We start from the raw sequence: 72,089 nt of genomic DNA, 5'->3' as shown, positions 1-72,089 counted from the left end.
CTTCGGTGCTAAAGGGAGGTGTTTATATCTGATACAAGCTTAATAAAGATGTACTCTACCAGCTTATTTATGTCTTTTGTTATCGGTATCATCCTTTTAAAATCTTCAGTGGAATTGTCTGTCATCAAGGCCAAAGTTCTGTGTTTTTCCATAGTACATATGTTGATAGTCCCAGTTAGATCTTAGGTTAAATTAGGGATTTCTGTGTATGGGAGGACCTTCTGATCTACCTTAATGCACTGAAAGAATTTTATTTAGGGTAGCCATTTAGATTTCAGAAAAGAGTTTTAGAGCCTGAATCACAAAGGTAAACTTACACTTTTCTGTAAGTTTACCTTTTTTGGGGAATTCACAAACTATGAGAATTTCACACATAAAAAAGATAGGACAGATCTTTCTTTTTATGTGCATAGTTCTCAGCCCTGGAATGTTTGGAAGGACGAATATTTAGGAACATGTGTTTTAGATGGACACAGACTGACAACAAAGGTTACTGACTTCGAGACGCCGCCACACCAGATCCCATCATCGGAGGACACCATTGACCCACATTCAAGCGATGCTTAACATCCCCCTGCCCAACCCGGAGCTCGGAACTGCACATCAGTGAAGACAACAGTAACCTCTCCTGAAGCAACGTTTTTATTTTCCTTCTCCCATCCGGAGCGAGATACCGCCCATACTTGAAATAAACGCATTCAGTTCGAACTCCGCTTTTGGTTACACTTTTCGGACCTCCTTAAATGACGCCCTGAAGTGATTGCATTCAGTTAAGAGCTATCCTCTGCACTCCCCACTGTGCCATTATCTGGTATATCCAAAGTCTATTGCGGCTGCAATACTATATTGGTACACTTGGAACACATACCATGGCTTCCTGATAAAGGCTCATAGCCGAAACGCGCGTAGCAATGTCAAATTACCTTTAGCCATGTTTTTCTGATCAACAACAATTATCCTTGTGTATATATATGATTATTTTTTGTACTACTTGAACTTATTTATGAAATGTATATTTATACTAAAATGTACCGTGATGCACAATAAGCATAAAATGCACACTATGAGAATCAATGTTGGATCGGCAATGAATGTCAAAAAAACAGATCCCCAATAATTATATTGTTGAATAAAGTACCCTTTTTATGATATGCTCCAGTGTATTGTCTATCCATAGTCAGTAATTTTTGCTGTCAGTAACCTTTGTTGTCAGTCTGTGTCCATCTAAAACACATGTTCCTAAATATTCGTCCTTCCAAACATTCCAGTGATCCCGATTTAGGAACTCTAGTTGGGGATACCTCCTTTTCTTACCCCCAGAGTTTTCAGCCCTGACAGAGGAGTCTCTGCAGTCATACACGTACTATTAACAGATAGTTTGTGAATACCAAAAAGAATGTAAACTTACACAAAAGTGTAAGCATACCTTAATGAATCAGACCCCTATTGTCTACGCTAACAATGGAGCTAAGAAGGTAACTATTGCAGCATGCAGGCCTTTACTGTTTTAAGTATGATCAGTGGTTTCACCCACCTGCCCAGTATAGTGACGCTATTCAAAATATAGTAAAATAAGAAAGGTTGAATTTAAGAATTAAGGGCTACCGAGTTATGCAGACCTCTGTTGGGATATCCTCAGGTCCTAAGCCGTTACCTTTTCATAGGTTCTGATGGCTTGACTTATTTCAGTTGGTATGATCGGTCCACCCAACATTGTCTATGTCCATGTATCAGATTATTGCTGTAAGGATTCCATCATGCTTGAACATTTCACTTTTTCTGCATCTTGATTTTTCGACTCTTTTAAGGCCATATTCATGCATTGTCTAGCTCCCAATCTTCCCCTCCAGATGAATTTATTTAACCTCATTCCTTAACTACATACCATTTTGTTAAAATTCACGGATGAAAAAGAGTGAGCCCTACCCCATGTCATGAATAATGATGCATACATCACAGCTTCATTTTTAAACAACATGTCCACGTGTAGCATGCAATATGTAGAAGGATACAAGAGCCAAGTAAATCACACAAAAGTGGACTTTGGAAATAAACCTATATTACAAGAAACACTGGTTCACCTGGACTGTGAAGCATCCTAGGACCAGCCTATCTTTTTATGTATGGAGTTCTCCACCCAAACGGCGGAATTCACACAGTCATAAACTTACTATTAAATCGGAGTTTGTGAATACCAAAACAATAGTAAAATTACATAAAAGTGTAAGTTAACCTTTGTGAATCAGGCCCTTGGTATCTTGCAAAAGTACCACTTTGGCCAGTGGTGTCATTGTGATGTTACAAAAACAATGTGAGTTCGACTAATAAAAAAAAGATACATATTTACTCCCATAGGCATCACTTAATTTTGGAAAAAATTTCCAACTATTTTAATTCACAAAGGTTTCCAAGAGGACACCTGGGAGGCTGTGACTGATGTAACTTTCCAAAGAGTACTTCCGGGACTCAATTCACAAATCCCTTTCTGTGTGTAAGTTCACCTTAAAAGAGAGAACAGCCCACCTCCAAAAATACACTCTATAAATAGGGTCAAAAATCAAATTATACAACACACCAATATATTATATTGGAATTATCTCTGTTTCTTTTATGTATATAAAGTTCATGAAACAATGATTTAAACATTGATACATAGAAAAGGAACCATCATACCCTCACAATCAGGTTCTTTTTCTTTATGTATTAATGCTTACATTTTTTTTTTTTAATTATGCTTATTAACCTTAAGTAAATAAAGGAAAGAGAGATAATTCCAATATAATATATTGTTGTTTTGTCAGGTTTGATTTTTGACACTATTTATAGAGCATATTTTTAGAGGTGGGTTGGTCTCTCTTTTCAGTATTTCATTTTCTCTATCCCGCTCCAATATCCGATTGTTCTGCGGGAATGCTTTTGTTTATATTGTAAGTTCACCTGATACATACAGACAAAGTGATTGATATATGACAACAGGCTTAATAAATGGGAGAAAAATCATGTTTGCATTTGCAAAACATGCCTTGACACTTGTAGATCTATTTTCTTGCATTTAAAATGTCACCTTTATGATGTAATATAACATGGGAGTAAATTTGCCATCACAGGTGGGCAATGAGCATTCTGACAGAGGGGTGGAGGTGTCCTGAAAATGTCATAGATTTGCTCCTTTCAAGAACAGAAGTAAACCCTTTGTCAGGATGGCAAATAATATTTGAACACTCACAGAATTGGTGAGGTGATAGAGGAACGGATTTCTATACTGGAAAAATTGTCATCATAGAGAATATAGAAAAATAGTAGTTTGCAGGGGTCTTTGTGTTAGCTGGGAACAACATATACATATTTGACAATGCAGATATTACATTCACAAAAGAAACCAGAGAGTGGGATACTTCTTAATCGTTGATTGCAAACCTGGTGCTGCAGTAATATCATGGAAGTCTTGATTCAGATCTGAAGTTTCTGCTAGATACCTGATCCAAAAGAGTGTTATTTAACTAGTTCTAGGATGATTCAAATGGATGCTTTAGATTCTCTTAGCTAAGTTTGTAGTGTAGTTCCTATATTCCCAATAGGCTCTGCGCATTGGAATAATATAAACAGTAGTGTAGACGTAGGACTGAGGTCCACTAGGTCTCTACTGACTATATTAGACTTAATTAGTTTCGCCAGCTAGCTGAGAGGTCACTAGAAACTTTCTCGAATGTTCAGGAAAGAGTTAACTCTCCGGATTTAGACAAGAAGGTATTATCTTCTGACAACCATACACCCATGACAACTTTGCTCCCTCAGAATAGAGTGTATCTCTAGAGTCGTGTGAAAACAATAGGCAGCTATTTCACTCAGTCAATCGTGCATACTTAGTTTCACCAGAGTGCAGAGAAATGAGAGACGGGCGTTTTTCAATAAAAGGTGTTATTTTATTGAGCAGTCTTCTTTCTCATGCAAGAGAAATAAATTGCCACAATTGCAATACTTATTATGAAGTAAAGTGCATACAGTAAAAGTAGTATTATGAAATAATACTGTAAAAGCAAAGATATAGGGCCAGATGTAGGTGGGAGATTTTGGCCATTTACCGACCGGTAAATGGCCATGGAGATGTAGGGGGATAAAAAACATGCATTTTCTGTCATTTTACCGAAACGGTCATTTTACCGATTCGGTAAAATTACAGAATCGGTAAAATTACAGATCCTGTATATTTTACCGAATCGGTAAATATACCGGTCGGTAAAATTACCGAAAATGCATGTTTGGTTTGTAGGTGCCAATTTTAACATTGACAGACACAGGGCTTTGAAAATCGGTATTTTACCATGCAATACAATTGCATGGTAAAATACCGATTCAGGTGCACATGCACATCTGTGCATGTACACCTGTGCCATGTGGCACACATACATGTCCTTAGGGCATGTATGTGTGCCACATGGCACACAAGCCTAAAACAGGGGTGCCAGAGGGTGTCAAAGTGACACCCCCTGCACCCTTGCAAAATTCGGTATTTACCGATTCGGTAAATACCGAATCGGTATTTGATATTGAATCCTATGGGCTTTAAGTCCCATAGGATTCAATAGCAAATACCGATTTCTACCGATTCGGTAAAATTTACTGAATTGGTACCTACATTAGAAATACCTACTCTTAATTACAGAATCGGTAAAATTTGGTAATTAAGAGTAGGTATTTCTGATTTTGCTACATCTGGCCCATAGTCTCTTAGCAATATGATACTTTAAAATAGATAAAATATATACATACATAAAACCATTGACTAACGTACTCAACTGGTGCTTCTAACTATGCCTACCCCGAGGTACCTGACCTAAGCCTAATACTTGGGAAGGAGTAAGTAAGTAGCAGTTTAAATTAAGTTGGTTAAGATTTTTTTTGCCAAGGATCTGAATCAAGAATTCTCTTAAGGGTTTAGTCAGCTCCGTACCTTGGTAATAGAATGTGGGAGGTCTGGTATCTCGTTCTTCAGGACTCGATCTCCCAGCAACCCGCAAGGGTGACTCGGAAACACCGGAGCTGGATTTTCTCAGCGTGAGAAAAAGTAGCTTCTCCAGCGCGTCAAAGGGGAGGGGCGGCTTCCGTGGCTCTCGCATCAGCTGGGCTCTCGGGCAAGTAGATAGCCGCTCTGCTCCAAACCACTGTGTGTTTGCTTAAGGCAACTGTTGGTATTTTATACCTGCAAGGTGCCGGGTTTGACGTAAGGTTGGACATAAGACATCACTAAGAACTAACAGTTCTTTCTGGACTCCAGGAGTTCTTGTTCGAATCAAAACAAAAGCAGGGGGGAATTTCGCGGGCTGCTGGAGGCTTGGTTTGTTTAAAGAACGCGTTGTGCTTTCTAGGAGTCGATGGGAGTAGCCGTGCTGTGCTTTGGACTGCATGGGCTATTACTGAATATGGATATGATTCTTATGCCTTTATAAGGATATTATTAATTATAACCGCATAAGGGCATGCATCGGGAATATCGAATTCGGGTCCTAGATAGAAATACAACAAGTTTGATGTCATAGTGATCATGCCAGGTAGCAGGGGACACCTAGGTGGACAGATTGGTCATGTCTTCAATAAATATCAAGCCTACAATGTGCCTTTCTAGTGGATGGTTTCCCATGCATCCTTGCATACTTATGTTCAACTGCCTTTGGTATATTGACATTTGAGATTGAGTTTAACGTTTTGGCTCTGGTGCATGTGTGTCTAGTTTTATACTTTCATGCATTCTTCTATTACTTGTAATGTATTTTCTATGTTTTGTTTTCTCATTTCTGCTTAGCAGAGCATGCTGTTCTCAGGTTGTTTAAATGACTTTTAACTGTATTAAGATGAAAAACAATCATGTCAGGTCAGTGGAGGTGGAGGACGTACATGGGTGTCCTAAAAATAGAATTGGATCATATCAATGCAAATCTTCATCAGAAAGCTACAGAGAGAATACACATACCATACAGGCAGGTTTATTCAGTTCACAGCTACTTATTCACTAGCCTTTCCTATATCCCAAAATTCAAACTTCTTTCATTTACATGGTGTGGCAGTTCCTGTTAAACACTCTTCTGTGTGTTTCAAAAAGGGCTCAATATCTTTTCAAAGGTGTTATAGATTGTATATGTATCTTTCCTAAGTGGGAACAGCATCAGTTCAGTAGCAGTCCCTCACTTGGAGTGGATAGCCTGTTTGACTATGTTTGAAGCATAATAGAGTAGTCTCATTCGCTCCAATCCTTCATGGCCACTGACTTCAGGCTTTTTATTCCGGATATCTTTCCAGTACGGGGTCAGAAATATGTAGTTACACAAGATATGTACAATTTTGCAAGCGTAATGATAGTATCTACATCATCAGATTGTAGTCCAACTTTAAAAATCAATACTAGAAGTTTTGAATCTGAGAGCACTCTTCTAGGACACTCTATGGTTATAAAATCGACTGGCACAAGATTAAAAAGCTACCAATGGCATCTGGCCAGCTAAGTTGACCGAGGCCCCTTTCAATTCTCATAGGTCCCCATGCACCCCTGATACACCTGATTCAAAATAAACAGAAGCCTAAGAACATGGAGTCAGTTGTACTATTATTACATTGGCAAAAAGTTGTCACAAATTGTGCATGACATTATGTCAATGCAATCGTTCTTTGCGAACCAACCTATATACCAATAGTTAAATTTACAAAATACTGAATCGTAGGGTGTCACAGAGCTATCTGCCACATTAATACTCATTAGTCAGGTCACAATTTGCAATCCTCTGTGCATGGTCAATGAGTCACTGAAGGCCAGTTGTAGCAGAAGTGACATCACATACCCTTTGGCCTAAATGACCCCACAGGAAGTGACATCATATAATCCTTTACCAGTATCATTTTCCAGGAGGGCATGTCCCAGAACCCTTTCATCACACTCACACTCTTTTACAACCCCTTTAACATTCTTATTCATTCTCACTCACTCACTTGCATTCCCTCTTAATTTCACTGATACTCACTCATATTTACTGACACTCACGCCCAGATTTACTAACGCTTTGCACCAAGTTTGCATCACTTTTGTGTTGTAAACCCAGTGCAAAGTGATAGGGTGGCGTTTACTATCCAACGGAAATCCATATTTGAAAATGGGGCAATTCATGGATGGTGCATGGATGTTCCCATGCAACCACCCATGAGTTTTACACAAATCCCTCTTTACAAACATTGGTAGATAGGAATTTGCATACAAAAACGTCCTTGTTGCATGATAGACATTACGTTGGAGTTTTTAATGGTACCCCACTTTTTCTTTTTTGGTGGGGAAGGGTCTAGTACCTACTTATGAACCCACCCATGTACATATATAAAGAGAACCACAGGCCCTTTGCTAGAAAATGGTTCTTACAAGTGTTAAGACATGACAAATGTTTGTTTAGTTTAGAAGTGCATCACATTAGCAACCACCAGGGAGTGATTGGCAGGTTCTCATGTGAAGCAACAGCACAAAGTGAGGGAAAAAGTACACCATATCTTGGTAGATTTTTTGCACTTTTTTCTCCCTTCCTCTGACGCAGGGCAGTGCATCAACATTGGTGCAACATTGACTTGTGTCAAAGGATACTAAAATCTGGGCCTCAATCTCACACAGTCTCACTTACTACCTTTCAATGACTCTCACTCACTTTCACACAAATACACATTGTTACACAGATGCTCACACATACACATGCTTTCTCTCTCTCACAAAAACACACTCTCAGCCCCAAGCACTCACACAACATACATTTAAACCATTTTTACTTACTGCAGTTGCCAGCAAAGGCCCCATTCCAGGCAAGTTTGTTCCATATTTTTTACAATACCACTAGTGAATAATAAAATATTATTCACTATTCACTGTTTTGAAACTTTTAAAAGTCGCCGTAATTGTATTTTAACTCATTTATACTGTATACCTAGGACTTACCCTGCACTTTCTGCACCCTCTGACTCCTGGTTTCCCCGCATACTCCCCGGTCCACCACGGGAATTATCCCCGATTGTTGTGGAGGGAGGCGCGGCAAAGTCATCACTTCCGGGATAGAGGGGAGGAGCGCAGAGCCTTTGGTAACAGGCAAGCATAAACAGCCATGTCATTCACCACGCGCAGCGGACGCGCGCATCGGGCGCGCCAGCGCGCCAAAGGCAAGCCCACCTGCGCCTGTCCGCGCCGGGACCAGGGGCCATGACCCCTGGCCGCCCCAACCAATAATTTACAGCCCCGGATCCCTCCTCGAACTATAAGGAAAAACTTCTGCACCTTGTCTCTACGTATGGAACCCAGCCGTGAAAAGATTTACCTGTCCACACTGTGCCTATCAGCCCAACCCTGACCCCCAATATCCTGTCACGCAGCGCCACATGCTCCTTGTAAATTGTAGGTCACTTCCCTAACACTCTTTGGAGATCTCGTTAATTCTAGACGAGTTGGAACCAGATGCGCTGTTCCTCACAGAAACTTGGCTACATGTAGATTCTGATCCAGACATCATTCAAGCACTACCCAGAGGATATCAAATCCTTCGAGAAGATCGTTCAACTGGAAGAGGTGGAGGCCTAGCAATCATATATAAAGAATGCTATGACTGCCGCAGGTCCCCCAACCCAATACCCAGTTGCGAAAGCCTCTCCTTCTCCCTAGAATTCTCTCCCACCTGTATCTTTTCAGGGATCCTCATTTACCGCCCTCCTGGCACTATGGGTCAATTTCTCGACTGTTTGCCCCTCTCCATAGCTAACAGAGCCTGTAACCTACCCAACTATACCCTTCTAGGGGATCTCAATATCCATCTTGATGACCCCTCAGACCATGCAGCCATAGAATTAAAAAACAGCCTCGAGGCACTACAATTGTCACAACGAGTACTGAAACCGACCCACTCTAGGGGCCATCTCCTAGACCCTATCTTCAGCAACTGCACGGACCTCTAAGTGGGCATACCCTCCCCCTCCTGTGGTCTGACCACTTCTTGATTCCCTTTTTCTGGACAACCCCAACCCTTCAACCCTCCCCACCCACTGTATTCCGGAGAGACCGCAAGTGGTCAAAACTCAGCCACACACAGTGGGCAGCCACCCTGGAAACTTCCATCCCTCCATGCAACCCCGATCCCATCTTAAGTAACGAGAATTACAACAGATGGATAACACGGTCCCTGGATTCAATACTTCCATTGACCGATATTGAACCAAAACACAGCCCAAAGAATGCGCACTGGTACTCCTTGGATCTACGCAACATGAAACGTCAATGTAAAAAACTTGAAAGGAAATGGCGTCTAGATTACTCCTCTTTAAGCAAAACTGCATATCGATCTTCCATAAAACTTTACAAAAATAAAATTAGAAGTGCTCAATCTATCTTCTTCGAAAACAAAATAAACGCGGCAGCATCAAAGCCCAAAGAAATCTATCAAATCGGCCAAAACCTTGCTAATACTCCCAGAAAAACCTTTAGATCCTTATAATACCCAAACACGCTGCAATGACCTAGCCGAGTATTTTCATAATAAAATCCACACCATCTACTCCTCCTTTCCTCACGATCTACCTCTCCCCCTCCCAACTGGACACAAGGACGCGGGACCTCTTTCCACAGTCCTCTTGGAAAATCTCCCCCTATTGGATTCCACTATTCTTCAAACCATCATGGCCCAGGTGAAGTCTGGTTCCCCTAGAGTCCCATCACCAGCCCAGTCTCTACGGACAGTCTCCTCACATATTCTCCACACTATTCTTGACCTGATCAACACCTCTCTGGCCACAGGCATCGTACCACCCAGCTGGAAACAGGCAATGGTCAAAGCCCTTCTAAAAAAAGCTAACCTAGATCAGAAAAACCCAGGGAACTATCGTCCCATTTCCCTGCTACCCTGGCTAAGCAAAATCACGGAAAAACATGTTAATAACACCCTTACAGAGTTCCTGGAAACAAACCATCTGTTAAATCCCTCCCGAACAGGGTTTCGCCCCATGCACGGGACGGAGACCGCCCTCCTCGCCGTGACAGAGGGAGCTAGGATGATTACGAATCAAGGTGGCACTGCGGCCATCATTCTCCTGGACCTCAGTGCCGCCTTCGATACCGTAAACCATAACATCCTTCTATATAGGCTCTCCGATCTAGGAATAGCAACTAAAGCAATTACCTGGCTCAAATCCTTCTTATCAGACCGCTCTTTTCAAGTCTTTGAGGGCAATGCCACATCCCCCAGGAAACCACTCAGGTGTGGGGTACCACAGGGCTCCTCCCTGAGCCCCACACTTTTTTAACATATACATGCGCCCCCTAGCTGAGGTTGTCCGCCCCTTTGGAGTGCAAATCATCTCATATGCTGACGATACTCAGCAGGTGGTGGCCCTGAAACACCCCGTGACCCAGCCGAGCGACCTGAGGGGCTGCTTAGAAGCAGTCTTTCTCTTGGATGACTTCGACTTGTCTCAAACTTAATGGAGACAGACTGATGGTGTTAGGAAACTCCCCCAAAAATCTATCAACCCCATATGGTCAACCTCTCTTGCACCTGCTCCCAGAGCTAAAGACACAATCAAGAGCCTAGGAATCTGGCTGGACAAGGCACTCACCTTCAATTTCCAAACGGTCAAATTCTCAGCCACTTGCTTTGGTATACTCAGGCTCATCCGTAAAATCCTCCCCATCCTCCCATTTAAGGCAAGACAGATTATGATTCAGGGCCTGATTCTCTCCCGGCTGGACTTTGGGAACGCCCTCTACCTGGGAGCCCCCCAATCGACCCTAAACAAGCTCCAGGTGATCCAGAATTGCGCAGCCCGTACTCTTCTACAGATCCCTCGCTGTCTCCCCGTAAAATCTGAGCTCAGAGACGTCCATTGGCTACCCATCAGGAAAATAATCGAATTTAAGAGCATGTGCATTGCTCACCGTGCCTTCTGGAGGAAGGGAGCGACCATTAATCACCCTCTGATCTCCCCCTATCACCCGAGCAGACAGCTTAGATCTCCACATGCCTTCCGAGTCATAACTCCTAGGATTCGGAAAGTCAGGTGTGGGGGCCGAACATTCTCCTTCAACTCAGCAGGACCCTGGAACTCCCTTCCCCTCCCCCTTCATTCAGAACCCAACCTCCTATCCTTCCGTAAAAAGCTAAAATCCTTACTATTCAATAAATAAACTCAGTTCCTCCTTCATTCACATGCACCAATCCACAGCGCTAGGACACCTCAGGGTAGCTATTGCGCTCTACAAAAAATAATTCAATTCACTATTAGTATAATAAAAAATGAGCAGAAAATAAGGAAAGCGGAACCGCCCCTGTTTTCTTGGCACTGCTATTGCCACCTCTGGGGCCAAGGGTCCCACAGTCAGTGCTAAGAGTCACATAGGTCAAGGCAGAGGTCTCAGCTGCAACCCGTGGTAACCCCTAAATGACGTTCGTGCCCCTCTGAATGGCTGTAACCACAAGGATGGTGGCCTGCAAGGGACGGTGCATGGCCATCCCTTTGAATGCATTCCAGAATGGGCGCTTATTTTTAAAAAGAAGCCTGTGTTCCTTAAAGGAACTGAAGCAGTGTTTAAAAAAACAAAGAGAGCAGATTCGGTAAGTTACAGGAGGATGAGAACGTGGTCCCCATTGACACATTCCTTTAAAATTTGGCTGTAAGGAGGGGGATACACTTCCATATACACTCCTATTTGTTATTCAGAAAGGATCGCAAAAGTCCTTTTATGAGTCAGAAATACTTTTATGACATAAAATGGCTTTTTAATATGAAGAAAAACTCACTTGCAACGCAAAAACAATGACTTTGTGAATCCCATGGTTTGTGAGCACAAAAGGGCTTTGTACATCAAGACCATGGCAGTGATGCTGGACGAATTTTCAGATTTAGGTGCTTCCATATATTTTATGCCACTGAAGTCACAGAGTTTGTAAAGAATCAAAGCGCCACATAAAGGCGAAGTGTAGCAAATGAGCTCTGGCCATTCAGAAGGAGAGTGGAAGGATTCTATTATTTATTTATTTATTATTTATTTAAGAAGTTTTATATAGCGCTGGCCTGATCCAAAGGTATCAGAGCGCTTTACAACAGATACATTGCAGAGAAGCAGTGCAGGTCGATGATGGGGAGATCTGATTTGAAGTCTTGGGGACAAGGATTCGGGGTAGTGCGAGGTGTCTGCTTCCCTGCTCCGACTGCTCCTATCGGTTCCCTACGGAGCGGTCGAGGAACAGGATTTTGAGTTGGCTTTTGAATTTTACAAAAGAGGGAGTAGTTCTGATGTGAGGGGGAATAGAGTACCAGATTTTAGGCGCACTCCCAGCAAAGGATCTTGCCACAGTTATTTGTTTTCGAGTTTTTAGCGGGATGAGTAGGAGGAAATTTGAGCTTCTGAGGTGCCTGGCCTGACCGACTTTTTTGAGTTTGGCCGCCAGATATTCGGGTTTGCCGGTGTGCAGGGCTTTGTGTGCAAGGCAGGCTGTTCTGAAGCTAACCTGCATTTCGACTGGGAGCCACTTCAGTTCTCTGAGTGCCGGAGAAATATGATCGAATTTCTTGGTTCCGGTGCCCATTCTGGCTGCCGCATTGAGAGTTGTTTTGAGGGGAGCCAGATGTGATCTTGCTATTCCTGAGAGGACTGCTTTCCCATAGTCCAATCTTGACAACACCAATGCTTGAGTGGCCTGTTTGAGATCACTGGGCGGAATGAAAGGTTTTATTTTTTTCAGTAGCTTTTGGGTAAGGAAAGCGCTCTTAGCTGAGTTCTTGCTATGAACAGCCATGTCCAGGTTCTGGTCTAGCGTGATGCCTAGTGATTTGACAGAGCGATACCAAAGGGGATGATGGACGAAGCGCTGGAGCAAATCAAACACTCACCCCCAGTCAACTGATCTGGGTTTAATCCATCATCATTCTTTAGCTCACTCCACCACCCCAGTTCGGACATGGGGTGGTGGAGTGAGCTAAAGAATGATGATGGATTAAACCCAGATCAGTTGACTTGGGGTGAGCGTTCCGTCCATCATCCCCTTTGGTATTGCTTTGTTCGCCCTAAGTTGGCAGGGTATGTCCAGACTTGGGTCCCTTGCTCACTTTGCCACTGGATTCAAGCTAGCCTGGCTGATGACGGCTGATTAGCCAGAAACCGGTCCCGGGATGCTTGTTTCCGGTCCAGGGAAGACATGGCTTGGCAGTTCTGCCTGGACTGTTCCCATGAGGCACAGGGTCAGACTGATTTGCATATGGCCATGTCTGAACTGGGGTGGTGGAGTGAGCTAAAGAATGATGATGGATTAAACCCAGATCAGTTGACTGGGGGTGAGTGTTTGATTTGCTCCAGCGCTCCGTCCATCATCCCCTTCGGTATCGCCTAGTGATTTGACACAGTCGGCCAGGGTGAGGTTCCCGTTGAGGTCATCAATGACTTTTAGCCATTCAGCAATTTGGGGGTTCTCCTCTTTGTTCGAGATGAAGAGTATTTCGGTGTTGTCGGGTTTAGTTTAAGTTGGTTACATGACAGCAAATGTTGAACATCCCTCAGTACCTCATTGAGTCTTTGAATGTGTCTGATGGATGAGGTTTCCAAGTAGATGTGGGTATCGTCAGCATAAAGATGGAAGTGGATGTGTTTTTTTTTAGTAGTTTGGTGAGAGGTTCAATGTAGATGTTGAATAGTTGCGGGGAGAGCACTGAGCCTTGAGGTACTCCCTTGTTGACTGGGTGAAGGTCGATGCAAAGTTTTTGATTTAGATTTTTTGAGTGCGATTGTGTAGGAAGAGAACCATTGTAGGACCACCTCGCCAAGTCTGGCTCTTTCTTGGAGAGCCCTAATGAGGAGTTTGCGGTCTAATGTGTTGAATGCTGCCGATAGGTCTAGGAGAATGAGGAGGCAGCATTGGTCAGAGTCTAGTGATTTGTTGATATCATCGATGATGTTGAGGATCGCAGTTTCAGTGCTACAGCCTTTTTTCTGAAGCCAGACTGGTGGAAGTCAAGGAGGTTGATGTTGTCCAAGTGTTGGGTTAGATGTTGTAGTACGTATTTTTCTAGGATTTTGGACAGAAGAGGAAGGTTAGAGACCGGTCTAAAGTTATTCAAATCCTTTCTTTCAAGGCCGGGCTTTTTCAGCAAAGGCGTGACTTGTCCCACTTTAAGGCAGTCTGGAACGACTCCTTATTTCATGGAGCTGTTCATGATCATGCACCAGAGCGGTGCTAGGGAGCGCTTCAGCTTTTTGGTCAGTTGGGGGGGAATGGGGTCTAGGACATGAGATGAGGGTTTGGAGGTGGAGATAAGATTGATTATCTCAGTTTCCTGAATGGGGCGGAAGCTTAGCCAGGATTTGGTAGAGGGACAAGGGGCAATGTCAAATGCCCCAGATGTGCTGCTCTTTGTGGGGAGGGCATTGTTGGTGTCCAGTGAGAGTTCGATCTTAGTAATCTTGTCATTAAAGAAGTTGGCGAAGTTGTCACAGAATTCTTTGGACGCCTGTATTTAAGGAAGTAGTGGGCTTGACGGTTTGTTGCCTGATGATGTTATAGAGCTCTTTGGGTCTATTTTTTGCGCTATCCAGCGCGGAGCAGTATTTCTTCACTCGAGGCTCCAGAAATGCGAGGGTGGACAAGATTTAGCATCCCCTAACACCGCAGCAAAGTAAACTTGAATCGCCGCAAGGTCTTGCGCACCGCATGGTGCAGTTTGTGCTGATTTTCTAACAATGCTCGTGCTACTGGTGCTAGATTGCAACACGCGCAGCACAACATGCATATTTTCCTTCCTTTGGTGGAGTTCCACAGGATCTCTCGAAGTATTTAAGTTACTCTGTGAATTTCCACTGAGTGAAACTCCACGAGTTCCGCCCAACCCTATTTATAACACAAGTGCCCTGGTTGGTTTTAATACTGTTAAAATCTATGCTTCCATCACACTTCAGAATTAGAATAAAGCAATATCCTTCATTTGCTCTTTACTTGCTGCTGATATATTTTGAAATAATTTGTAAGGTTACTTTACAAGTATTACAGTTTTGTTGTGTGTTGCAAAACATTTGACATACTACAGCCTTCTCGTTTCAAACTGCCTGTTCTATAGGAGTATTGAGTGACTTGGTTGCAAAATTCACTCATTTTGCAGTATGAGATGGGAAAAGTGAGTACCAATTTCCATATTAAAAAACAGAATGATCAGCAATGTGTCAGATGACATTGCCTTATATTGGACCTTTGAATGCACAGCAAATGCTATAAGATAACAAAAAAAATCAAACTTTTTTAATAGAATATTCTCCTTTTGAACTCGTTGAAAGTTATTCCGGGGGTGCTGCAGCACATTCCGCACTGCTAGTTCCTTCCAGCGCCCCTGGCTTTGATTATAAAGATTGTATTGAATTGTGTTTATTTTCTTTTTATTGGCAGTTTTAGTGACAATCATCTGTTCCATTTTAGTGTTAATAGAAAGTGATCTAAGGTACCATATTCCGTTATGGGGCAGTCTCTCATCTTAACAACGAGCAAAATTTAAGTCATATAGACGTGTATCTTTTCACACCTATACACCTATAATGTACACAAAAACAAATTATAGTCTGCAGGGTGCAGTAATAATTTACAGGTTTCCGCAAGGTTATTATATTTTCATTATGTACACAGAGGGCCCCACATACAAAGGTAGATTGTTGTATTTCCAATTTTGTAAAGCAGTGAATGCAGTGGAGATTACACCAAATGAATTTCCTCTATCATAGGAGAATGTAGGGGAGAAAATACAGCTGGTGGAATCGGGACACATCCATTAGTACGCGGACATTTGTTTGCGTACCATTACTACGCAAGCGTTAGTACGCATGCGATGTAACAATGTGTCGCCTTTAGTACGTGTGCTGTTACATCGCATGTATTGTACAACGCATGCGTAGGGGGCGGGCGCCGCTTTTGGAAGTCGTCACGGTGACCATTTGCTCCGAGGGTCTGCTGCTGGTGCTTTTCCGGGTCTGCTGCTGCGTTTCCGGGTGCAGGCGAGGACGTAGGAAGCCCACGACGGAGGAAGCCGGAGGAAGAAGGAAGGGGGAGAAGATTGGAATCGCGCGTGGTAAGTGGGGCTGTGTAGGGGCTGTGTGGGGTCTTGTAGGGTTGTGTACTTGTGTAGCGTTGTGTACTTGTGTTTGTGTAGTGTAGAGTAGTGTCTGGGGTCATACAGGATAGTGTACCTGTGTTTGTCTGGTGTAGAGTAGGGACAGGACTGGAGCTAGGGGCAGGGTCATGCTGGGGGTAGTGTTGTAGGGTTTAGGGTAGTATTCTGATTTTAGTGTAGTGTAGGGTAGTGTTTGGGAGTAAGGACGGTTGTGGAGGTGTAGTGTAGAGAAGTGTATTTGGGTGTAGGGTAGTGTAGGGTGTTGTGAAGGGTAGTGTTTGGGAGTAGGGAACGGACTGGGGTAGGGTCAGGGTCGTGCAGGGGGTAGTTTTTTGGGATTTAGGGTAGTGTTGTGGTGTTATTGTAGTGTAGGGTCGTTTGTTAGGGTTTAGGGTAGTGTCGGGATGTTGTGACAGGTAGTGTTTCAGTGTAGGGACAGGACTGGGGGTAGGGGCAGGGTCATGCTGGGGCTAGTGTTTTAGGGTTTAGGGTAGTGTTGTGGGGTTAGTATAGTGTAGGGTAGTGTTTTAGGGTTTAGGGTAGTGTCGGGGGTTTTGCAGAGTAGCGTATTTGGGTGTAGGGTAGTGTAGGGGCCGTGAAGGGTACTGTTTGGGAGTAGGGCCAGGACTGGGGGTAGGGGCAGGGTCGTGCTGGGGGTTGAGTTTTATGGTTTAGGGTAGTGTTGTGGGGTTAGTGTAGTGTAGGGTTTTAGGGATCAGAGTAGTGTTGGGGGTTAGTGTAGGGTTTTAAGGTTTAGGGTAGTGTCTGGTGTTGTGCAGGGTAGTGTTTGGGAGTAGAGACAGGACTGGGGCTAGGGGCAGGGTCGTGCTTTAGGGTTTGGGGTAGTATTGTAGTGTTAGTGTAGTGCAGTTTACTGTTTTAGTGTTTAGTGTAGTGTCTGGGGGTTGTGATGGGTAGTGAATGAGTGTAGGGAGCGGAGTAGGGGAATGTGTATGTTAGTGCAGGGGGTAGTGACTTAGGGTTTAGGGTAGTGTATTGGTGTTTCGGTAGTGTAGGGTAGTGTAGTGTTTTAGTGTTTTGGTAGTGTGTTAGTGTTTTAGATGTGTAGGGTAGTGTATTTTCTATAGTGCTGTGTTTAAAAAAAAAAATATGGCATGTTATTCCGCATACCATTTTTATTACTAGGCAAGTTTTTACTTTGCATACATTAACACTTTCAATGTAATGGTATGCGAAGTAAAAACTTGCGTAGAACGGTTATTGCTAAGTAATAACCACGTAGTAATAGCATGCAAAGTAATGGCATGCGAAATAACATCTCATATTAGGTGGAATCTACCCCTTACTTAGCAGGACTCAGAAGCAACCGCATGAATTTCAGTTACTAATGAACTGTAAATCAGGCCTAAAATCAGGATTAAAGACTTTTTAATTGTCACTTACTTGTACACAACCAGAGTATGTGAGATAAATGAGTGGACATTTATGTTATGTTATGTTATGTTATATGGCTTCTTGTAACGCGCACTGCTAGTCAAGACTGTCCTGGCGCGAGAGCAGATTCAAATGGCGGCTAGTACAAAAGCAAATGGACTATATGGATTGTCTGAAGAGATACGTTTTTAGGTGTTTTTTGAAGTATGTGAGGCTTGTCGTGTGTCTGATGGGGTCAGGAAGATTGTTCCACATCTGAGCAGCTCTAACCGCCAAGGATTTTCCCCCTAGGCGGACTTTCTTAAATCTGGGGAAGACCAGATGTCTCAGGGTGGCAGATCGCAGTTGCCGAGGAGGATAGTAAAAAGCAAATCTGTCTCTTAGATAGGACGGACATGGGCCGTGTAAAGCTTTAAAAGCCAATGTCAGGATCTTAAAACATATTCTCTGCCTTACTGGAAGCCAGTGCAACTCTGAGAGCTGCTCGCGTACACTAAGACTCCTGAGAATATTGAACAGAAGCCTTACTGTCGCGTTCTGGACCACTTGCAATTTGTGGAGCAGAAAGTCTGGTGCAGCTATATAAAGGGCATTGGCGTAATCCAGACGCGACAGGATAAGTGCTCTGGCTACTGTTTCCTTTGCCTCTTGGGGGAGAAGGGGAAAGAACTTACGGAGAGTGGTAAGGGTTCCGTAGCAAGTTCCCGCCAGTCGCGTGATTTGGTCTCGGAAGCATAAATCAGCTCCGAACCAGATCCCTAGATGTTTTGCGACCCCACTATTCCCAGTTGGACAAGGCAGTCCCCTGGGCCAAAGAGATTCTTTAAAGGCCATTGGAAAGTGGCCATACAGGAGGATCTCTGACTTGTCCTCGTTGCATTTGAGACAAGCCAGGGCAAGCCAAGCAAACACTGAGGACAAGCACTGTTGGACTCTTTCTGTATCGAGATTGTTCTTGTCCCAAGTAAAGAGGAGTTGGGTGTCGTCGGCGTAAGCCATTGTTTTCGCACCCAAACTCTCAGCAAGATAGATAAGGGGCGTCAAATACACATTAAAAAGAAGGGGGCTCAAAGTCGACCCTTGTGGAACTTCTGTATCTACCCTGCTATTCGAGGAGTGATAGGGGGGGAGCCAGATTTGTTGGGACCGGTTCGTAAGAAAGGATTCGACCCAGCTGAGAACCACGCCCGAGATGCCAATATCCTCCAACCTGGAGAGAAGCTGGACGTGGGGAACCGTGTCAAACGCGGCAGAGAGGTCCAATAAAATTAGAGCCGCTCTGCCGCCTCCGTCCAGACATTCCCTAATGGCCTCGGTAACTTCCACGAGCGCGGTCTCAGTACTGAATGAGGAGCGGAACCCGGACTGGGCAGGATGTAAAGCCTCCGTAATTTCCATAAATTTTTCTAGCTGTCGAAACACAGCCTTCTCACAGACCTTGGCTAGGGCCGGGAGAAGGGAAATGGGTCTATAATTAGAAGCAATCAAAGGGTCTGCTGAGGGTTTTTTAATCAGTGGGAGGAGTTTTGCTTGTTTCCACTGGAGCGGTACAGTGCCGGTTTGTAAAGAGTCATTAACTAGATCAGTTACTGTAGGAGCAATAATCTCCGCCACTCCACTCAAAACTCTAGCGGGGCAAGGATCAGCAGGCCACCCAGATTTCAGTGCTTTAAGGATGGCCAAAACGTCCTTTTCTTCAACTTTTGTGAAAGAACACAATGTGTCTTTCGGCATTATGCCATTAGTTGGAATACAAAGTTGAAGAGAGTCGGTTTGTTCACGGGCCTCCTGAACTGACATGGAATGAACAGAGTCCATGGGCTTAAGGCTCTCTTGAATTTTCTTTATTTTTTCTATAAAATAAGTGGACAGTTCCTCACACCAGCCCTCAGATATAGGGGCCTCCTGAGTTTCTGCCACTGGAGACGTGAAACTTTTAACGATGGAGAAAATTTTACTACTGTTGTTTTTGGCCTTTTGAATCCTATCTGCATAGTAAACTCCCTTAGCCGTCTTAATTGCAGCGTAGTAGACTTTTTGATCTGCTCGAAGTTCCGCCTTAGCTAATAGGCAGTATTCTCGCCTCCAGATTTTTTCTTTCTCCTTACAGCCTATTTTTAAGATTTTAAGTTGTTCCGTGTGCCAGGGGGAGGAAGGAGAGATTCTGGGCCTTTTTGTAAATTTGGGCTGAGGGAGTAGATTAACCGAGGATGTGATTCATGACGAGAAATTCTCAAACTCTTCTTCTAGATTTCCCGACTTTTCCGGAAGGGTATGAGATAGGGATGCTGCTAAAGCTGGAATACTAATTTTCCGGGGAAAGGGGACCAGCTGCTCTATGGCTGAGGCCCGCGTCCTGTCAGTGTCCCAGGAGAAGCCTACCAGGAAATGGTCCGACCATGTAACTGGACGAGGGGTGTCGGATGTGATACTGAAATTGGTGTAAACTAGATCAAGGCAGTGCCCTCCAACATGAGCAGTATCCTGACCCTGTGTCCTGAGCTGTGCTAAGGCGCATAGTTCACCCAGGTCCCTGACCCCCGGGGCTGTAGGAACATCCATGTGTATGTTAAAATCTCCCAGGAGCAGGAATCTGGGGAATCTCATCGCTCTCTGGGCAACTAGCTCCTCTAATGATTTCATAAAAGAGCCCAGAGGGCCCGGAGGGCGGTATATCAGCAGCCCACCCAAGGTGAAATGCGGAGAGAGAGCAATCGAAAATTCTAGTGCTTCCCCGTCCTCCATGCCACCTGAGCATTCCCTCTTCAGAGACCATTTGTCCCTATAGATGATGGCTAATCCTCCCCCTCTGCCCAAACCACGATCTAACCTAGCTATCTTAAAACCTCTAGGTATAGCCAGCTCAATCGCTGGGGCACAGAAGGTGTGCAGCCACGTCTCTGTGACAAATAAGAGGTCAAGCGAGCTGTCAATTATCAGCTCGCGAACCTCCTCTGTATGCTTAACTAGGGAACGTGCATTAATAAGAGCAGCGCGGATTCTGGTGTCAGCATTATTTTTGTCCGGAGAGGTGGGGGTAGTGTAAGATGTTCTGAATTGGAACTGACTTGTAGGACAGACCCTATCAAATGATTGATGAACCTCCCATGGTGCGCAATAGCCACACAGGTTATTATTAAGGGAGAGAAGAAAATCCCTACTATATGTGATAGGTAGGTTTAGATGGTGTATCCCTACACGAACAGCACTTCTGGCTCTGTGCGCTACCGGGGCGCGGACGGGCGCAGACGGGCTTACCTTAGGCGCACCTTCGGCGCGCCATCGTCGCGCCCGCTGCGCCCGGAAGCACATTGCTTTTTATGCCCTGCCTCCCCAAAAGCGCTAGACCGCTAACTCCGGCCAGGCTTCAGGACCAACACAGCCCAAGATGGCGCCTCGCCCTCCACTCAAACAGCACTGTCAGCTGCGGTGGAACGGGGCGAGGGAGGCCGCAGTAGGAACAAGAATATGCACAAGATGCAATAAGAAATGCGAGTTTTAAAATTAGTGCTCCAACATGGTAAGTGACAATTTTAAAAATGAATTAGGCGCCAGCATCTAAATCATGCCTGCGCACACTGAGTAGCCTGACAAGCTTATCGATGTAATTAGCGAGCTCTTAGATGAAGAATCAGCTCACGCCACACAGAATCCCTCCAGCAAACCTCAGGCGCTGCCACCGACCTGAAGGTTCACAGTGAGCCCTGCGCTGCTTGTCTTCTTATGCCCCGCCTCCCCAAAAGCGCTAGACCACTAACTCCGGCCAGGCTTCAGGACCAACACAGCCCAAGATGGCGCCTCGCCCTCCACTCAAACAGCACTGTCAGCTGCGGTGGAACGGGGCGAGGGAGGCCGCAGGAGGAACAAGAATGTGCACAAGATGCAATAAGAAATGCAAGTATTAAAATTAGTGCTCCAACATGGTAAGTGACAATTTTAAAAATGAATTAGGCGCCAGCATCTAAATCATGCCTGCGCACACTGAGTAGCCTGACAAGCGTATCGATGTAATTAGCGAGCTCTTAGATGAAGAATCAGCTCACGCCACACAGAATCCCTCCAGCAAACCTCAGGCACTGCCACCGACCTGAAGGTTTACAGGAACGTTTTCAGTTAGTGAATAAGTCATTGTTGAGCAATTTAGAAAATATGTCAGATTGTAAACTAGAGATTAAGGTCATGATAAACTAAAAAAACTGGCATGTAGAACTATTGCTCACAATAAAGATCTGACCTAAATAAACATAAAATGCTTCACTTTTCAGTGGTAAAATTGGTTTATCTGCATTTTAGTACCCAAAGAGCACCAATTGGAGCTGTAATAACTCCTGTAAGGCGCGTGTTAATACTGATTATGATCTACCTATGCTTTAGCATATGTCCAGGTGTAAAGTGATGCCCACTGCTGGAATTAGCATAATTGTGAAATTCTCCTTTCCTTTTGTGGTTTTGCTGTAGAATCACGTAATTTATCACGTTTACGCCATTTTACTGTGCACAGTCTTCCAATACTCACTTATGATTAAATATAGATACATTGTCTGCATTTTCAAAATCCATTTGTAACATTTTGCAGCCACAGTCGGATATTATAAACCTGCTCCCGAGCGTTTCTCATACTCTTGATCACTGCTTTACTTCTTACAGAAATAATTAGTGTAAAAGAAAATCTCTGCCCTAACCAAAATAGTTTAGCCTCCTTCACACTAAGACACCTGATTACTGATACAGGAAGATTGAATTACAGCCAGATGCAAGACCTTACACCTCATTGCGCCTATGTTGTGGGTGCTCAAGAATGGGGACAGCCTGAGTGCTACCTGCCCTGTGAAGCATTACTTACTAAAGCAGACTCTGTACTCTTTCCTCCTGCCCTGATTATGAGAGATGGGAAGGAAACGAGCACCGCTAGCACCCAGATTTAAAATAAAATGTTCCTGTTTTGCATTTTCCTTCCATTGGATTTTATGGGAAACTGAAACCATATTTATTTTAAATTGTAATTTATTTTAATTCATCTTAACCTCATCCGTGCCTATAACGAGTTCAGCATGGTTGATCAAGACCAGGACAAACCTGTTGCCTAAACATTCTTGGGCTCCAGGGGCCCAACAATGTTGATGCCCACCCTTTTAAAGGGGGTGCCAGTGACAGACAAGAAAACCAGGAGAGCCTTGCGTGTCTTCATCTATGGTCATTGCGAGGCCAATAAACAAGGAGTTGTCAAGCAGGAGTTGCAATGTGTGGTCCTGCATCGAGATGCTGCATGCTGAGTTGGTGCTGTCCAAGATGCTGATAAAGAACTGAGATGCATGCGTCAAGATGAATTGCACTGCGTCGGGCCAATGGAGTCACTGGTCCAGGGCTGCACTGCAGAAACTTGCGTCAAGGTGAGTTGTGCTTGATCGGTGATAGAGAAGCCGCCTATCAGGACCTGCAATGCAAGGTCTGGTGTGGAGGTTGCACTGGTTTTTATGAAGCCACCGGTCTTGAGGTGGTGATGCAAGGACTTAAGTCGAGCCGCGTAGGTTCTGAGAAAGACACCAGTTTTGAAAAGGAGATGCGATGAGTTGTGTCGCAAAGCGTAGCGCTGTTTAAGTCCGATGAAGCCGCTGCTCAGAAGCCTGGTGTGTCTCTGTAGGTCAGAACAGGACATTAACCGACTGATCCTTGGAGACACTCTGGTAGACCTGGGTTCAAGCTGCAAGGCAAGCCTCAGGCAGCAGGGGAGTTCTCAGCAGCTGGGCAGCCCTTCTTCTTGTAGAGTATGCAAGTCCAAGAGTGTTCTGAAGAGTGGCTTTCATGGTCCCACATTTATTCCCTGTGCCAGCTTTGCAGTGGGAGAACGTCTAGACTTCTCCCCACATCTGGTTCTGAAATGTCCTTCCTTCCCCTGCCCAAGCCCCAAAATGTCTGGGATGACAAATGGCTAGTGTGAAGCTCTTTGTAAATGTAGGGGGCAGCCCCTAATGAAGGCCAAGTGTTGGTAACAACTCCGCCCACACCCATCCTGTCAGGAGGGCCCATACTGCCAACATCCAATCCTCCTTTGTTACACTGTCTCGGAGGGATACACAAAGGCAAACTGCTAACTACGCCTAGTTATGTGACCCAGGCCAGGACACAGGCAGCAGGCACCAAATTGTTTGGATAAGAAAATGCCAACTTTTTAAAAGTGGCATTTTCAGAATTGTGACTTAAAATGTTACTTTACCATAAAAGTGGATTTTAAATGACAAGTTTTTTTATAAACTAAAAATGACATTTCTATCAGTTCCCAAGCAAATGATATCACTTATTAAATGTTATAAGGTAGCCCAGTGTTATCCTAAGAGAAAGGTAGGCCTTGCATAGAGAAAAACAAATATAAGAGTTTTTTGCTACCAAGACATGCAAAACTTAAAAGTGCATGTCCACTTTATAAATGCAATGCACCCTGCCCTATGGGCTGTTTAGGGTCGACCTTAGGGGTGACTTACATGTAATAAAAAGGAAAGTTTAGGCCCGGCAAGAGGTTTATTTTGCCAGGGCGAAATGGTAGTTTAAAACTGCACACAGGCTGCAATCGCTTGCCTGAGACTTGTTTTAAAAGGCTACTTAAGTGGGTGGCACGATAAGTATTCGCAGGCCCATTAGTAACATTTAATTTACAGCCCTGAGTACAGGTAGTACAACTTTACTGGGGACATATAAGTTAATTAAATGTGCCAATGGGGTGTACACCAGTTTTACCATGTTTAAAGGAATGAGTACAGGCACTTTAGCACTGGTTAGCAATGGTAAAGTGCACAGAGTCCTAAAGCCAAGAAAACTGAATTTCAGCAAAACAGCAGGGGAAGGCAATAAGTTTGGGGGTAGACTACACTGAAGCTGTCAAGTCTAACACCAGTCCCCTCTTTTCCATGTAAAATGTAAATGTGTTCCTTGGTCCATGTTATGGGACAGTGCCACTTACAACTGGTGTAGTATATGACAAGATCTGCCTCTGTCTTAAAGAAGACCCAAAAGTTGCATTAACACACAAATGTCCTGAATCATATCTACTTCTGTATGAGGGACGGTTACTTTAGTCAAAATGAGGCTGAAAGAGCAGTGTTAAAAGTAGGCAACAAATAGAAAATAAGCTTGCTCTTCGCATGGCAAAAACACACAAAAACACAGTACTTTGTCATGATCCTCTGTGATTCTGCAATTTTAAAAGGTTAAGAAACTGGTAAAAGGGACACAATTCCAACTGAACATGCTGATGAATATATTTCCCCTGTCAAACAACAGAATGAACAGATCAACTTTCATGGGATGGCATGTTATAATAATTGTAACATAATGTACAAGCAATCACCAAAACACACAACTCCAACAGCAACAAACAACAGAAACTTAGCAGCCGAAAAACAAAAAGACGAGCAGCCACCCACAGTTTGAAATAATTTGAGGGGTTTGCCTGGTTAAGAGCAGTGACGGCTCCTCTGCTATGTCGGAGGAGTATTGCCCCACTGCTTCCTCGCAGTGCGAGAAGCAAAATCATAAAATGGTAATAACTTTGAGTTATTACCATTTTATGTCTCCTTTGTGGGCTGGAGGGTGGGTGGGGCCGCTCTGCTAACGGAGCAGGGCAGGGGAGAAGTTGTTTGCCCACTACTAAGTGCGCTTTGACTGTCTCTCTCGGGCTGCCCAAACCAGTCTTGTGTGCTTTCCGTTCGGCATTACAGCCTACATGGAGAACATGCCCACCCCTCCAGCCTCTGGCTGAGTGCACCAATCACAATGCTGCATTGGAGCATTGTTATGTTAGCTAAGCTTATATAGCGCACAAATCACCGGGAGGCATCTCGGCGCTTTCCTTGCAAAATGAGGAAGACATCCGGTCATGTTAACAGAAATGTTAGAAAAGGAATGTTTTCAGCAGTTTTCTAAAAACAATGTAGAAGGTGCATTTTCGCAGGGCAATAGGAATCTGGTTCCAGTATCGTGGGGCGTGGTATGAGGAAGCTCTCCCCTGTGCAGGTTAAACAGATACGCGGAACCTTTAGCAAAGCCAAAGAATTAGATCTTAGGTTGCAAACCGAAGCTTGCTTTATGCATTTCTTCTGCAAGTAAAGAGGGCCATTGCCATTCACGGCCCTACATGTGAGACAGCAGATCTTAAAGAAAGAGCGCTTCTTAATTGGCAACCAGTGAAGCTGTTTCAACAGCGGGCCGAAGAAGAGCCTGGGGGACGATTTAAGATCATCATTGCTCCGGCATTTTGTATTACCTGCAGTTTAGCAAGCAATGTCTCACCTATTTCGCCCAACATTGCGTTCCCGTAGTCCAGGCAACTCATAACCATCGCCTGAACCAGGGTTCTCCGGTAGTCAGTTGGCAGGTAGGGAAGAATCCTACGTAAGAGGCGAAGGTTGTAGTAGCAAGAGCTGATAGTGTCGCTACGTGATCCTTTATGGTGAGAGTAGGATTTAGTTTCAGTCTGAGGTTTTTCACAACATGGGCCGGCTTGGGAGCAGTTCCCAGCTGTTCGGGCCACCACTCTTGTTACCAAAAGGAAGACGCTTTGCCCATGAGCATGATCTCGGTCTTACTAGGTTTTAATTGGAGGCAGTTCTCTGTCATCCAATTGGAAATCGTGAGCATGCCTGCTGCAAATCGGGTTTTCTCATTCTCCAAATAGGAACTGATTGGAAACATCACCTGAGTATCGTCAGCATAAGAGAATTTGGAATCCAAACGGTTCGACAATTTTAGCTAAAGGGGCCATATAAATATTAAACAATGTAGGGCTTAGGCAGGAACCCTGTGGGACTCCCTTGTCCAAACGGGATTTCTGCAAAAAGTAGGGCCTAACATGATCCTTTGCCATCTATCGGACAGAAAATTTCTAAGCCATTTCAAGGCTAAGCCTCGGATGCCACATAGATGTAATCTCTCCACAAGCAAAGTATGAGAGATGGTATCAAATGCCGTGGAGAGATCTAAAAGGATCAGAACCACAGATCCCTCACCATCTATTTCCTGCCTCAGAGAGTCAGTAACTGCAAGAATGGTCGTCTCGTACTGAAACCTGGCCGAAATCCTGACTGAGAAGGATCTAAGATCATATTCGACTCATGAAATGAGCTCAGCTGCCTGTTTATAATGGTTTCCAGGTGTTTAGCCAACAAAGGTAGAAGAGATATGGGTCGATAATTACGAAGCACCTGAGGGTCGGCTGTAGGTTTCTTCTGTATGGGACGAACATACTCTTCTTTCCAGGCAGTAGGAATGATACTGGATTGAATAGAGCTATTAAAAATGTAAAGAATTTCTGGGGCACAGATAGAAAACAGGAGCGTCACGATTTTTGGTGAACATAAGTCACCTGCTGAGCCTGATTTTGATGCAGATAGGAGTTTAGACACTTCATCCAATGTGGTTGTTTCAAAATGATCCAGCGTGTTCACTAATGTTGTATCAGGTTAATTTTCTCTGGTTAAGATAGCCAATTCTTGGGGTGCACTCGTAGGAAAGTTCACATAGATTGACATAATGTTTTGAAAGTAACTGGCTAACGCATCGCAAAGTTTATGGGATTCTTCTGGAATTTGTCTTCAAGCTAGAGGAGAAGCAAATTCTTTGACTATATTAAAGAGGGCTTTAGCCAAATTGTTAGCCTGATCAATTTGCCCTGTGATGTAGATACGCCTAGCCGTTTTTATATTCTGATGATAGCCGATCAGGGCTATTTTATAAGCTTGTCTATCCCGTGGATCTTTGCTGCCTCTCCAGCGTCTCTCGAGAGATTTGCATTTTGACTTCTCGGTTTTTAGCTCGGTTGTGAACCACGGCGTTGAGTGTCGACGCTGAACAGCGTTATATGGCAATACATATATTGGATTATGCGATCCAAGGCAGTTTCTAAGTGTGAGTTGAAAAACTCCAACTTTTTAGATACATCCCGGTCGTCAAGCTCAGACTCTTGTGACCAGGGATGAAAGGCCTCGCTAAAAGATTCAAAAGAAAGTTTATTCCAAAGTCTTCGTGCTACCTTCGGTTTCCGTTCCCTAATTTGAGTAAAAATCAGGGTTAACGGGGGTTGATAAGTGAACATGACCATAAAATGGTCAGTCCAAATTAAAAGATATGAAGGGTAAGTGTTGATATAAGCCATATTTGTGAAAATTAAGTCCAGGGAGTGGCCGGCACGGTGAGTGGGGCCCAACACCCTTTGAGAGAGCCTGATTAAGTTCAGACTAGTTATGAGCTTATTGACTTCAGGATTGTCAAGGTCTTCGTCATGGAAATTAAAGTCTCTCAGCAAAATTAATTTGCTGGAGGCGAGGACCTGCATGGAAATGTGTTCAATAAGATAGGTAGAGAAATTAGCTCTTGGACCTGGGGGGCGGTAAATAAGTGCACCATTCCAGCTATCAGTAGGTGATATGGTGATTTTAAAAATGCCCAATTCCAGTCTATCATTGCCCAGTGTGGAAGTCCATTGCACCTTCAGATGGTGCTTAAAAGCAAAGCAATGCCACCTACGGTCTTTCCCACTCTATCTAAATGAATGAATTTATATCTGTCTGGAATGGCCAAATTAATAGAAGGGTGATTTGTAGGAGTGAGCCATGTTTCAGTAATAAAACTGATTTCTGGCGAGTGGGAGGAGATCAAATCCCATATTTCAATGGGATGTTTAGCTAGGGATCGGACATTGCATAAGATATACTTAGGACTCCTGAAATCCTCATTCAGTGCAGTTTGAAGTTCAGAGAATGGGGGTGTGTTCAGATTACTCTGAAAGCAGCAGGATCTGCACGCGACTGGACCTTCCAGGGCCATGGGAAGCTTGGTTAAGCAATGAATATTAGGCACCTGGTTTATTAAACCTGTCATTTTTATGTCACACAAGGCTTTACTAGTGTACCTTATATGATCTGTCGTCCGAGTAGCGGTCCCATTTTGAGCAGCATTTCCTGCCTCTAGGCTCATTCGGGCGCGGGCAGGCGCAGACCGACTTGCCTTTGGGCGCCTTCGGCTTTGCAAACGTGCTGGGATGGTCATTTACAGTGTGAGGCAGAAACAGCTAGCCTGCACACTCAATTCCCCCCCCAGATGGCGGCCGTGTGAATGCCTGAGTTCCTCCACCGGTCAGCACCTAATCGGCTGAGACGGTGAGGGGGTATGCATGGGGATGTTAGGAAAAGCAGCGAGATCGTTAGGCAGGTAGGTGCTGGCGACAAGTGAGTAACACACAATTAAAAAGCAGTTAAAAGATTCCGGGCTTTTCGCCTCAGGAATCGCTAAGCATTGTGATTGGCTTAGGGGCGGGCCTGGCTGCCTGCTTCCTGTTCCTGTCCAAGTCACAGGGACTAGAGCAGGAGCATTGAAGACACGGGACCCGGATTCATGGTCCCCCCCCTGCCCCCCTTCCCCCACACCCACCTCCTCACCCAGGAGCCATGCCAGGCGCAACTAGTTAAGAAGGTCCCTTAAAACACTATGCCCCCAATACAAGGCCTATATTGGACTAAGGACTCAACCACCGACTAAAACTGTCAGATCCAACTGCATGATTACAATCTAAAAGTCGAATTTCACATATGTTGTACACGGGGCAAATGCTTCTTGGTGCTGTGCCTTCATGTCAGGAATGATCCATGTTCCTCTTGTGTGGGTGCAACCGAAGCACTTAGGTACTTGGTCGCAATTACTGAAAGGTAAAACTGCCCAGGGTAAATGCTGTTTTTAGCCTCATCATTGTCTTCTGGATCTGAAGTCTACAAGTTGGATTGAGGGATAACGTGGACTTTATTAAATTACATGATTAAACCACATGCTTACCCCCTTTCTGACTTACGAATTCTGGAACTAGACCAATTTTTTCCCTGTACATTTTATGAGATGTTACCATGAGGGTGTTGCATCCGGGGAATGTTATATACTACAATTTGTTAGATATGTCCTTCTGAGTATTTGAAGTGTTGAATTAAACTAATTCTTCTTTTCTTTTCTCTCTCTGTCTTCCCATCTCTTTTCCTTCCCTTCTCACTCTTTTTTCTTTCTTGTACTCTTTCTCTCTCTTTCTCTCTCTCTCTCTCTCTCTCTCTCTCTCTCTCTCTCAGACACACAGAAAGAGAAACGGGAGGAAAAATAAATCAAGGGAAAAATTTGAGAGCTAAAAAGCTGGCCACCATTTTGGGCTGGACTTCCATGAAAATCCGAAAATCGTGAAGTTTACGACCTCAGGTTAATGACTTATCATGAGTGTATGTACTCAGTTTAGGAATTCTCAAAATAATTTCCGGTTACCTTTGGAACTTGCGCCTGTCACAGAATTTTCACATAAACGCCTAGTAATCATAACAGCCCCAAATGTATAAGTGTATATTTTGACATGTAGAAAAGATAAGAGCAAACCCAAATGAACTTATAAGGGAAAATATGTACCTGTGGAAAATCCTCTATCCTTACACTGCCACCAATTCTCAACCTTTCTCATAGTGGGAGTCAGTCATTGCGGGTTTGGAAATGCCTACAAAGCTGTAAGTTTTTAGGTTTTTACGAATTCACTGGGAAATTTATGAACTGTAATGGAGTAACGTGGTGAAAACCTTCACCTAATTCTTACACGGCTGGGTTTCTTGAGCAGCAAACTCACTCATGTAGCAATCAGAAGCATTAGATGACAAATCGTGACCACCTGAAAAAGGAAGTTTGAGATGTAACATCCATTTGCACCCTATGTCTGAAGATAAAATCACTCTCAATTTAATTTTAGAAAGAACAGATATAATGAATGAAACCGTCTCACAGTCCAGTGAGCAAAAAAAAAGCAAGCAACGGAATGGAACATTATTAACATTTATTATATGTACTTAACATTTTTGCAAACATGTGAAATAACTTTTGTAGATTCATCATGCATGGGTTGCCAACAACTGCTGCTGTTGAAGAGATTAACAGAGCTTGTTCCCGGGGGAAAGATATTGACCAGAGCAACTCCCCAGCATACAAGCATAAGAAGTTGTGATTGTGGAGAAGGGGGCAACAAATCCAGATGGAAAGACTGCATACTTTCATTGTTACATGGCTGTGCAGTTGCATCTTCACCCCAGAAGCACCAAAGATGAGATCGCCCGACGTGGATCAGCTGTGGTCCCTTGCTAACATTTAAACTTTCTTGCGGCAGAAACCACACTATGGGTTTTGTGGATAGAAACATACAACCAGTCAATGATCTAATCTACACGAAGAACCCATAAAAATGTGCAGTCTGCAAAGGCCAGCACCCTGGAAGCTTTTGTGGCTGCCTCTAATGCATGTCAATATTGGGATATGTCGGGACATGCACGCCTCAGTACTGGGATAGCATTACGAGGGCATCGGTGCAGAATGACGTGAGAATAGTGGTGCATCTTGGGTGCTCTGCAAATCTCTTAGTACCTGGACTTTAGTCCAAGGTGCAGGTTAATATAATGATACATTTTATAACTGTCAAAACAGAAGTCTTCTAACTGTGTGGCTGGAGCCATGAGGGTGGTGGCTGATTTGATCTATCTCGGGGAGGGATACCAGTCTCTGGCCAAGCAGACCATTTAATCTGGAGTTCAGAAACAGAGACAAACAACGTGTTGAAAACAGTGCTTTGCTTTACTGAAAGAAAACAAAGTTGCAGTGAGGCACATTGTAATGGGTTATGAGTAGCTTCAAAGTTTGAATTATTAATATGTTTAAAGCTGCATTCTTAATAGAATTATAGTGAGAAGATCTGTTTGTTATTCTGGGAGAGTGACACAATTAAGAAAATTGTGCTCACAGGCTCTAATTAAAGCATACGTGTAACAACAGAAGTAAAAGGGCCAGTCCATATTTTAACGAGAAGGGGAGGCGCAACATTAAAAAGTTCGAAGTCCAATGTATTAATTTGGAATTTCTGGAGTTAAAGGTTGTTGGCCAGTATAAAGAGGTACAGTAAAAGCACTTTAAATGTCTCAGTAATGTGGTATGGGTGCAGTACAGATATGATTTTTAAGGTATGATGTGAGTGCCCAATGAACGTCTCAGTTCTGGGCTATCAGCCCAGAATGTAGGTCATTACAGAGGTGCATCTTGACAGCAATGTGAGGAGTTAGTTTTGGGACGTCAGTCCACGCTGCAGGCCAGAGGTTCATAGTGTGAACTATTGATGTTTCAGTAGCGAGACACATATGCCTCACTGCATAGAGCAAGAACAAGCATTTGCAATGCAATAGGTCTCTCATTACAGATGGTTCAAGGTATTGGCGTTGCAAATTATAATGCAACGCCAATAGCTCATACTTTCAGTAAAGTGAGACCTAGTTCATTGCAAATACTTGCGTAGTGAGCCAGAAACCGGCATTGTCTGTCTCAGTGTAGTACCACAAGCTGCTCCTAGAGGCCCCTAGTGAGCAAGGCACCAGCACTGCATGTCTAGGTGCAGTACCGCAAGCTGCTCCTAGAGGTCCCTAGTGAGCAATGCACCAGCATTGCATGTCTAGGTGCAGTACCGCAAGCTGCTCCTAGAGTTCCATAGTGAGTATCATAAACTACCTAAGCGTAACAGTACGCAGCAGCTTGAAATATGAACAATTATATGTTTAAAGTTGTACTGCCGGGGTGACATCCATGGACTGCTGACGATCCACTATAACAAAATAAGTGTGCCCATGTTCAGGTAAAAGAAAAGCACGTCTGCCATTATCACATCTGAGGCACCATGCTGCTTAAATTAAAAAAACAAGTGCTGTGTGAGAGCGAGAGAGTGAGGGTGTCCTGCCTGCAACAGCAGGCAGAAGAAAGCCAATTAAGAAAATAGTGCTCACAGGCTCTAATTAAAGCATACGTGTAACAACCGAAGTAAAAGGGCCAGTCCATATGGGATATTACAAATGAAGACAAGGTGGTACTAAGGAGGGACTAACAAGCCTATTAACTAATCAGAAGCCAGCATTTACAAAGGACAATGACACAATCCAATGACAAATGTGGGCGGAGAGTGGGCGGGGCTATGAGTACATACTGCAATACAGCATGCCTTGCGGAGCAGCTCATGCACGTTGACTCTAGGCTCTGCCTAAAAATAAAGGGCATCGTAAATCTTTGAAATAGATTTTGATATTGATATGGAGCACACAGTTTTTAAATATTGGACTATATCGGTGCCCAACAAAAAAAATGGTTAAAAAGAGAAATGTAACCACTCACGAAATCACCAAGTGATACCAATAGCTAAAGCAAACAAAAACGTTATCCACTGGATCCCTTTGAAAGCATGTTTATCAGATTGAGTGGAAATTTCCACTATCTATCTATAACTTCATAGAGCTCATGGCTGTAGGGTAGTTAGAAATCAATCACTTTTAAAATAAGCACGTTTTTAACAGCTTACAAAACTACAAATGAGAGGTGCAAGTACATAGGGGTATCTTTTTGTTATATTATAACATTTCTAGAGAGAGTAGCTGCCCCAGTGCTAGAACAATGAAAAAACACAAACTGAAGAGAAATGGAGAAGGCTATATTAAAAGAAAAGCCCCTGAGTAGAGCAGAGCGAGGTCTTCAATGTTTTTAGGTCGAGTCCGTGCAGCGCATGCGCTGCTCTGCGAGGCATGCTGTATTCAGTAAATGGGCTTTTGACAGTCCCAGCACAATCGGTTGGTTGGTTGGCCTGCCTTTAAAAATTCCTTCACTCTGGCTGGTCAATAGTTCTTTTGGTTGGCCAGCTCTGGCCCTCTATTGCCTCCTCGCTCGCACCCCCTTCCTCCCATCATTGCTGATGTCCTTCCTGTGCCGCTACTTGTTTTCACAGGGAGTTTCCATGCACTGCTTTTTGTTGCCCATCTGTTTCCTCCTGGCTCGCATCCCATCCCTCCCGTTGTGATATTTACTGATGAAACGCAATTCAAGGCTTGTTATTTACCTGGAGGGGTACTTAACTCGCAAAATTGTAATCCAAATTCAGCCCTGCGGTACACGGAATTCAGTCTTCTACCTTTCAAAATTTCTGCCAGGCCTTTCAAGTGTCGACGTGCCTTGGGGCCCTCTCCTGCAAGTCCTTGTGTTCCAAGATCTCATCAGCATCAGAACCAGGAGCATCTGCCAGCGCTGCAGCTTGAAGGGTAGTCTCCAGAGCAGCACTGTGCGTTCTGGCTCTAACAGCGCAAACCTCAGCTAGATCCGAGGGATATATATTTGTTTCAAGCTGTGCCGAATTCACAGGTCACAGGTCTGGTGCAGACAGTTGGGTGCCCAGTGACACCCCAACGTCTTACCCGATCCTCAGTTAAAGGTTTTGGTGCGTGGCGTTGGCAGGTTGCAGGTGATATGGTGTCGAACTGGCTTTGTCCTGCTGTAAGTTATGCACCATTAGTTGTAGCATATGTGCGGTGATGCCTATACTCATACTCTGGGACTGGTTGACAGTGGTGACATCCGGTGCCTGGTGCCCAGAGTTGGGACAATGATCATCTCTGTTACATGTGGCTGCCCACTTCCTGGGTCCAGTCCTCAGTGATGTGACACTGCCAGAGCCCTGGCCTCAGCAATGGCACACTGGTTGTGCCCTCTCCCAGGTGACCCCAAAGAGGTTATTAGCTGCTCCATGCGATGCCAACACAGATTGCAGTTAATTCCTAGAGAAATCACACCTACTGGTGTTGTCATAGTTTATGCCACGCGAACTGCTTGTTCGAAACCTGTTGCGACACAGCTCGTATCAAAGCAATAGTAAAGGCACACAATTGTGTATTTTGCATTTGTGCATTTCCAATGTGATCTTGCTTTGGTTGTTAAGAGCCTCAGGAGATGTCCACCCTAGCTGTGTCCGGGCCCATGTGAAACCACACTGACTGAGCCTAGTGATGCTGTGCTAGGAAATTTCATTTTGCGCCTTCATTTACACTGATCGACCAGTGTGAAATAGGCGTTTTTTCACCAGTTACACGGTGCAAATGTCAGTGCAAAACTACCAAATGCAGGAGCAAATTACTGTAATTCTGCTCATCTTGTTCAACCCGTTAGTTTCAGGTAGCAGTTTTGCAACCACCCTCCTCCCTGGTACAGATTAACTCCTGCCCATCATCAGAGAAGGTGTAATCCGGGCAGCATGCCTTACAGAGCGCTAATTCCGGCCATGCTGCCTGCAGAGATAAGGGCCGCTTAAATAAAATAATCCCAGCGCTGAGTATGGATTTTAAGGAGTAGGGTGGGTGTGGAGGTGTGGGGGAGGGGGTGGTGATGCCTGTGAGACTAGGGTGCAGTATTCCCCATGTAGACCACCATAGTTTACTTAGTGCACCTCGATTCTGGCCATCCCATCACTTGCTTCAAGTTCTCGGGCTGCAGTGTTATGCCAGGGCACCCCGGTTGTGCCAGTTCAACTAACGATCAGTTCTTGAACCCCGTGCTCTCCTAAAGCAACTCTATTTTGACCATCCCCCAACTTCAGTTTTGGGAGACCGGAAGCCTCTAACACTACACCTCTATCCTGACCACCCCCTAGGTCCACAAGTCTGCCAGAGCACCTCTATCCCTTCCTGCAGTGCCATCTACCACCAAGTGATGGGATCACACCACAGTGCTGAACCAATGAATATCTTTGCAACATTCGGCCACTATGCAATTAATACAAGCGTCTACAATCAGCAGCCTGTCTCTCCACATGGACAGTTCTTGTGACTGCGGGTCAGGTGATGGCTTAGCTCAGTGCCTTGATGATTTTTTTTTAGCACTGAGCTGATACAGCGAGCTTGCTTTCCAGTGGTATATGTGACTCGCTAAGTAATGAGCATTCTATAGAAAAAGACATGACAGAGTTCTTTGTTTTATTAAGGTGGGGAGGGCATATCCTTACGAAGTGCATTAATGTTTGGCTATTTACATCATGTATTATATCATTTTAAAAGTATTATCTATAGGTGTTTGTGTGCCATGGAAGGCAGCCCTCAAACAGCACGCCGCATCACACCATTAAACTCCACTACATACCACTCCACAACACAAAATATCATTCCACATAATTGACTCCAAAACACACAATCTCACGCCATATAATTCCAGTGCACTCAATACCACATAATTACTATCCACATAATTCCTCAGCACACCATGCCACATAATTCCAATACACAAATCCACTCCACACCACACAATTCCATGCCACGCAATTACACAACTAACTAATCCAGTCCAACCTACATAATTCCACAACACGCAAGTAAAAAACATTGCCATTTACAATGCAAATAGCTCGAACTCCAACAAGTGCAAGACCTATTGCATTTCCAATGCTTGTTTTGAACTTCAAATGGTTCTGAATGGACATGATAATGAGAGGAAGCGTGTTCCAGAGAGCTGGGGCCTTAGCACAGAAGGAGTGGCCTTCGCTCTTACTCTCTTGACCTGGGAGATAGTGGCCAGATTAAGGTTGGCTGAACGCAAAGGGCATGATGGTCGATATAGAGATACCAGTTTGGACAGGATAGGTGCACCCTGGGAGTGCAAGATCTTATAGGTAATATACAAGGTCTTGAAATGTAAACACCTATCCACTGGGAGCTAATGCAAATTGTGGAGAAGACCAGAAGCCGAGCAAAAGTTTGGAAGAGAGAACAGCAACCTGGCTGAATCATTTTGTGCCAGTTGGAGTCTTCTAGCTACTGATGTATTGGCTCCCAGGTACAGAATATTGCAATAATCCAAACGGGATAGAAAACTGCCTCAATGATATGTTGATAAACCTGAAGTGATGTACATGTTCTTGTATCTTTTAAATATAGAATAATTTAAGGGTATCAAATAAGTACATGTCATCAGAGACACCATGTTCTAGTCCTGGGCTTTCTTTGTAGAAATCACTTTTTAGGGTGTGCTAGTCCATTGGCTCTTCTAAAAGAAACCACATATACAACAACTCCCAGAATGCATTACTCTGTTAAAAGAAATCACAGGACTGGAAATCGTTGTCATTAGTGGCATGGAGTCCTCTGATCACCTCTTAATTAATTGCATGTATAGATGTATTTGGGTACAGTAAACTAGTATTTATTTGCTTGCCTCCTGGTGTTAGGATGGTAGAAACCCGTCAGATACATACAATACTGTAGGCCGTAATAAAATGGCTGTTCATAGTTTCCTTATGGCTGAAGGTCAGAAATACTATTCAGTCCTGGCTGAGATTAAAAGGTGACTCTGTGAAGTCGACATGTGGTCGCTACGGCCTTTTAATGCCACTGACATGAATTATTGCCTGTGGAATGAAGCGAGCACGCGTTACTGATGCTGCGTGCTTTCCTGCTTGGTATGCACGTTTAGGCGATCTTCAATAGAACTGCGTTGCCGCCTTTGTGGTTTTTTTTTTATAACCCTTTCATGTTGATCTCTCCCACACGTTCTCTCAGCCTCTAGTTCTGACGAGCCCATTTCTCACACCCGTCCTGTAAAGGAGGGAGGTGTGAACAGGCGGGCTCCAATGAACATTTGGCTGGCCATGGCTGCTGCCCTGATGTTCGATAGACAGTGCAACCCTACCGTAATGTCTCTACAACTGGACTGCGGAAATTAAGAAAACATTTCAATCCGGTTTACATGAAATACCTATGAACAAAATAAACATCTAATAACTTTCAATTTGTATTTTCTGGATATGACTACTAATTCTGAAAATAGGACTGGATTTTACGGACTGAGGGGCCAGTAAGTCAAGCTATTATTTGAAAAACGTGCTCACAGCAGCACCCGCCGCAAAGCGAAAAACCATGTTGTGCATTTCACTGCACTACGTGGCAGGCAAGTAGTGTTGTGAAATGTAGGGGGTACCATGGGTACCCCCAAGTGCACCCTCATCTCCCCTAACACATGGGGGCCCGCAACGGGCCCCCCTAAGTAATCCCCACATGCGGTTCCGTGGCGGTTTTGTCGCCATGGAAAGGCCTGCAATTACCGTCATCACAATTTGGTGGACGATGCCTGCTAGGCACCACCACCATTTTATGGTCCCTGGACCATCCGCCAGGCAATCTGAATAATTGCTTATGGCGGACAAGTGGCAGGTGTCTTTTCGTCCACCGCGGTCAGGAGACGATTCACCCCGCCATCCTAATGCGGCGGGGGGGGGGGGGGGGGGGACTCAATGTTGGTAGACAGAAGGACGGCCACCACATGGCTGGCGGTGGCGGTCCTTCCACCATCCTAATCGACCCCTTGGTGTGGGAAACCGTTTGAGTATGAAAATGAATTTGTAATAAGCTGCCCTGCTAATAAAGTAAGGAAAGGTCACACTAGTGGGGGAATCGCAACTCTCCTTTGTATGGATTATATTCGGTCATATACATCCTTTAGTAATTTTTTCAACCTCTTACATTGTTTACTATTTAGTTGCCGGGTAATAGTGGGCTTGAAGCTCAATCAGTATTTACTTGTCAACCTCTATCTCCATCCCAGCCCAATATACGATTCCCTTATTAGCTCTTTCTTTCACTCCATTTTCCAAATTGTAGAAAGAGAGAAAATTGTTAATCTGATCATTGGGGGGACTTTAAAGCAAGATTCTCTGCTTATGCCATTATCCTGTTTTCTGGTACGCTAGGGAGGAAGCTCTAAACATACCAAACCCTATCCTCCCAACATCTTGATAGAAGTAGATAAGAAAAGTAAACTTCTCTTCAGGGCTTGTAGGGATAATGGCAGATTGTCAAACGATATTCTGTCATATTTCACTTCTAGGAGCGGGAAGAAGACCACATTAATTGATTAGATTCTTACCTCTTTTCCAATGTTCAGTCTACTAACACCTTGTGATTTTAGAATCTTGATGGAGAAATCATAAAATAATCTCTTTTGACATTAAGTTAGCTCTAGAGGTGTTCTAGCCTTGGAACCTTAGGTACGATATAATACTTCTTAATGCCGCGAATGGGAAAGTGCATTGGAATACCTCAAATAAAGAAAAGTTAAAAGACATATTAAGAGTTACTCCACAACTTAACGTGGCTAGAGATTTAATTTCTGTGGCTACTTTTGAGAAGGGTATGTAGTCCCTGGTGGTAAAGAACTCTTCTTGTCAAGGGGCTCCTTGGGTAAGTAATAAAACCTTAGTAGGTGCACATAGGGAATTTAGCCGTAATCAATAAATAAACAAATTACAAAGGCAGCAATTTGTATTTTTCTCAAGGGAAAGAAGGAAAATGATAACATTATTAAACAAGCATTTACAATGCAACGGTTTCGCCTTTGCAAAAGTTAGAGCTATTGGCATTGTGAATGACAAAATGTTTATTTATGTGTTGGTTTTGAAAACAGATAAATAAATGACATTGTCATTTACATTGCCAATAGCTTAATCTCTCGCAAATGTGAGACCTATTGTACCCTACTGGACGAGCTCAGCAGACAGCAATTACTTGCAGACGAGTTCTATAACACAACAGTGTTCTGGTCCAATGTCCACTTATCCAGAATTTTCCGCTCTGCCCCAATGGAAAAGCACAGCGATGCAAGGCTGCTGTGTCTCAGAAGAGAGGCGCTGTGGGTGAAGGGGTGGGCGTCCCCTTCACACTTGCACCCCTGCCCCCAGTGCAGAAGTCTATGGTTGAAAAGGGAGCAGCCCTTCTCACTGTCTGCTTTGCCCCAGCAGAGAGGCCCTGTGAATGAAGGGGACCCGGGTCCCTTCACCCGGCCCTGTACCTCGACGGAGTTAGTCACGCAGAAGGGGTGCGGGCCTGAATGCAATTTGCATGCTGCCGGCCGGACCTCCCGAAGCTGCGGCCCTCCTCCTCGCGAGGCGCGCACGGTTCCTTTTGTGTGGATTTACGGGCTGAGGCTTCAATGATCCCCCGCACATTTGCATTTAAATAGCGACATCAAGCGATTCGCGTGCCGCACACCAGTGAGCCCCCAGATGTCAGACCCGACCGAGTCAGTCAGATGGCCGCAGCCCAGCTGTCCCGGCCCCACATCATACCGAAGCATTCAGTGACCTTAAAGGGGCAGTACTCGCACTACAGTTGGGGTCGGGCTTCCCTTCACTTTCGACAAATAAGCAGAGTACAATACATGAATGTTTGTAAATTGGTGACGTTACGCAACAATCACAGGTATGTTTTTATATCTGTTTTTCTGGCAGCTCTGATTAGCTTTACGTGTCCCTTTTTGTGTTGGTATGAGTTGTGTTGCTATGCTGGTTGTGGCAGGTTATCCACTCTGATTTTATAGCGATCTACAGAGGTAACAGTGAGGGGTGAGCAGCAATCTGCCAAACTGGACTGGATTACAATCCACATTCATGATTGCCACCAGGGTTATCAATTTAAGAGTACATGGATCTCTGCAGCAGGTGCATTCACGCGTAATATATTTTTAAATGCGCTATGCACCCAATAAAGTAAGCCAAAACAAATGTACTCATTTCTTTTTAAACAGGGTTTTTACAAAACATAAATGTAAATTGACTATCAGACTCTGCACCTTGTGACTCCATCCCTTTTCTGCTGCTATCCCTAGGCGAAAAGTGGAGGCAGACACAGAAGCTGTGTTCTTTCATTTGTATTTATTTATTTAATGCATTTTTATACAGCGCGGACTTTACCAACAGGTGTCAGAGTGCTTCACAATAGAACCAAGTACGTTACATGAGAATTTTACGTATTCACACGTTACAGATACAAACGAGAAAGAAGAAAAAGTTAAATAAAACAATAGATGTTCTACGTTTCGTAAGTATGTTTTGAAATTAATATTACTTTGGGCGCGCCTTTCTCAAAATACGTGTCACAAAACATGTTATGCAAAAAACGACACCCGCTATGTTATTTTTTACATCCAGAGCACGGCACGCGGACAAAAGGCCGGTTCGTGAACAATGGTTTAACTGAAAAAAAGAAAAAAACTGAACCGTAATTAAAGCTTGTTTACCAAGAAGGGCGCAGCTCAGTTACCACAGCTACAGCCCTGTCAGCGGCATCCTATCCATAGCATGCGCCCATCCCTGACTGGAACATTCCGCTCGGAGCGCCTTCCAATGGCACTCTGGGAAACGTAGGCCTCCTCCCGCAAAAAATAATGTGCTGCCTTCCGTTATGCTTGAGCACCGACACTACAATTCCCGTCGTGAACTGCAGGCGTCGAGACGTGCGGGTCACAACTGGAGATGTAGTTATCATTTGCTCCCTAGATCCAGACTTAACATTGGAAAGAAGAGCTATGAACTACGAATCCCAACGGCCAAAAGAGGACATCGAAACCCCACCCGCACTGTTTGAACGGTGCCTCCAGGACACAGCTGGAAGGGGTGTGTCTGTGAGGATTTCTGGTGTTTGTGTAGAGCGGACTGGGTGACCAGTAGTTGTGGGAAATAGTGCTCGTGCAGCGGTATCGGAGGGCGGCAGCTGAGGTTTAGTTTTCCCGCCGTCCACGGCGCAGCGCCTCCGTCACAGAGTTTTTCGCCCTTTCTGACGGGACAATGATGGTGAAGGAGGACGAGGTGTTGCGCATCGCCAAGAAACTGGACAAGATGGTGTCCAAAAGGAAGACGGTGAGTCCTGGCCGGATTCCCAGCACCCCCGGTGCACAAGGGTCCGGCCTGGACCCGCTGTCTGGGGATGGAGGGGAAACCGGCATGAAAGAGCCGACATGATTGATATTGCTAGGTGAAGCGCGCCAAACCCCGGCAGTGTTGTTGTCCGGGAGGGAAGCACTCAAAACGGTCAGCAGTTTAGGAGATAACATGCCAACTGCCAATCCAAACTATTTAATACGACACCAGAGATATCCTCGCGTTAATTTAGACGGGTAGAGAACTTACTAGAACCCAACATTGGTTTACTTGCATCATGGGTGTTAAATGGGGCCCATATTGCCGCCGGGGGCAGGACTGTTTAGTATATTGTGTATGTAGGGTACAGTTAAAAAAAAAAAAGTCAGGTCCCGGGCCGGCAGCCAATCACAGCGCGGCCCGGGGAATGATGTCACGGAGTGTCCCGGGCCGGCAGCCAATCACAGCGCGGCCCGGGACACGCGGCAACAAGAGGCGGGGCTTAAAAAAAGCCCGAGAAACGCCTCCGAATCGCGGTTTCCCCGAGAAAGCGTGATTGACAGCCTCTGTCTCCCAATGGCTAGCCTCCATTTATGGAGCTAGCCAATGAGAGACAGAGGCGGGTCATCAAGCCGACATAGAACTCAAGAGGTTTTTTAGCGCATGCGCACTACGTGCGCACTCGCAGGCAAAACCTAAAAAGAAGGCACTCAAGGTCGAAAGCAACAATAAAAATACAGCGGACTGACAAGATATAGATAGACCTATGGGAAGCTGATATCAATAAGGATTCCAGATGGTTCTGGCACATTATTAACAAATCAATGGGGAGTACTATTAGGCCCAAAATCAGTCCAATTTCAAGAAGTGAGTGGTACTCGCATATTTCGAACCTCTACTCAGCTACCCATCCAGTTGATGAGGATGTATCCTACTCTGTGGTCCCTCCTCTGAAGAAGGTGATTTAGAGTGTCCCTCATGAGTTCAGATTAAGGACATTATACATCATGCAAGAGCCTCTGGACCTAGGGGCCCAGATCAAATCCCAATTATTATAAAATCGGAAGTAGACCTCTGGTCAGATTATTTGTCAGCTCTCTTTAATTTTTGTTACCAGTACAGCTCAATTCCATCTTCATGCAGGGAAAGCATTATCCTACTGCTACAAAAGCAAAGCTTAATCACATTTCCCAATAATTATAGGCAAATACCTCTCCTTGATTCTATTGTGAACATTTTTGCTAAAACCCTCTTAGATCATCTACAAGATTTTGTGGATGCTAAAAATATCCTACCGTTGGAGCAGGCTGGCTTTAAACCTAACAGTTCAACTTTAGATTTTTTATTGTTTTTGAATTTTTTTATTTTTATTTCAAAATGTTTTATATAGCACTGGCTAGACCCGGAGGTATCAGAGCGCTTTACAAGAGCATCAGATCATAGTTACAGGTTACATCGTTACAAAGGTTACACAGTTCTTAGAGCATGGCAACATAGTTACTTGTAAGTTCGAGATAAACAATAAGCACAAATGCGTAAGGGGAAAAGCAGGCAAGGTGAGAGATTCAGGGGAGGGGGGTTGGAGCAGGGGAAGTAGACAGATAATGAAGGCGGGAAAGAGGAGGGGAGGGTGAGAGACACAGCATGGGGAGAGGAGGGGAAGGGTTACAGGGACACAAACCGGTAGATGAGTCAAGGCAACGTCCAAAGTCCAGTAAGCTGTGATCCCAGGGGAAGTGGTATCCCTTCCCTATCTCTATTGCAAGAGCCTCCCTTTACGCAGTGGACTCTCTCAGAGGGAGAAATATGGGATGTCACGCAATATGCCAGTTTATGCCGCACATATTGATTTTTCCACAGCCTTCGACCATGTAGATCCTACTATGTGGCAAAAGTTAGGGAATCTAAAAATCCCTGATCATCTGCTTAATCTTATATTTGAATCTTTTCCCCTTACTTGGTGCTAGGTACTACTTGGGGGTGACTGGGTTCTCTTCTAAAATATTGATGAATAATGGTCTTAAACAAGGTTGCCTGTTTGCCACCTTATTATTTTCCCTATCCTATATATCTACGATTCACCAATGTCTTTGACTGAATTGTGAGGAGATGCCCTAAAATTACATCACCGTAATATAGCTTTATTGCTTGATGTGGATGATATAGTGATTTTGGACATAACTCCAAGGGGGCTACAGAGACATTTGTATTGTGTGCAGAGGTTTACTGATAGCAATTATTTAAAGATTAACCTCAATAGGAGCAAAGTGACGATCTTTAATGCTAGGGGAAGTAGAAACCTGAGAAATTTTAATTGGCGAGTAGTAATACAGGGGTCGGAATGTGTAAATAAATTTCCTTATTTAGGCAAAATGTTCCCTGGCAATCTCTCGGCAAAAGAACATGTTTTGCATTTACCAGATAAAGCTATGGCACAAGCCAACGCACCCCTACACTATCCAGGGCGGTATGCCACAGACACTTTACCGTCTTATTGTATATGAATAGCATAAAATCCCCTCAACTTTGCTTTACACCATTGAAATCTTGGATTTGAAACATTGGAACTTGTTGCACAAAATGGAGGAAAAAATGTTTTTTAAAATTTGCAATATATATATCCTTCCTCCGGTTGGAGCCCTATGCCTACAAATTGTGTCTCAGAACATTTATGTTAACAAGCTAGCCGGCGTCCTTCAATGGGGTCACAGGTATTTACTTAGCAAAAAGAATTCCTTTAGAAGTTAACCCTGTTTAGAATCATCTGGCCAATGCAGAACTGCCAACACCCAGCTTAAGAATTTTAATAACGCACATCAACACTTTAGTTTGAACATGGCTAAGCTTACGGCAATGTCCTGCTTTGCACTCAATAATTTTTTAAAACATAGTATCAGGATTACTTCAAGGGAAGAAGATATGATTTCATGTAGAGAAAAAGAGAAGACGGGGGTAATAGTTTCCACATGTACTGGGCGTCATCCACAACCATATTTAAAGTGGAATTTGGAACATGATATTCATTGTTTTTTTAATGGTTTGAATGAAGATTTTTCCTTTAAATATTATTACAGAAGCATGGTTGGGGCGTTTCTTCAGACTTTAGATTGTGTAATCTCTGCAAGGACTCCATCCAACCTATAGATCAAGTTCTTTTTGTGTGCTCCAAATTGCATATTAATCCTTGTCGCTTGTTGAAACTACTGTTTTTGAAACACGGAGTGTGATCAACGAAAGAAGACTTTCAACGTTTATTTAATCCAGCAAATGAAATGATGTATTTTACAATGTTTAGCCTTTTTAAATGTTTTTTAGATTGGTATTGATTATGCAATGTGTATGCTATGCAAAGTGAATCTCATTGTACATCTGTATCTTATAAATAAATTATATTGTGTGTGTTGTAAGGCCACAGTGTTGAGTGCTAATGTATAAGAATAGGGCATATTATATATTGGATTGGTACTCTCGCAGTGAAATAAAATCCCAAAGCTTTTTTTACTGTGTAGGTGGTGCTTGATCTTTCTATGAAAAGGCTGAGGAATTATTAAATATTTATTTTGACATTTCTGCTTGGGAAAATGCAAGAGACGTAATTCAGTTATTTTCAACTTAATTTATAAAATCTGGTTCAAGGGTGAAATCAAATTTTTACAAGCATTGGTAAATGCTTTAGGTTTCTCCTATGAGATTAATAATAAGGCTTTTTGGTTGTAAATGTTATCTTGGTGAGCAGTTGTGCATTATAAATTACTGAGACTTCATGAAAGTGTTATGACTTGTTTATTGAGAAAGGCAGTATGTGCAGGAATTACTTTTTTCACAAATTATGGATTTGCCGCATTTGCCACATACTCCATCATGAGATGGATAATCTGCAGATTTATTTACAGGACCAGGACAAGGTGCTGAGGCTTGCCCAGGCAAGTTGCACCCAGGCAGGCAAGAAATCCAGGTTCACTTGGAGCGTTTTTACATAGTGAAATCAGGTTCAGCAAGACCATGTGGTGAAGGTATCTGGCCTCATGGAGCCATGCCAATCTACAGTTTCCAGCTTTGCCCTGCTGGAGGATTTTGAGAATCAAAAAAGTGACTGACTCCAAAGATAAAACATTGAGCCAGAACAATGTGGCAAATCTATCCTACTGGCAAAGTGACCTCAAAAGTCACATAATCCAACTTTGTTCAGCTCTGAACTTTTGGCGCTAAAACCAATGGCAGCTTTACAATGACGTATCTGGCTTTGAGAACCCCTCAGTGGTCTCTGCCTTGGACCTTGCTCCACAACTTTGACTTCTATTTCAGGCACTAAGTCTGAAGGTACAAACTTTGTCCGGGATAATCTATTTTGTGTATCAGACCTCAGCTCCATTGAGGTGGCCTTGAAATTACATCTTGGTACCAGTCAATTGCAAACTTGTTTGTCAATGGTTCTTTACTTTTTCTAGGTTTTCCATTAAAAAATCCTATTTCCAGGTACCCTTCCACATTGTAATCATTTTGGTCCCTTTTAACTCATAAAATATGTCTCTATTTTGCTGAACTGGTTAGGAATTTAAAGTGTTGTGTTCTTGACTTTAACATTTTTGGAACTGCTTGAACTTAACACACCTTTGTCTGGGATTTCCAGTTGTTCTTGTTGTAGCTACAAGGATTTGTCAAAACAACAAAATTGGGGAGTATAGAGGTAGTGGATAGAATCCGCCTCCAGTTCAATGTTTATAAACACAAAGATTCTATCCTTAGGTTTTTTATTTGTTTTTGCAAATACTCATGTTATGTGCACAAAGGTGGGTGCTGTTGCTCCGAGAGATGTCCAGGAGGAACACTATGTGTTTTTAAAATACCTCTCACACACAATGAGTCCCATAGTGTCATGCTTCATCATGGGGGTCTTCCCGTCCCTCTAGGGGGCGGGGCGTGCTGTGACCAACGGATACGTGGGAGCACTGTTTTTCTGTGATAGGCTATGTGTGGTGCGGACAGTGGGAGTGGTAGGGAGTGTGATGACTAGTGAAGAAACTTTAAAAATTCCCTGGCTAGTCGAAAAAATATATTTTATTTGCTTCTCTAGCTGGAAATGTTAAAAAGAGGTTAGGTAAGGTGTACTTAATTTACCCTCCCTGGTCGACATGTTTCGTAAGCAATCCCCCCTGCTTCACTCATCAGGACCATATGCGATCCCTACTACACTCAAAAAAATCTAATTATATATAATAAGCCTATTGTCCTAGAAACAGATTGCAAAAATAGATAGGCTAATCTGTTTACAAAGGGGTTGATAATTCGCCCCTACAAAAATTGGCCAGTACGCCATATTGTTTTCTTTATAAGCTGGCCACATGAGCTCGCTTCGGAGGGGAGGGTGTCTTCAATGATAGACAATGGCCAAAAATCAGCCCTCGCATGCACAATGGCCTCCGTGCTGCATCTATTTCTAGGACAATAGGCTTATTACATATAATACCATTTTTTGAGTGTAGTAGGGATCGCATATGGTCCTGATGAGTAAAGCAGGGGGGACTGCTTACTAAACATGTCGACCAGGGAGGGTAAACTAAATACACCCTACCTAACCCCTTTTTAACATTTCCAGCTAGAGAAGTGAGTAAAATATACTTTTTCTACTAGCCAGGGAATTTTTAAAGTTTCTTCACTAGTCATCACACTCCCTACCACTCCCACTGTCGGCACCACACATAGTCTATCACAGAAAAACAGTGCGTATCCGTCGGTCGCAGAACGCCCGCCCCGTAGAGGGACAGGAAGACCCCCAAGATGAAGCATTACACTATGGGACTCATAGTGTATGAGGCGTATTTCAAAAACACATAGTGTTCCTCCTGGATATCTCCCGGAGCAACAGCACCCACCTTTGTGCACATAACGTGAGTAATTACAAAAACAAATAAAAAACCTAAGGCTACAAGGATTTGAGCAGAGATTCTCTGATAACTATAATTTTGCCATAAGAGATTGTTTTTAATAAGATGCATGACGGAACCCTGCATTAATTTTCCATGCATGCCTTTACTCCGCAGTCACTACCCTGACTGTGATGTTACCATGCGTTCCTTTACCATGCAACATGTTACAACAACTTGACTTTGGGGGGTCACTGAACTTTGGAATAGTATAAATTACTATTCCAACTCCAGTCAGTGTATCAGTAGGAAAGGTGTTGGACTTGAAAGCCAGCCTAAAGCAAGTCGTTGTAACTACTTTCGTGGTAAAGAAACACGTGGTAATGTCACAATCGAGGTAGTGGAGTAAAAACAGAGACTTTTCTCAAATGCATTTTGGTATTTAAAATTACTACTTCTGTAGTTTTGATTTCTGTACTCTTACATGCCTTTATGAATTGACCCCAAAACTTAAAATTGGGAATAAAATGGGAATATTTAGTAATACTCTGATATAATTAGTACATTTTTGCACTTTTACTTATAGGTAGTTGGACATTTTGGGGCTAATTCCCAAAGGCATGTAAGAATACGTAAAAGTGAACTCTTGCTGTACTACTTTCCATATTCATTAATGTGTTTGTGAATCTACCCCTTGAGGTTTACTATAGTGGCCACTAAATTAATGAATTGACCTACACACTTGGTAGTGGCACGGGCAAGCTCACCATTCTGCCAGTGAACAAAAATAACAATCAGGCACCTCAAGCAACTGGTTTAGGGCCATTTAGAAGAGTTGCCCCCTGTGCTAAAAGGGATGCAAATGTTTTGATGTATGCTTTAACACTTAGGCTAAGTTTGGTTCACTTGCAGATTGTACTATCTCCAATTTGATGGTAAGTGTCTATGCTCATTAAGAGTGGTCCGTTAAAATCAATTGTTTTTGCTGTTACTGACGTACAGTGAATGAGTGTTCGGTTAATTCCAATGGGGATAATGGGGATTATATTTTTAGGGAAAAACATGTGGGAATCTGTGTTTCCATGTCAACTCCCTACTGACATCGCCTGCAATCAATGTGTGGGAAACCAAAACACTTATGATGTGTCTGGCATCAATAGCTTTAATGACCCCATATGAGTTTCAATTTGTTTTATTTCCTTTCGATTCACAATGAAAACCAGAGAGCCAATCCCTTCCCTCTGTGACGGGGACTATAATAATTCCCTCTTGCCTCGACCACCTGGTCAAGAAGGAAAACATGAGTCTTAAAACCAAGCCTCTCCGGCTCATCTAGAATGAAAACAACACCTGTAACAATATGTATTCAAAAACTTTTCAGTGAAAACATATTTTCTTATGTTACTCCTGAAGATCTTAGTTTCAGTTCATATTTTGTGTAACTAAGTGCCCCCATTTCCTCTATTAGTATTATGTTTATTCTCTTCATTATGGATTTCATTGCAAGAAAGAAAAAGAGGCAGAATGAGGGAGAATGAGAAATAAGATAGTGAATCACGAAAAGTGAGTGAAATAGGCGGCAAATAGAGAGAATGGTCGAGTGGAGAGACCAAGAGAGAGAAAGACAAATGACTTAGAAAGTATCAATATAAATATCAATAATCTTTATTCGGATATGCATTATCCATAAAAGTACAAACATACACATAATCATGTACATAGTCCATCATTATTAAAAATTAAATTCAGCTTTAAAAGTAATCAAATAAAATATTACTAGGTTATCCATATCTTTGATAACGGCAACGATGTTAAAGTGACAATGTGCAAAGTGCAATGTTTTGCAGGAGAGCAGCTAGGAAAGATCAGGTTGTTAAATCTCAGAATGATTACAATTAGCAGCATCAAATAAAGTGCAAATGTGCATAGTGCAAGCTATAAATGCAAGCATTACAAAAACCAATAAATACATATGATACAGCCTAATCCAACAATCATCAATTCATAGAAGAACGTGATCGGTTGGCCATTTTCAGAAAGGTACACACTCGATATATTATGTCATCATCTTTAAGCTGGAGAATAATTTTGTATGCCACCTTAAAATCCGTTATGCCCTTGGCTCTAAAAAACGGTATCAGTTGCTGCATACTGTAATTTTGATAAAAAGAACAAAAAAAACTAAAAATGTAACATAGACTGTTTCCCTAGGTTGCCACATGGGCAACCCAAATTCTCAATATTAGGTTGATAACCTATGGGGAAACACAACAAATACTTTATTGATCCTGACCTGAGACAAAAAAGAAGGCTTCGCTCCCAGCATGTAATATCTTTTAAAAGGTAACTAATGGATAAGCACGAAGGAGGTCCGCCCTCGCCTGTCATTAAAATATATTGTTTCACGGATACTTTGGCTGATTCCTGAGCGTATCTTGCATCCCCATAGTGTTTATATAAGATTTTGCGGATGGTCTTTCCATCAATTCCATCTAATTGATCAGGATTATTGAAGATATGGTCGAGATTAACCACAATCAAATTTGCCTGTACTTGGTCTAGCCAGGGGATATCACTGCCCTTATCGCATTTTAGACAACCAGCCAAAATTTCCCTAGTTAGAGTGGCTGCTGGGTTTTTCCAAACCTTTAGCCAAAACAGGACAGGGCGAGACCTAATATGGTCCTCCAAGTAAGGCATTTAGAAAGTATTCAAATATGCTTTATAGATGAAAATCTCCTAAGGAGGTCAATAATAATCATCATTAACAAATATAAAATACAAATTACATTTCGATTCCCTAAGTGTAGTTTTTAAAAGGCTTACTACTGCTACTATTAATAATAATGATAAGAATAACATTAATGCATTTATTTAATCCTTAATAGATAATATACATTTAGAAACAAATGTGTAAACTTTGTAGCAATCAGTCAAGTAATGGCCTCCTGAATATTGGTTACTTTATTGCGCAGAACAGTTTTCCCATAAAATTTGGGGCAAACTTACAATACATGGTTAAGATGCTATATATATCATTACACCATGTACACGTGATCAATCCCTCTGACTCTGTGCAAGTTGCAGTTGTGTTTAGTGGCAAGCCACATGTACGAAAAGATGAAGAATTTTTTTATCATAAAGTGGTCGATCAACATTGTAAAATGTGATTGTATACTGTTTGGACCAGCCGAGGTAACAGGTTTCACGCTTTTACTTTGTAATCGCAAACGATGCTGTTTGTTAACAGAGTAACTAAGCTCCTGCACCTGTGTGATCTTAAGAAAATCTTTACCTTCAATGTCTAATTGTTTACATAAAGTACACATAAATTACTAGAACTGTTCTAATTTAAGTTTGGTCAATTGGCCAATTCTTTATGAATATTTAGCAACATCTCTTTCAGACAGAAACACCACTGTGATTTCGCACAAGCTCTTGATATACCAAGTTCTATTTTATGAAACCACAGTGGATTAGGTAATCCACAAAAGAAAATAAAGGATATCATTTGACTGGAGAGCTTTCTCTCTCATCCAACAGTGTGGAATGACAAATCCTGATCTGGATTTGCATATTTACAGTACTCTGATTGGCTGGCCATCACAGAACAATTTTGGTTGCTGCCACCATTAACCGGCATGGTGCACTTAACACTATATTGGGAAAATAAAAACAAAAAGAGCACACAGTGTCACGTGAGTCTACTTTGACCCTCATTCCCCTCCATTGGAATTAATATTTTAAACATGAGTGTAAAAGCCTTTGACCATGCACAATAGGGGTTGGCCACCTGCCAGGCCCTGCACCCATCACACACCTGGTGTCCAACCCTCTTAGCTCATGGTCTTTGTTTTGATTATTTTCCAGCAAGTAGCTCAGTGCACAGTTCTGGGTAATGGCAGCTGCAGCACAACAGTTTCTGTGACTGCCAGCAATTCAGAGCATGACGGATGTGCAACTCTACATCTGGATTTGTGAATGGTGGGCTGGAGAAAATGCTCCACAGCCCATTGGTGTGCTTTTATTTGTTTTAATGGATTTGTAAATCCTTTGTTGATTCATGAAACCGTGACGGATTTGCGGATTAACAGTTAAAAAAAATCTCTAAAATTGAACCTCTATATACTCAGACCAGAACATTTTTTAAACTTGAATTTCTTGAAAATTACTGAAAAGCTTTACACTAATACAACCATAGGAACTTCCTTGAGTAAAGTACTACTTACATGCCAAGCTTGTTGTAATTTTGCTCAGCTGTTTTATATATGTATTACCACAATGGTTATTATATATTTCTTTGAATAATAACTTTGCAACTTTGGCTCTGTTTGACTAATCTGCACGAAGCTTTGAAAATAAATGTCCATTCACTCTGACTTCCTTATAGGAAGTTTCATACAGATGTGTCAACCAGAGGGCAAAAAAAGATGGGTCCAGAAAGTGACTTTTCCCATTTCAACTACCCACAGGATTCATTGCTCCTTGCTCCTCGATACAGAAAAAACAGCGGAGCAGATTTACACCAAACCTGGCATGTAAGTAGTACTATACTCATGAAAATTCCTTTGCTGGTATTGGTGTATTTACAACTATGTATTTATAGTTTGGGCCAGGTTCATATAGGATGTATTGTGATGATGTTAAACCTTGCACTAAGTCACTTTCGACCTGTATAATGTATATTTTTAGATTATTCGAATGGTTAATTTTTAATATGTACTGTCTTTTTTTGCGCTTTTATGGGTACAGCTGTACCCGAATAAAGATGAACTGTCTGATATAGGATATAGATTTTTTGATTTGCGAATAACTTTGGCTCCTTTTGATGAATCTTCATTAAACCTTCTAAAAAAGTGGTTTGTTCACTTCAGCTCCTTCCTGGAAAATTCTGCAGTGATACACATAGTGGGGGCTCAGGAAGAGGGGGCCCCAAGCTTGTTTCTCCCATGCAATTTCCCTTAGGAACTTTAGACATGGCTACAGCCAAGACGCCTGAACAGAATTACACCAAATTTGGCAAAAAAGATAGAAATTTAACAAGAATGTGTGCCTTTTGTGATTTGGTGTAAATCCGTTCAGTAGTTTTTGAGAAATTAAAGTTCAAAATGTATACATAAGTAGTGACGCAGTTCTCCTGATGTACTGTCGTGGGTTCACACGGGCAAAAAATCCATTCAATTGGCTGGTCTCATAAGAGTCCCATGGGACTGATCAATGTGCTTGGTTGGCTGCAATGGAGAACAAGCATTGGAAATGCAATTGGTCTCGCATATGTTTGAGCTAGAGATTTTGGCATTGTAGATTGACTTTTACCTATGTGTTATTGAGTGTATGTATGCAGTGTTTAGTGGAATTATGTGAGTGCGATTGGATTAGTTAGTTGTGTGGCGTGGATTTGTGCTGTGAAATTATGTGATGGAGTGAAGTGGAATTATGTGGATATTAAGTGTTTTTGAATTATGTGGAGCAGTATTGTGTGTTATGGAGTGTAATTATGTAGAATGGTATTTTGTGTTGTGGAGTGGTATGTTGTAAAGTTTAATTATGTGGTGTGCTGTTGAATTTTGTGGCATGATGTGGAATTGTGTGGTGTACATTGAATATATGGTTAACCTCATGAGGCACACATTCAGCAAATTAACACATTGGAGAATTTTTTTTTACAAGAAGTGAGGAGGATAAAAAGAGGAAATCGAGAATAGACCAAGAGGGTAGATACTACAAGAAAACCAGGTGGGGAAAAGAGAAGACAGTGCAAGACGAGAGAACAGGAATGAAGACCAGGCCATGGGTCAAGAGAACACAGACCACAGTACAGGGAGCAAAGTCACAGTTGTGAATTTATGATTTGCATACAACTGGGGTGGCAAAGTGAGCTAAAGAACGATGATGGATTTAACCCAGATCTGTGACTGGGGGCGAGTGTCTGAAAAGTTTCAGCGCTCTGTCCATCATCTCCTTGTGTTTGCTTTGTTTGTCCTCAGTTGGCAGAGTGTGCCCAGATGTGGGTTCCTTGCACACTTTGCCACTGGATTCAAGCTAGCCTGGCTTATGAGGGAGTTACCCTGAAACAGGTCCCAGGATGCTAGTTTCCGGTCCAGGGATGACCTGGCTTGGCAGTTCGGGCTGGACTGTTCCCATTAAGCACAGGGTCAAGACTGATTTGCCTATAGCTGGGTCGGAACTGGGGTGGCGAAGTGAGCTAAAGAACAATGATGGATTTTACCCAAATCTGTGACTGGGGGAGAGTGTCTGAAAAGTTTCAGCACTCCATCCATCATCTCCTTGTATTTGCTTTGTTCGCCCTAAGTTGGCAGGGTATGCCCAGACTTGGGTCCCTTGCTCACTTTGCCACTGGATTCAAGCTATCCTCGCTGATGAGGCGTGTTACCCCGACACCGGTCCCAGGATGCTTGTTTCCAGTTCAGGAAAAACCTTGCCTGGCAGGTTGGGCTGGACGGTTCCCTTGAGGTACAGTGTCAAGACTGATTTGCATACAACTGGGTCTGAACTGGGGTGGCAAAGTGAGCTAAAGAACGATGATGGATTAAGCCCAGATTTGTGAGAGTGTCTGAAAAGTTTCAGCGCTCCGTCGGTCATCTCCTTCTGTTTGCTGTATTCACCCTAAATTGGCAGGGTATGCCCAGATGTAGGTCCCTTTGCTCACTTTGCCACTGGATACAAGCTAGCCTGGCTGATGAGGGGTGTTACCCCGAAACGCGGTCCCAGGATGCTTGTTTCCAGTCTAGGGAAGACATGACTTGTCAGTTCGGGCTAGACTGTTCCCATAAGGCACAGGCTCAAGACTGATTTGCATATTGCTGGGTCTGAACTGGGGTGGCGAAGTGAACTAAAGAACAATGATGGATTTAACCAAGATCTGTGACTGGGGGAGAGTGTCTGAAAAGTTTCAGCGCTCCGTCCATCATCTCCTTGGGTTTGGACAATTATACTTTTATCCATTATGGATTTGGAAGGAGATGCGATCACAGTGGCTAAGGTGCTGGATGATTTGGATATACAGGCAGACCTGATTTTTACCCATTGGCTTTAAAAACCAATACCTACGTACACCAAACTTGTTGAGTGGCATTAATATAGAAGCATTCCACAAACTGGTGAGCAGGGACTTAGATATTCAAGCCACTAAGCAGAGGATGAAATATGAGAGATGGAGAGATAATTTGAACTATAATGAGCGCTTGGGTTTGAAGCACTTACAAGAGGACAGTAATGTGATCATTAGGTGGGTTCGTAAAGGGGGAAGCGTAGTGATGAACTGCTGTGCTTATGATCAGGAAATTTATTTACTATTGCATGATGCACAATATTACGAGAAAGTGACATCCAACCCAATGTTTGAACTAACAAGTAATATCCACAGGGCTTTGAAATACTTGCATGATAAATGTTTATTGGACATGGGTGAATATCTGTACATGATGGTAGACCGCCCAAGATACCCCTGATTTTATACTCTCCCTAAGATCCACAAAAACCTTCCCTTACCAAAAGGCAGGCCCATTGAATTGGGCATAGGAGGGCCAATAGAAAGACTATCAGACTTTGTAGACATATTTCTGCAACCCTTCATCTCAAACCTACCCTATTACATCAAAGACATGAGGCATTTACTTAATCTATTAAGTGACATTTGCTGGGAACCAGATATGACAATAATGACATTAGATCTAGTAGCATTATACACAAGCTTAAAAAATGAATTTGGTATACATGCACTACAGCACTTTCTAGTTAGCAGGCCTGCCAGTCTGTGGGAACATACAGAGATGCTAATAGCAATGATAGAACGGAAAGTCAACAACAATGTTGTCTTATTTAAGAATGAATGGTACAGACAGATACAGGGCTTAGCCATGGGTTTTAGGTTTTCTCCTTCATATGCTACCTTCTTCATGGGGAATTTACTTATCCCTCCTGCACTGATGTTGAACTGTACATACCGGGCAATAGAATACACAGCAGGATTTTTCATAAACCAACATACATCATGCAACTCGGCTTTGCATACGACTAGTGCTCATCCAGACACCAGATTAAATCCATCTCATATGGGGAAATGATAGGGGCCAGACGGATTTGTAGTGAAGATTCTGGCTTTTTTACCTGTTTGCAGGACATGGAATCACGTGTTACACAGAGGGGATACCATGCCCAAGACATTAGCTTCACAAGAAGTAGGATCCTGAAAATGAAACGGGCAGACTCACTGAGGCCAACTTCACCTAAGCACGAATCAGAGACACTAATCAGAATGATTACAGACTACACACATATGTCAGATGTGATACACAAAAGCATGCAGAAGCATTGGCATGTACTGCGTGCTGACAACACACTGGAAGATTCAATATCGACAAGACCAGCCATCACGTTGCAGATCACTTAGAACCATTCTTAGTCCAAGTTATCCTGTATTTCCATCACAGAGCCACTGGCTGTCACAGCATACTCAAAGGTTTTTTAAATGTGGACACTGTGGCATGTGTAAATTGGCCCCAGATAAATAAAAGAAATTTGATACTGATGCATTGAATATGTATGAAATTTGCACGAATATCAACAGTAATACTAAGTTTGTCATATATGTGATTGTATGTAAATGTGACCGATTATGTGTTGGAAGCACTATCAGATCCCTGAAAGAACAAGAGTGCGAACACATGTAGGCACTCAAAAAGGATGATGAGAGGTACCCAATAGCCATTCATGCATCAAAATACAACTTACAAGGACACAACAAAAGATTCACATTTTTGGGAATTTAACATATTACAAGAGATCTCCGTAGGGGTAATAGAGAACAGAAACTTAGAAGGAAAGAAGCCTTGTGGATTATGCGCCTCAGAACGGTCAAAGAGAGATTAAACATTGACCATGAATTACAATATTTTCTTGGCGATTGAATTGTCACAGATGTCTTACTATTGAGAATTATAATGGCTCCACTGCCTTTTGCATAGTCATGCAGATACTATATTTTTCTCTGATATACAAATTACAACACAGTAGAATGATTGCACAATCACCCCTCTTTTAGGACACATCACGCTCTGCATTAATTTGAGGAGATTGAGTAATGTACACTTTGTACGGTTCTTTGTCCATTCTGTTGCATTAGACTGAGAACACAGTATAGGCTGTCTTTGTATCCCACCTGAGAACTCATTTATGTCACACAGTGTATGAGAGCAGTTATGGCCTGTGCCCAAACACACTCTTGATTTATTTGGAACTGATAGAACTATTGGTTTAGTATGTAATTTTTTGATAAGGGTACAGTTTAATAAACAGAAACTGACAATGTAGTTCAGGGGCACTCTGACCGTGAATTGGCTAGTTTATCATTTTTTCATATATATTTTAATATTATGTGATTTTTATTGCATCCATTTGGCAGATTGAGCTTGTGTTTGCATGACCAGCATACACTCCAAGATGGCACCCATGGGTAGGCTGGACGCTTGACGGCCTAGTCCATCATCGTCTGGATCGCCCAATTACTATTCAGTTTATCTGCATACACTATGGGTTGCCCATGAGCCACTTGCACTACTACATACAGATCTCTTGCCACAATGCTACTGGGTTATAAAGTATACCTGAGCATGTTTGCCACTCAAGGTGCCTTAATGTCTTTTATATGTTTGCCAATAACGCATGTCACAGATGACAGGTGGTCTCTCGTTCTCACAGCATAACATGCAATATGACATGATATAGGTTATCTTACAAAAATGCAATTGCAATAATCATAAGAACTAACATTGGATACATTTAAAAGAGACTAAACAAGTAATGTGCCTGGGTCTCCAACTTGGAAATTTTATTTTTAATAGTAACACACTGAAGGTGTGGTATTGTCATGGCAGTTACATCCAAATGTGTTGAATTATTACCGTCTGTATGTACTTAACATATATATTATATAGCAATGGTGGTTTATTGTATTACTTTTAGCCTTGATTAAGTCATAGGGACACTCCCCTGAGACGATGAAACACGTGCTGGCTAAAGTCACCAGGAGGTGTAACAAGAAAGGAAAAGCCAGAAATAAACCCACAGGTCAAGACTAGAAGCTTTCACTGTTCATTATACTGTATATTCTAAATGAATTTGTTGAAGTGAATTGCCTGTGCCTCATGAGGTTAACCATTGGTGTTCAATCCTAGGATTGTAATTAGGGGTGTAGGGTGTATCTTCTAATCATTACAGAGCACCGCAAGTGCAAAGCCTGTTTGTGAAAAACTGTATGTGTTGGTTTTATGAGTGCCTTAGACCTTACAGACACCCAATTGTTTGAATCAGTGCATTGGATGTATGTGGTGTATAGTGTAATTGTATTTTTGAGTTGTATTATGTGGTTTGGTGTTGAATTATGTGGTGTGGTTTAGTATTATGTGGAGTTGAATTGTGTGGCATGGAAATGTGTGTATACCTTTGTGTTTAGTGAAGTGGATGTATGTGGTGTGGATTAAAATTATGTGGGTTGGATTGGAATTGTTTGTTGTGGAATTTCTTTGGTGTGGATTTTGGGGTGTTCAGTGGAGTTATGTGTAAGGGAATTATGTGGCATTGCATGCAGTGGTATTATGTGGATAGTAATTATGTGGCATCGAGTGTACAGGAATGCATGTTATGGAGTAATTAGGTGGCATTGAGTGTACTGGTATTATGTGTTGTGTGATTGTGTGTTATAGAATGCAACATTCCATTCTGCTTGATCTCAGAGGGATGAAGCGAGGATAACATGCCATACAGAGGTCAAAGAAAACAACCACAGCCTTCGAAACTGGCAGGGAAAGCAGGAAAACTACATAAGCCAAGTTCAAAAAGTACCCAAAACCGAGAACATATGTAGGGGCCTGGCAGGCAAGTTTAGGGGTCACTGCCATCACGTACATGTACATTACTGGAAGTCCTTTATGATGCCGCAGTCTTTGAAGGGGAGAGCTTTAAGGTGAAAGAGGGTGGTTTTTTGGGGCCCTGAAGCATGAAATTATGAAAATTGGTGACTGCAACCATTTGTAAGGTTACTGGAATATCCAGACATGGTTTAATTATGATATAGGTGTTACGCGTTAGGTGGAGAGTGAAGGAAACTTGTAAGTACTGTACACTGGAGAACACCATCCTCATAATAGCCCACTATGCTGTAAACGTGTTGAATGATTCACCCAGCTTGAATACTGTTAAACTGTGATCTGCGTCACACTGTGATTTCCAAGGAGGGTAAAAGGGAGTTGACTGCTTAACACTCTTAGGTACCCTTTCACCATTATGGCAGCCAGGTAAGACACCAAGTTGAAACGAAGAGTCTGTGCTACCAAATTCGACAAAACCTGGTGCATAAACTTTCATGGTGATGGGTGAACTTTTGTAATAAAATATGTTAATGTTTGGCTGAGTTCCATAGAGGTGCCTTCCTCTTAGGATCTTGCTGGATTGCCAAGCACTCCCAACACCTGTCCCCATACTAAGATGATGCAGACAGCTCAATAGGGTTTTCTGGCATAAGTAATTAGCCATGTAGCATATTATCCTGGGGTGCTACAACATGTACTGTTACTGAAAGCACACTCAGGAAGCCATGCCGTTGCCCAAGTCTGACTGCATGATAGGAAACAGGATTGTGTGTTACAATGTGCAGAATAGATGGAGGCATGTTATGTAAATACAGCAGTAAACGCAAAGCAACCCCCGGTGACAGCACATTATATTATCCTGAGGTGCTACAACATGTACTGTTACTGAAAGCACACTCAGAGAGCCATGCTGTTGCCTGAGTCTGTCTGTGTGATAGGAAACAAGGTTGTGTGTAACGATGTGCAAAATAGATGGAGGTGCGTTATGTAAATACAGCAGTACATGCAAGGCAACCCCTGTGACAGTATATTATTAACCACCTACCAATAACTTTGCACACCATGTTGACGAGGGGCCAAGTCGCCTGAATGAAACAGTGCATTAAAATGCTGCCCTTACCCTCAGTAACAGGACCAGCGTCCGGAAGGAATCCCACTTATCAGAACACGAGAAGAGTGCTGAATCCGGAACGTGCGTTACATACGCAAGTGACAGAAATGAAAATGGGACACAAGTTCTTAAAGGCATGGTGGGGATGTCCCAATGGTGTCATCATTATGAATTGTGTGAAAAGGTTGCAATGCAAATAATGTTGGCTTCATAAATGTTGCAAACTCTCTCTTAACACTAAATGCACAAATTAATGTCCAGACTAGCAAGAATGTAACTAAAAGACTATGAGACACGCCTGAAAAATTGGTGATAGGCATGGCATAAAAAATCCCTCTGTAATGGCGCCCAGACCGGAGTTGTCTTGCGGCGACTGCTGATCTCCCTCGGTGTGTCTAGAGTTTTTGTGGTCCAGCCCGGCATACATGTGTCCTCTGAGGCTGGTTGAGGGTGTTTGAAGCCAGGAGAGGCACCCCGAGCGGCTATTATGAGTGTGAAAGCCACAACAAAAAAACATGGAAAACACGAGGGGAGCAGGAAATTTACAACTTTACGGCATGAGGAGGGGCACGAGGGGCTAAAGTCAACATAACACAGACACCGGGTGAATGAAATGCAGGATGTGGGGCAGGCTTGGGGAAGGGAAACATGAACAACGAGAGGGGAGCGGGGAGTTTACAACTTAAACAGCATGAGGAGGGAGGGGATAAAGGCAACACAACATGGACACAGGGTGAATGAAAAGCAGGCCGCGGTGCATGAAAAGCGGACGGACTTGGAGCGGGCAATTAACTTTTGAAGCCGAGGCAAAAGAAAAAGTAGTGCGCAACAGTAACGTATAGGGCTCACCGTGAACTAATGAATGTAACAGGGGCAGTCTCCGGGCATGACCAAAAGAGCAAAAAGACGAACAAATGTAAGCTTTTGACCAATGAAAAACATGGATTTTTCACAAGCACATTACGGAACCAATCACAGGCGATGAGTGTGCTGAATGCCCATACACCAGATACAGCAGTCCCAAGAGACAGCACATGCGCTTCCTAGGCGAGACCTAAAAATGTGGCATCTGCAATTACAGGAGTCGGGGACTGAGTACACAAGTCCTGAAAATTTTAAATGTATATAAGAGGGCAGGGTAGGCATACCCAGACTCTCAGGCCCTTGTGGGGGAACCTCCATGGAGCCAAACTTAAAGGAGTCCCACAGATCAAGGGAATTTTTTTTTACTATGCACAGCCTTCACCTTGTATAGAGATCTTTGCAGGGTCCAGCCCCTCACTAAACCTTACTAAACACAATGCCTTAACCCTGTTGAAATTTGTGTGCTGTGCTTGGTTAGTCACCCATGGGGTTTGGTTGGAGGGCCTTGCCGAACGAGGTGTGTGATGGGATGTCAACCGCCTGCAGGGGCTGGGCACAAGGCACGGCCTCAGGCCTCCCTCTGCAGAAAACCTCAGACCATTCATTGCCCAAGGTCGTTCGTAGTGATTGGGAATGGTATTTACATAATAATTCTTTTTTATAAAGACCTAGAAATAAACAGAAAAAACAAAGGTTAAAGTAACATTATAGTTAGGTTAAAATGTAATTTAAAACGCTATATTGTAAACTAAAAAAAGGCTGAAAATCACCCGTTACACTTAAATGAAGCAACAACCACTTGTGCACTCGCCATGTACTGCTTATGGCCACACATATAACCTCATAACTACATCACTGTTTACATGAATGAATGAATGAATGAATGGAGTCTTGTAATGCGCAACTTAGCCCAAGGGCATCAAGGGACCTGAAAGACAGTTCTTTGATATGATTGATAACTTCACTGATGACATTATGGCATCACTGTACATGTCAGGTGTGCAAGCTATTGTTACATGATTTAACTATAGCGGGTGAATTGTTTTTAGTTTAATGTCACTTTAACCTTTGTTTTTTCAGTGAAAATAAATTTATATTTAATATATAGAGTGCATCAGGAAATACACAGAGCAGTTCACAGTGAAATAAGAGAACACTTTCCCCTAGACAAGCGGCACTCTTTAAAAACATTTTAAGCAGCTGTAAGATACACTTTTTTTGTCTCAGAAAGAGCCATTGTGTGCGCCTGGTCCCTCGCTTTGTCTGCTCAATCGCTGTTGCATACCCCAAAAGGCATTTTCAGGCGATTGTTTCTTCTGCGCACTACAGCCTGCAGCACGTTGCGAGTAACAATAGCAAAAAGTACGCTGTGTACACATTTAGAAGCAATTAAATTAATTATCGTCTACAACTCACAGTAGCTTATTTCAGGTGCACATCCTTTCTGGCAACCTGGTTTGACATGAGCATTAACCACTTGAGGACATTTTGTGTAAACGTGAGGTGTCATTGAAAACTCTGCAAAGTAAGTCACTAATCACACCTGCAGCTTTGTGACAATATTGTGCCGAGAACGCTTTTAAACAACGCCGCAACATGTTGACTTCTTTCAAACATTACGATCAATTCCTACTCCTTCGCACTGCTAATTTTCATAATAATTACTAAGGCAAAGAGTTTGCAAATGTTTCCCGTTTTTACTTTGCAATTTCTATGCGTTTCATTAGGTAAATTAGATACTGGATGTAAGGCGCAAATCTTGCTCCAACATGTGTCCATTAACGGTAGACACAAAAATCAAACAATGCCTTTGCATTTATTGATTTCTAATGTATTATTAAGTTTCAATCTGATTTGACAACATTTCCCACAAAATTAGCTCATATTTAAAAAAAAATGCTGTTTTGATTGAAATAGAACATCTGGAAAAATTAGTCCACTTTGATTTTGAAAAAAGTAGATTCTATCCATTTTGAACAAAATCCTGTTATAAAAGCCAGTCAGGTTAGTGCATTCGTTAATGTGCATGATCAGGTGTAAGTGTTAAGTACTGAGATCGCTGTACAACCTGCAAGCAAAAGATGAAAAGGTAACAGGCTTCTTCAGTGTTTCATCTGTGCAAATGTAATTATTTGAGTGCCATTTAGATACATATTAATAGCAGCAGTTGTTTACAGCACTGAGACATTCTCAATCAAGAAGGCAAGTACTATAACAAACATTCAAGTTAATATTTAATCATAATGGGGCCTGTTCCATTTCGCAGGACATAAATTAGTTGTGGTATTCTTAAGAAACACGACTACTTCATTTGCTCCCAAATGCAATTCACAAGCTTTTAGCTGGAGATCTGTGCCTCAGCCTCTCTCATCCAATGCTTGATTTGTAAAAAACATAAAGTGCTGGTGCCATCGTCAGTAGTCCGCTGCAGTTTGCCGCTGTTATTAGTACTGCCAGTGTCAGTACCAACTCGTAACTACTAACCATCACACTCCTACAAGTGTGATAAGTCAGACTATGCCTGGCCCCCAAAGCTAAAAGTAAGTAAGTAAGTATTTTATTTGCATAATTAATTAAAATCATTGCAATTTGTACAGACAATAGTTGCGATTAAAAGAAGAAACTGTGAGCGCATAAAAGAAGGGGGAGATAATTTTGGGGATTAAAGTTCATTCTTGGGATAATACATTTTTGATTCGTAACATAAATTTTACAAAACAAGTGGCCATTTGAGGTGAGTCACCCCTTATACACAGTCCTAATGCTTCATGACATGTCCTAATGTTGAAAGAAAGCCAGATCGGACGAAGCCAGAAGACTCGTAGGGCAATCAAAGGTCTACAAATGCACAAGATGTGAATTAGATTTTCTTCCTCTAGGTTGCAAAAATGGCATTTTGTAGAAATTCCTTTTTTATATCCTTGTCCATACTTGTACGCCGTTAGTGGAATTAGGCCAAACCGAAACCGCATTAATTGGTGCTTGATGTGTGGTTTCATTGATGATGAGAGGTAGAGCGGTAATATTTTGGGTGCATAGAGTTTAGAGGCCCAACTGCAGTGAAAGAGCTTTAATAGTGATTGGGCATCGTTTTCGTAGGACAGAATTTTTGCTTATTTGGTCAAGAGTTTTGATGTCATCTCTATGGGTAGCGAAGCTGACCATATATCTTGAGCTTTTAGTGAGTCCAAGTAATATGACAAATAATTGTTCCAAGATGTATCCGGATTGCTGAGTAAAGACCATATGGTGCTCTTTAAAGTATGGGGGCGAGCTAGTTTTGTCTTTAGACTATAAGCAATAAACCTTGCACTCATGACCCAGTGTTGGGAGGACAAAGAAAATTCTATTCAGGTTTGAGCATGGGAGGTCGAGTTTGGTAGTAGAAACACTCTGCGAAAACATGCTGACTGAGCTCTATCTAGCCAGCAGGACATTTTGTCTTTGTAAGTTATAGCACCGAAAGCTTTTGTTGGCAGAAGTTTTGCACCTATCAGTCTTATTAGTGGGGCGAGATCAGGAGAGTGGAGGGCACTCTTTGTTCTAATGAAAGCTCCCTCCAAACTTCGGGAGACACTCTGCATTGCGGTAATGTGCGTGGCCGGTCTCCCCTTATGGTCTATCCAAACACCCAAATATTTGTATGCAGAGACTGATTCCAGTGCCTTACCCTCGATAAACCAAGTGCTCTTTCTTGTTTTCAAGAATGAAACTGTCATCACTTTAGTTTTGGCGATGTTAATCTCCAGTATGTTGATGTTACAGTACTGCACGAGGGAGTTGAATAATCTTTGAAGGCTGACCTGGGTCTGATCGAGTAAGATGGTATTGTCAGCATACTGCAAGGTTTGGATCTTTGTTAGTTCGATTCGCGGGGGAAAGCTCGACATCCGGCTAGCCATTTAGGGAGGTCTGCTAGATACAGGTTGAAAAGTAGGGGTGCAAGGATACATCCTTGTTTTAGGCCTCTGTTGGTGAAGATGTTGTTGGTTGATGTCCATCTCGAGGTGACTCTTATTTTCACCCAGGTATCTGATGTAGCACAATGAGAGCTTTCAATAAGGGCTGAGGGATGCCCCATTTTGCCAATTTTTCCCTCAATTTGGGGCAAATAACACTGTTGAAAGCCTTTCGAAAGTCATTAAAGCCTAGGTATAATGATTTGCCTTTCGTGGCTAGTGTGGATTCGATCATATGAGATAGACAGATTAAATTGTCTTCAATATGACAGCCCTTTTGGAAGCCAGTTTGTGTAGAGGGAATTAAATTACAATTTTCGAACCAGGTTGTCAGTTCTGATAAAAGGACACTCGCTAAAAGAATGTCTTGGGTAGCAGGCATTAGTCATTAGGTCTCGGCTATCGTAGGCTGCGCATGCGCAGTCTCGCTTTGAGACTTCCTGTCTCAGAGTAGCGAGGGTAAACCCCGCCCCTCTTCTCCATTGGCTGGCCTCTTAAACGGTGGCCAGCATTTGGAGAAGAGGTCTCTGTGACATCATTGTCTTGCTGTAAGCCCCGTCCTTTTCGGATTGAGGGGCGTGTTTTTTTTGTTTCTTTCTCTCCTCGAAAAACACGCCCCTCAATCCGAAAAGGACAGGGCTTACAGAAAGCGCTTGTATCAGAGCACTTTCTGAAACGTCGCTTCCTGACACTATTCAGGTAAAGTTTACGTTAAAAGTCGTGATCCAGAAATGTATTCTTCGATCCGGAGATTAAATGTACTTATAATAAATGCACTCCCGATTTATAACACTTTTGATAATCGCACGATGCTCCAAATGCTTTCCCTACTTTTGACTGCAGTCCCAAAATACCAAATTACCTGACTTGTTACTGCATTATTCATTCATGGGCTACGCTGGGCCTGAAAGAGTACAATCGGCCCTCTGGCGAAAGGCAAATGTCTTTTCAATCGGGTAGAGATTTCCGCAGTTACGTTTTGGGCAGATCGTGCGGGTGGTTTCCAGCACAAGGCAGTCAGGATGGTTCTCCGATTTTTTATTTTTGCCAAAAAGCTTATGGGTTTTTGCCATTATCACTAGTGACCAGTCACGATGCCGACACAGTGATGAAAATATACAATGACCTCATTTACATGGCTTTTTAAAATTTTATTTTTTACAAGCAGTGCTCATTCTGTCATAATTAACCTCTTCCGGAGCAGCGCAGACACAATGACTACTGAAAGACCTCACGTAGAGTGAGAGCAAAGGCTCTTTTAGGCCCCGCCCCCTTTCCTGTCTTTGGCTCACATAACCACTGTTGGCAGGAGGGCCGCACCCTCTGCCCTTGAAAGAAAATCCTCTCCGAGTACTAACGCACCCACTTCCTTCACATCACCAACTGTCGGAACCCTTGAGTATGTATGGTGTGTGGACTGAAAACAGCATACATTGTAAACTGGCCTCCTTTAAGCTAGCCTCCTTGCTGCCCCTGTGAGCAGTGATGGAATAGAGCCCCCTGTTCCCTCGTTGTACTTGCTTTCCTGCCCCCTGTTCCCTCGTTGTGCTTGCTTTCCTGCCCCATGTTCCCTCGCTGTGCTTGCTTTCCTGCCCCCTGTTCCCTCGTTGTGCTTGCTTTCCCGCCCCCTGTTCCCTCGTTGTGCTTGCTTTTCTGTTCCCTCGTTGTGCTTGCTTTTTCTGTTCCCTCGTTGTGCTTGCTTTTCTGTTCCCTTGTTGTGCTTGCTTTTCTGTTCCCTTGTTGTGCTTGCTTTCCTGCCCCCCGTTCCCTCGTTGTGCTTGCTTTTCTGTTCCCTCCTTGTGCTTGCTTTTCTGTTCCCACGTTGTGCTTGCTTTCCTGCCCCCTGTTCCCTTGTTGTGCTTGCTTTTCTGTTCCCTCGTTGTGCCTGCTTTTCTGCCCCCTGTTCCCTCGTTGTGTTTGCTTTTCTGCCCCCTGTTCCCTCGTTGTGCTTGCTTTCCTGCCCCCTGTTCCCTCATTGTGAGCGTTTTTTCTGGCCTCTGTTCCCTCGTTGTGAGCGTTTTTTCTGGCCTCTGTTCCCTGTGTGTGGCTCTGTGTGTGTGTGTGGCTCTGTGTGTGTGTGTGTGAGGGGCTCTCTGTGTGTGTGTGGGGGGCTCTGTGTGTGTGTGGGAGGCTCTCTGTGTGTGTGGGGGCTCTGTGTGTGTCTGTGGGGCTCTCTGTATGTGTGGGGCTCTGTGTGTGTGTGTGGGTCTCTGTGTGTGTGTAGGGCTCTGTGTGTGTGTGGGGCTCTGTGTGTGTGTGGGGCTCTGTGTGTGTGGGGGCTCTGTGTTTGCGTGGTGCTCTGTGTGTGTTGGGTTCTGTGTGTGTTGGGCTCTGTCTGTCTGTGTGTGTGTGTCTGTCTGTCTGTGTGTGTGTCTCTGTCTGTCTGTGTGTGGGGCTCTGGCTGTCTGTGTATTTGGCTCTGTCTGTCTGTGTGGCTCTGTATGTGTGTGTGTGGCTCTGTCTGTGTGTGTGTGTGTGGCTCTGTCTGTGTGTGTGTGTGTGTCTGTGTGGCTCTGTCTGTGTGTGTGTGGCTCTGTCTGTGTGTTTGTGGCTCTGTCTGTGTGTGTGGCTCTGTGTGTATGTATATTTGCAAAGAACAAGGGAAACCCAAAAGGAATGCCACTAGGGTCCTTGGGCAGTAGTATATTTTACGGAACAGGGGACCCTAGTAATTAGAGATCAACCGAATGATAGACATATACTAGATAGTATATATGACTACTGTCCAGCCGGACAGAGTTTTTTATTTTTCAATTTTTCAGATTAAGTGTGTAGGTATAACATTTATACAAAAGTGGGCACAACCTGTGACCCACAAAGGACAAGACAAAACATATGACAAAACAATTATGTAAAAGCGCACAAAAGCGGTCTGTACTAGTAATCCATTTTACAGACTGGAATTAGATCATAGCAAACCATTGTTTAACACAATACGTGAATTAAGACAAACATATGGTGCATTATGGTCGACGACGTTTCGATGCAATTTCTAAATGCATGCATCATCATCAGGACAAAAACTGGTGTGTCAAGTTTGTCTTGAAAAGTTTTAAGCAATCTCATTACCCCTATGGCAATTTACATAATATTAAATTAACATTTAGAGAAAACATGGAAGAAATAGGGAAAAAACATGAACAAAGAAATAATTATTAGAACTTGACTAGGTATGAGTACATTTTACAAAATCTGACAGCAAGATACTCAGTGCTGTAGTGAGGTGATAAGTACTATATACAGTGAGTGTGACTAATTGGCACATGCTTGTGACCATTCAGTGATGGAGTGTTCCAGTTTCAAGGACCGGACATTGACAGGAGTAAGTGGAATATGGCGGATAATGTTTAGACACATGCAAGGGAGAGACATGTGAAATTCGGCGCATATGGGTATGAACATGCTTAAGGTATGGCATAATAAACTAATAGCGATTTGTAGTAGATTCAGAATAACGTCGCAGTGAGAGGGTTCATTGCTAGCGCAGTGTATTTCCTTCAGATCGATGAGCTACAAACTGTAGACACATGCAAAGGTGGAGACATGTGCCATTCGGCGCGTTGGCTTAGTGCATGCTTAGTGAACTGGTAGCGATTCGAAGTGATTGTCCATATTTACATGAGGAACGGCGCAGTGAAAGAACCTAGATCGTGATGTAAAAACCGATAGCTGGAATGATATTCTCAAATTTTACCTTAGCTGTGCATAATAGCATTCCTGGGGGTACTCGGGCTTTCAACCATGGTTGTTTAGCTATAGGAGCTAAAAGTTATCTAGCACAATGTACTTGCGTGTGAGAAATTATTCACAGCGCCTTCGCCGGTGGGGACTGTGGGGAGAAAATACTTAAGTTAGCCAGGGGGATGTGAGCAAGGTCGGGAACGCCGTGAACCATCGCCAGACTTACTTTAAATAATGTAGCAGTGCTCGCGTTCCCGGCGGTTTATACATCCATAATAGGGTTTGTCTAGGGAAGGAAAGGTGAAACGGGGATTAGGGACAAACCTCTCACGCTACGGGGTGGGGGGAGCGGGGGAGCTCGTGCAGTACTTACAATTCGGGTCTTGCTTGATAGCCGGTATCCTGGGTTCTGGCGGGGATCGCTTCCTGGCCACTTGCCGGACTTCCTGATAGTAATGAAGGAAGGACTGGAAATAGTGAGAGGACTATAGCCAAGGGGTCCTTTGGCTTTGGCGGCCATCTTGAAGAGGTCGTAATATCCAGTACTGAACAAGATTCCAGTATACGGGGAATATACATTAAATATACGGGGCGGGCAGTTTGCGTTAATTATGCGAGGCAGATAGTGGCTTAATAGAGCCGGCATAATCCATATTGTCACAATTAAGACCCTTATTGATCAAGTTTAGGAGCTAATGGTGAGGGTGAGGAGGCGTCCATCTTAGAGTGGTGAAAGTGGAGTGACCCAAGTGGAGTGAAGTGCTCAGTGATCATCTGGGATTATATCTAATTATACATATTCTGACAAGAACATATTTACAAAATTACTGGCCCAATTGGGCTAGAGCCTGGAAGTTATGTTAAAGCAGAGAGGTCCAATCCTCAACTCTGTTGAGCCCCTTTCGTATACTGTCTGTTCTCAGGATCCAATGCAGCTCCTCCTTGTTTAAGATTTGCGAAATGTCTACTCCTCTTGGGGGAGCCTTGACCTGTGTGATTACAGTCCATGTAAAGTCATTTTCCGAGTGCCCTTTGTCTTTGAAATGTTCCACCAGCGGTGCATTGGCAGTTTGGCATCGGATTCGACTTCTATGTTGTCCCATACGCAGCTTGATCTTCTGGCTGGTTTGTCCTATATATATCATCATGCAAGGACAAAAAATTGCATACACTACATTTTGTGAATTGCAGTTTGTAAAGTGATGTCTCATATATTTGATTGTACCGTAAGTGAATATTTGTCCTTCTATGGTTGTTTCACACGAGATACATTGGCCACATTTTGCATGGCCTTTCAAGGTGGGTAGGTTCCACAGGTCATTTAAAGTATTTCTTGTGTCGGGTTGGGGAAGTGAAGCACAAACCAAATGATCTTTTATGTTTTTGGCTCTTTTGAACGCAAACATGGGTCGGTCCAAGTTAAGGATGCCAGCGTTTAAGACTGGCCAGTGCTTTAAGACACTTTTCTTTATGGCATTAGATGCGGGAGAGAATGTGGTCACACAAGTAATATTATCATGAGCATTCTTAGGGTGGGGTTCTAGTAGGGTGTCCCTTGGACAGTACCATGCTCTTTTTAATGCCTGACGTACCAATTTGCGTGGGTAGCCTCTGTGTCTCAACTTTTGACTCAGTGTTTTTGCTTCCGCAAAATAGTCCTGTTTGTAGTAACAATTCCTCCGTATACGGAGGAACTGTGAATAGGGTAAGGAATCTCTGAGGGCACGAGGGTGGTGACTTTTATAATTCAGTAAAGTATTCCTTTCTGTAGGTTTACGATGGAGACATGTTATTAATCGTCCTTCACAATGTTTTATTTCGATATCAAGAAAGGGCAAGGATTCCTTACTGGTAGACATGGTGTACTTAAGTCCTCCACTGTTATTGTTAAGCCAGTGAGTGAATTGATTTAAAGAGGTCTCTGAATCTGACCAGATCATAAAGATGTCATCAATATACCTCTTCCACAGGGCTATGCCACTGTGGAAGGGGTTTGATGCGTCTAGGATAGTGTGATTCTCAATATGGTCCATGTATAGAATTGCCAAGTTGGGGGCAAAAATAGCCCCCATAGATGTACCGCGGACTTGTTCATAGAACTGTCCCTCAAACAAGAAGAAATTTTTCGTTAGGCATATCTCTAAAAGCTGCAAAATGAAATTGGATGGAACATTGTGGGGCCTAGGGCGTGTGTCTAGAACTGTCTCTATCACGCGGAGGGACTCAAATTGAGGGATATTAGTGTAGAGTGATTCCACATCCAGCGTACACATAGTGCTGGATGTGGGATCAAATGGGTACTCTTCTATGAGGTTAATCATCGACATTGTATCTCTGATGTAGCAAGAAGTAGTGGGGACAAAGGGTTTGATAAAGTAATCAATGTAGTGTCCTAATGGTTCTAGGATTGAACCGCAACCAGAGACTATAGGTCGACCTGGAGGTTGTTCTGAGTCTTTGTGAATTTTTGGAAGACAATATATTACTGGGATTCTTGGGGCTTTTGTGTTGAGGAAGTCATATTCCTTTTTAGATAGAAAGCCGGCTTCCAGGCCTTCATTAGTGACTGTGGTTATCAATTTTTGTATTTCGACTGTAGGGTTACGTGGTAATTTGTTGTAATGTTCATGATTACCAAGTTGGCGCAGAATTTCCTGTTTGTATTGGTCAATTTCCTGAATACCAATACCACCTCCCTTGTCGGCTGGCTTTATAACCAATGTTTTGTTGTTCTTCAGGGTAGATATGGCGTTCTTCTCTGAGGCAGTGATATTGTAAAGGGATAAAGGATTTTTTATTTTCCAATGTGGTGAGGTCATTAAGAACTAGTTTCTCAAAAGTGAGAATTTCAGGTGGGACCATATTGCTTGTAGGCGAGAACTTGGATGGAGGTTTGAATGGGGTGTTGGTAACTTTCTGTTGGCAGGGGTTCAGTAGAAAGTAGCTGTGTAATCTAACTTTACGAAAGAACCTTAAAAGTTCCGTCTGGGCATCTAGAAAGTTGGGGCGGACAGTAGGGACAAAAGAGAGGCCTTTACTTAAAAGTGAAATTTCACTGCTAGATAGTGTGTGTTTTGTTAGATTAAAAATAGGGAGAACATTATTATTCTGCATATTTGAGGCAGCATCATTAGTATCATTCTGAATGAACGAGGTAACATCCTCGTGTTGATTATTATCAGTTACCATCGGTAATGTTGCCGACGGGTGAAACGTTCGCCTGGAGGGTTCGGCCATTTCTGTGGTCCCTCCAACAGGAATTTTTTAGCGAGAGGCCAAGGCCAACAAGAACCTCCGGGGAAAGGCAGAGGCAAACAACCACAGAAATGGCCGAACCCTCCAGGCGAACGTTTCACCCGTCGGCAACATTACCGATGGTAACTGATAATAATCAACACGAGGATGTTACCTTGTTCATTCAGAATGATACTAATGATGCTGCCTCAAATATGCAGAATAATAATGTTCTCCCTATTTTTAATCTAACAAAACACACACTATCTAGCAGTAAAATTTCACTTTTAAGTAAAGGCCTCTCTTTTGTCCCTACTGTCCGCCCCAACTTTCTAGATGCCCAGACGGAACTTTTAAGGTTCTTTCGTAAAGTTAGATTACACAGCTACTTTCTACTGAACCCCTGCCAACAGAAAGTTACCAACACCCCATTCAAACCTCCATCCAAGTTCTCGCCTACAAGCAATATGGTCCCACCTGAAATTCTCACTTTTGAGAAACTAGTTCTTAATGACCTCACCACATTGGAAAATAAAAAATCCTTTATCCCTTACAATATCACTGCCTCAGAGAAGAACGCCATATCTACCCTGAAGAACAACAAAACATTGGTTATAAAGCCAGCCGACAAGGGAGGTGGTATTGGTATTCAGGAAATTGACCAATACAAACAGGAAATTCTGCGCCAACTTGGTAATCATGAACATTACAACAAATTACCACGTAACCCTACAGTCGAAATACAAAAATTGATAACCATAGTCACTAATGAAGGCCTGGAAGCCGGCTTTCTATCTAAAAAGGAATATGACTTCCTCAACACAAAAGCCCCAAGAATCCCAGTAATATATTGTCTTCCAAAAATTCACAAAGACTCAGAACAACCTCCAGGTCGACCTATAGTCTCTGGTTGCGGTTCAATCCTAGAACCATTAGGACACTACATTGATTACTTTATCAAACCCTTTGTCCCCACTACTTCTTGCTACATCAGAGATACAATGTCGATGATTAACCTCATAGAAGAGTACCCATTTGATCCCACATCCAGCACTATGTGTACGCTGGATGTGGAATCACTCTACACTAATATCCCTCAATTTGAGTCCCTCCGCGTGATAGAGACAGTTCTAGACACACGCCCTAGGCCCCACAATGTTCCATCCAATTTCATTTTGCAGCTTTTAGAGATATGCCTAACGAAAAATTTCTTCTTGTTTGAGGGACAGTTCTATGAACAAGTCCGCGGTACATCTATGGGGGCTATTTTTGCCCCCAACTTGGCAATTCTATACATGGACCATATTGAGAATCACACTATCCTAGACGCATCAAACCCCTTCCACAGTGGCATAGCCCTGTGGAAGAGGTATATTGATGACATCTTTATGATCTGGTCAGATTCAGAGACCTCTTTAAATCAAT

Source organism: Lissotriton vulgaris, chromosome 9 (genome assembly GCF_964263255.1).
Source record: "Lissotriton vulgaris chromosome 9, aLisVul1.2, whole genome shotgun sequence".
NCBI classification, from domain to species: Eukaryota; Metazoa; Chordata; class Amphibia; order Caudata; family Salamandridae; genus Lissotriton; species Lissotriton vulgaris.
The sequence above is the reverse complement of the archived record's forward strand: the minus strand, read 5'-3'. Positions refer to the sequence as shown.